Consider the following 53,239-nt stretch of genomic DNA (forward strand, 5'->3'; position numbering starts at 1 on the left):
GGACAATTTAGTGGATCAGATCCATAGGCATCACATGGCAACATCTCTACAGCAAACCAGTTTCCTCATCTTGAGGGTCCTGCACTTCTCAGCTTCTCTGTGTGCTTCCCCTGTGTTCCAGACACCCCAACATGTAGGAAACACAGCCTGCCCAGAACTACCAACACCACCACAAACTGAATCAACTCTGGTGAGGATTTAAGACAGAGAAACCAAAGGCTGAAACACACCATCCTGGCTACCCATGGGAATGGCAGTCTGTCTCCATTCATCAACTCCAGAATCCTTCTGGAAACAAAAGGAGAGCATTAAGATATTGCAGCCCCATCTGCTGTGCCACAGAGCACCAGGGAAGCCCACTCACTGCATTCCACTGGTGGCTGAGCCTTTTTGTTAGTCAAGCAAAGCTCCAGAGTCATCAATATGTACATTTGCAGGACACAATATACTGATTTTTCACCTATTTTACTGACACATTGACGGGAGCCTATTTATAAGATAAAGGACAGATTTCAAGTGGAGCAGAATTTAAACAAAGGAGGTGATTCAAACATTTAATGAACAAACTGCCACTACATCCCCCAGATGAGGACTTGAGTTCTGAAGATAATATTTAGTTTTTTCAGACAGGCCAAGCAGGGGGCTTTACATAAATGTAGTTTCTATAGCTCTGTGTGTTTCACAACATGCTTTTTTTTTCCCAGCAACACCTCCAAGCAATATACTATGAAATACTACACACACACAAAAAAAAACCTGTTTGCATGTAACCATAGGTTAAACTGATGCATTGTGACACTGCCATATAGGGGCCATTATCCTCTGTAATCATCTGTCATTCTCAATTATATGCCTGCAAGTTAAAAATCTAATATGTTGTGACAAAACTGTGCAGTTGGATAACTGCAGAGTCAGCAGTTTGTCAACTTGAAGCCCCACTGGACAGGATGCTGGGTTTCAGAAAGCCACACTGGATTTTCACCATGAGGAGAGAGTTCTTTACAAGTCAAAAAATGAGTAAAGCCAAGGTTTTCAAACACTTTTCAGATGGAAAGATGCCTGAACCACCCCATTAAGCCATCAAGAAGCCTTTCAGCTCCTTTCAGCAGATTTCCCTTTTTGGCAACTTATTACATCACTAGTAAACACCACTAATGGTCTTACAATTAAATATATGTGCTGGAACACCTGAATGGAAGCAGTTAAGAAAACATTTAATTGTCCTCTGAATAAATCTAGGTAGTATTTTGCCTTTTGTTTAATTATTGAAGCAACTGTTCTATCCTGGAGAACCTGGGAATCTGTTTTTTGTACCAAAAAAGGTGATCTGTAATACACTGAATCTTTTACTCAGCCCCTACAGTACCAGACACTGACATTATTACCATTCTCAGCTTATAATAATGATAAATAAAAAAAATTGTTAATAGTGAAATGAAACACATACCATTTTCCATTACTTTTTTAAACTCACAGCCTGTGTGCTGTAGCATCAGGCAGCAAAGCCCATCCCATCACCTAGAAACTCAGCACCAGGCCATCTCTGGTAAATTCTATCCCCCACTAAATCTAGTCCTGGCCCTATATTTCCACTAACACAGAAGTATGAAATATGGTATAACTGCATTATGCTTATTTGACCAAGTTAAAGAAGAGTTAAGAAGCAGTAAAAAGTCTGTGTCAAAACAGAGGAAGCTGTATGTTTTTAAATGCTCTCACATATTTGTTTTGAATAAAAGTATATTAATGGTTTTAAAATACAAAAGCCTCTAAAGCAGTTTTCCCCCCATAGTGTTGCATCTTTTAAGATCAAGATCATCACCAGATACAAGAGTTATCTAAATCCCAGAACTCAACAGGAAAAGATTTGAGACACCACATATCACTTTCTTCTGCAGACATGACTTTCTTTTTTATAGAAAATAAAAACCAGAATTTATTATGTAGATACCTGTACAGAGTGTAAACTTTAATACTTCACCAGATATGGGCATAATTCTGGAGAAAGAGTTATCAAGCACCTTCATTTCAACACAGTTTTGATATTTACAGTAAGACATACCTGATTAAGTGTATGAATAAAATGAATTAGAAGTTATAAAAAGTTATACAAAAAAATCTTTAAAATGTTTATATGCTTTGTTATTTTATGATAAATATAAAAATGAAGCAGGAAGATCTCAGAGTTAAGACTCAGAACTGGCTCTGTTTTAAACTGCTACTGTTGTGTCTGAAGAGGGAGTGAGGAAATGGGGGTGTTAGCTTACTGCTCTGATCATGACATTGTGAAATGTGCTCTGGCAGAAGCCTCACAAGCCCTGCTTTGTTCTGCTGCTGCAGGTTGGCTTGTGGGCAAGCTTCCTTTCCAACACACAGTGTGGAAGCCAATCTTTACTCCAAGATTTATACTGAAAGTTTGACATCAGGATATGTGTTTTGATTTTTCCCTCTCTGTTCCAATCTTACTGGTGTTGATGAAAACATCAACTTTGCTTGTTGCTGTCAACCCACATTTTTGGCATTACTGAACGCAGGCACACCAATGGGGCATCAATTTTTCTCTTGTAAGCACCAAGACACGACACTGGTCACATTTCTGGAAATCAGATTTTTAACTGCTGTGGTTTCTCGTGGTCTATGAAAAGGCATGGCATGGTTTGCTAGAGAAGAATGCTGCTAGGATAAAATTCAAAGGCCACTTTCAGGCTTATAGTATCAAACACAGAAATATTATTTGAAAAGCTCTCAGGAAACAGATGTGACTGTGTGCCTCTTTAAAACCAAACACCTCCATATGAATCAACATCCATTCTTTGAAGAGCTATCAGCAAGTAAGATCTATATCTAAAGTTTGTTTAGTGGATATTAGGAAACTATTCAGAAATCCACCTCAGACAGAAGAAAAATAAATCTCTTAAAATCCAGCAAAAACTTCAAATACATCCACTAAGCAGTGCTGATTATTTATAACAGATCATGTGCTGTGGGAAAGGATCACATGAGCTAGGTTGAGAACTACCCTCACAGCACATGCAATAAGTGTTTCTGTAACAGAAGAGACAAATTTGAGATTCAAGTTTTGGAAGCTGAAAGACTGGTAGTGGGAAGAAATGCAGTTAGGCATTAAATCTGTGATATTACTGGGTGTTCCCACTCACATCTATTCATCTTTGGGACCCTCTGCTTCTCAGCTAGAGACATGGCCCAGTCACATGTATGATGGGCTGAGTATGTCACTATTCAGATAACTGCTGCATAGACCCAGGTACAACCCAGTCTCAGGATTTGAGCTGTGCCATCTTCTTTACTCTGTTCAGTATTTGTTACTTAAATTGTGCCAAGAGACACATCCTCCTAGCCCAGCACAGGGAGGGGGGCAACCAAGGCCTCCACATCTACCCTTAAAAGCAAGGAGATAATCTTACAGGGAACAAGATGCAGTTGGACCCACCTGGGCAGCTCTGTCCTGCCTAACTGCTACAAAACAGTCACTGCCTCTGTGTGTGTCTGCTTATGCATTCTGTGGCTTGATGTCAGCAGCATATCTTTAGGGCCTGATTGTGTTGATAGGAGTAAATGGTTTACAGCACATTTCCAAAAGGTGTCTGCTGCTCTAAAGCTTATTTTAATGCTCAGTTTCTCTCTATACAATCCACTCCAACTGTGTTGTCAGGGCAGCGGCAAGAGCGGCCTCCAGGAGTAGCCAAGCAGAGGTGAGTGCAGCCACCATTATTCACTGTGCAGTAGTTATGTCCTGGAAAAGAACAGAGGTGTAAAATGTTAAAGAAAACCAAACCCAAAGCCACAATAAAATCCAAAACACAACAGGACAAAAGAAAAGCAGATTTCATGGCTGCATCGAGCAAACATGTCCTAAGAGGATTGAGAGTGGAGGAAAACTACACCTGGGGAGTTGAGAGTCATCATATCCCTTGTGTCAGCTTCTGATGCTGATCTCAAAGAAAGATCAAGATTCTGGGACAGAGCAGGAGAGACACTGTGAAAAAACTGGGCTGTTCACAAAATGCCCTTCATATACTGCCCAGGTAGACACAGACATTAGAATGACAGTGAGTGAGAAAACACCAAAAGTGCAACACGTGGGGACAAAGTCCAAAATGCTGCAATCACCCCAGATGCCACCCACTAAAAACCATGAAGGAATGCCCCAAGAAAACATAAAAATTGGGTGGGGAGGAGTATGTTAATGTTTAAAGGTAAAATGAAAGAGAAGACAGTGCCAGAAGCAGTGGATCAGAGGAAAAGCATCTGTCCCAGGAAAACACTTGCAACAGACATATGATGAGAAAAAAAAAGATACCAAGGTTATAAATATTATAAACATAATCCTTTACTGGGAGCATACAGTTTGTTTTATGCTGTCTCTCAAAAGTATCTGAATTAAATAGTAATAGCAATGTAACTGATTTTTATTGACATTTAAATGACATTATTCTATTATTTTAAAGCTCTAAACCAAGCTCTAAATTAAATTCACTATATATTCTGGATATATATGAATTATATATATATATTCTGTATATATATTCTGCATATATATAATTTATCACTATATATTCTGAATAATATGAAGAAAAATCTTATGATTTTTTCAGGCCTAAGGTAAAACCACCACAACTCCTATAATTCCAGCCAAATTGTAATGATAAACAGTGAACTTTTCTCCTATGATTTGCTAAGAACAACATAAATAAACAATAATACTGCTTTCCAAGGAACAAATTGTTATTTCAAGGGCATCAACTTTCCCTCCTCTAAGCACCAATTAACATTCAACAGAGCAGAAAGACCAGCCCAGCCCCTCTAACACCTGTTCTTTTCCAAACATTCCCTTTTTAAAAACACTGGATCTCATTAAGGACATCTGGAAGACCATGATATTTCTGTAGTTTAAACTTAAAAATGAGGAAATAAGACCCTGGTCTTATATTGCATTCAACTTAGACAATGAAAGCAAATCAGAATTTGCCAGGTATGACCCTCATCTTCATCATACACTTTTCCTTTTGTAAAGGATAGAACAGCCCCCTTTCTTCTGTCCTTGTTCTCATTTCATATGGCAATGACAACTGCTTTAAAAAATAAAAAATTCAGGTGGCTTTTAATTTCTTTGTAAACAGAAATCTAACCACTAACCAGTTCTTCACTAACCACCTAGATCAGTTGGCAGGCTGCCACTGGAAGCTGCTACTAAGTTCATTCATAGGGTGAGGTGTTACACAGCTGTACAAACTTGAGAATCATCTGGGTTACCTCCTGGGCACTGAGCAAAGGCTGTAGTGATTCCATAGAGACGGGAACGTTTGTGAGGCTGGAAACTGTCCTTTTCCGTGGAAATCGTGCGATCCACTTCTACAACAGCATCCCTGCCATGTGCAGAAAACACACAAGTGAGGTGAAGGTGGAAGTAGAAGGGAAAACAGAACAGGCAAACAAACAAAACAAAAATCCAACAAAACAAAATCCGAAGTTACTTCTTTTTTACAGCTAGGAAGTGATGCCAGAAGCAAAATCCTTCATGATGGTATCTTGCCTGGACAACCAAAGTATGTAATAACTTTCCTTCTAGGCCACTAAGAAATTTATTGCACCTATTATGCATAATGATTATGGACAATATTTTGTTTCAGGTAGAGCCTGATATCTGGAAGGAATACAGCTAGTTAGAAGCATTCTTTTCTTCTAAAAATAAAAGGGCAATCAACTGACACACCCATAACACACTGCTTCCCATTTATACAAGCTTATTCTAGAACTGCATTTTCCAGCTGTTAGGTTCTGACTTGGAAATCCTTACACACATTAATAGCTCTTGCTGCTGCAATTGAGGGAGATATTTGTGTACGAGTTTGCAGATAGAGCCCACACAATTACGTCAAGGAAAAACAAGTATTTTAAATGCATGGGCTAGATTTTTTTCTGGAAAATATAGTAAACTGCAAAGTCTTGATTACATGATAATGTTTTAGCTCATTTTCAGCAAAGAAAGTGCCATCAAGACACTCGTTTCTGGTTGAACATCCAGATAATACACGGCAAAGAAACCATGAATGACTTATTTCTGTCCTCTACAGCACAGCAAGTATAACCATAAGGGAAACTTCTTAGCTCCCACTCCTTTCCTCAAAATGGTAAAAGCATTTTCTTAGAGAACAGATCACTGTGCTGAAAAATGAAAACTCAGTTAACTGGCAACATCAAGAGGTCAGCTCTACAGATCTGCTCCACCCTGCATCAGTTATTGCCAGGAAAGCAAAAAACCCAGGAATGTATGAGAAGTCAGACATGAGAACTGCAGTATATACTTCAGTTTCTACCAGGGAGAAGAACAGATTAAAGTACTGCCTAATTTCTTTAGCAGATAACATACCTTCTCCAGTCTGTGTAGTATAAGTTCTTCCCATAGCTTGTGACACTAAAAGGATACTGAATTCCTTCAACAATCTTTCGTCGACCGAGCTGATTGGGGTTCATGCACTCCAGCCTCTTGGTACCTGGGTGTAGTGAAACAATTCAGCCTTTCAATCAGAGCAAGAGAGCTCTCATGTTGCTCTGATGATCCAAAGCCCTCTCCATGTACCAAAGATTGGATAGAAAAGTATTCTGGTGCTAATGCTAATCAGTGCACCACCTAAGTTACAGGAACACATATCTAGTGCAGCCGTGGCCATGGTTCACTGAGCTGAGATTCCTGTTACAGGTATCAGTATCCTCAGGCTGGTGTGGAAGATGACAGAAGGATTCATAGAACCACAGAGAATCACAGAATGTCACCTGCATTCTGGAGGGATACTTCAACCACCAACAAGTTCTACCTCCTCTGGAAGGCATTTTTGCAAAGTTAGTTTGGTGAGCATGGTGCCAAAACGGTTGATGCATTGGGCCATGAAGGCAAGACTGCAGGAGGAACATCTAGCTTGGAGAGGCAAATAGAATGCAAAAAGGTCTAACTGTAAAGCTACTACACATGTTTGGAACACTGCTAGTAAGTATAAGCACCTCTAGGTTTCTCTGAAGTAGTGGGTTTCAAAATTAGAGAAAAAGGAAAAGAGACAAATGCAACAAAAAGAGAGGAAGAGAGGAAAAAAAAAATTAGCACAGGGAGATGTATTTGAAGGTTGTAGAAAGTGTCCTACAGTGAAAAAGAGAGCTTGATCTTTTTAGCTTAACAAGAACTTGGAAGGTGGTTTGATGTGTAAAAGCACCTCCACAGGAGACCACTGGCATAGACTACAGAGAAAAAGCAGATTGAAAAAAAAAAGTTCAAATGAGAATAGAAAGCACTTTTTTATTATTATTTGTAAGACAATGGCACAAATCTAACAATGGCGCAGTGACAGAACCTTCATTGCTTGATTTTTAAATCTACTGTGAATTGGTTTTTCAACACTTGCTTCAGTCAAATGAAAGCCAGAATTTGTCTAAGGTTACAGGTCTTAGAATATTTGTGTCAGAGTGACATTCAGTTTAGCCAGACTAAAAGAATCAGTGTTTTTTCTCCTCTTAAGCTCCCAACATCTTCCACAAAGGCCTAAGCACTACTGAAAGATAGTCAGAAACAAGACACACAGATATAAACCTTTTGCATTCCTTGGAAGTTCTGTGATCAGAATTGAAATCTTTCAGCTCATGCAGTTTTGTGTGAATGCTACAGTGGCAGTAACAAAAAGTAAAAAAATTAAAGCCAGAAAGAAGTCTAAGATGCAGCTTAAAGAGTTATAAACATTAACTGGTTGGGAATAATTACAGATCTGCACATACTTATTCTACAACTATTATGAAGAAAGATACAATATGAAGAAAGCATCTCTTTACCTGCATCTACCCAGCACAGCATTGAGGAATAAGGATCAAAAGTCAGCCCATTTGGTAACCCAAGATCATCTTTAACAAGAATCCTTCTGTTTGTGCCATCCATGTATGAGGTTTCAATTTTAGGAGCTTCTCTGTTCCAATCAGTCCAGTACAAGTTCCTGAAGAAGAAGAAAAAAGACAGCTAAAACAGTGTTAAATCTGAAAAGATTGTTGTAATTAAGGAAAATACTAAGGCTATATATAGCCTAAGTCTTAGCAGTTAGACCCCATGATCTCAAAGGTCCTTCTCAACCTAAATGATTCTATGATTCTATTCTATGATTCTAAATAATTTAAATAAATAAGGACCACATTGGACTTTGATACAGAAATAATACAGGTATAGTAAAGATTGTCAGATATTCTACTTCCATTAAAAACCAAAAGACCAGCCACAGGAGAAAAGGCCACACATGAGAAGAAATGTTTTCTCTTCATTGTTTAGGTAAGCTGCAAGATACCATGCAAAAAGATCTGGCATTGTACAGGCAAAAGGGCTGTCATGATGGAAATTAAAAGATAAGATTGCTTAATCTGGTATTTTAGACCAGTAACCTTGCAAAAAAGGTAAGGGCAACACTTGTCATCCTGTAAACAATGTACTGAAAGCAAGCTACAAGTAAGTATCTGACAAACTGCTTAACACCATATTACCTACCAGACATTTTGGGAGTTTTATTTCCCACATACCGTTCAGACACAGGACACAAGTAGATTGCTCCACCTCTGTTAGTTGTTTTAGGAAAGGATCGTCCCATTATTGTCTACAGACAGCCTCAGAACATGGACTCAAGCTATACACTCATGTTAAATGGATAAGTTTCAGAAGAATCAAGCTTTGCACATCTCTCTTAACATCTCCATACCCTCTCACAGGATCCACAACAATTGCTCTGGGATTCACCAGCCCAGTGTCAAAAAGGATGCGGCGCTGGCGCCCATCCAGCCTGGCCACTTCTATCCTATCCAGCTGGGAGTCAGTCCAGAAGATGTTCCGACCCAGATGATCCACAGCTATCCCTTCAGGGCTTCCCAAGTCTGCAGTAGAACAAAGAAGAAACACACCTAGGCATTGTATTTATTCCCAATATGCACTGTCAGCCTCTTAAGCATAACTCTAAACTGAGATCAGTTTTCTTCAGTTTCTTGGATGGGGTCCAACAAAAGCTACTTCACATCAGCTGGAAGAAGAATACACATTTTGATTGATGAAGTTTAAATACATAGAATTTTCACAAATCCATAGAATGACAATTTCTATACAGAACCAACTCATCATGCATGTAAGCTTTCCTTGGGAAGCTGGCACAGAAAAAGAGCAAATAGCAGAGAAGTAAACAGTTTAAATTACAAAAGTCTTACACTACCCCTCCACAGAATGACAAGATCTAGAATGGATTTTAAAATCCTCAATATTTCCCCTTTTTTTGGTACTGGCATACATGGTACCCCTCAGACAACTGAATTTAAGCTAAGTTTAGCTAATCCAATATCTAAAGATAATCAAGCTCCAAAGCACAATCAAATGTTAGCCAACTGATGGAATTTAAATCCAGTTCTTTGTTTTTGCAGAGCAATTCTTTTTGGAACACGTTTTAGTACTGTATGTGCACAGTTTTTCTTGGACAGTTAGTTGTTCCAAAAGCAACAGGAAATAGCAGATAATGACCTTACTGCTTTAACATTAGTAATTTCTAACTCAATTGAAGGATGCAGAATAAATATATAGCACTGCAAGGTTTAATTCAGCCACTATGAAAAACTGCTCTGCACTTTTCAAGGTTCAGGCAGCCACTGAAAAAGAGCAGGCAGGCTGTGTGGGATGTAATGAAGCCAAAGACAGGTACAAATCAAATGTAGTGAAAGTTCTGTACCACAAGACAAGGAAAGAATTGTACACCATCTCTCCCCAGAAGAGGTGAAGTAACCCTTGATACCAGCCAGCTGTTGAAAAAAATACTTTCAAATGCAGATCATCATGTAAATATCCAAGAATGATGGAATATGCCCATTAGTCTTCTATTAATTACCAAGTTTTTTAAGTGACAACCACTAAACAGTGTGAGCCACATACACCTTTCTGGAGAAAAGGCATTTGGTTCAGAACACTATAGAGCTGTCTCAAATTTGCTGTGACTGTGTAATAGGCTAAACATCTTCTGCTCTCTCACACAGGTGGATTCCACTTACCACATTTAACCTGGACATATCACATTTTGAGTGTATATTGGTGAAGAGGCAGAAAAGAAAAGTAAGATGTATCTCTGCTTCTGACTCATAGCTCATACACAGGGGTCCCAAGAAGATAAATGTAAATCAGTCATCTGGCTGCTCCTCCCAAGGTCACTGAGGAATACTTCAACTAAGTTACACAGGCTTCACACAACTACTTGTATTTTTTCAAGTGCCTTTGTGGAGTTAAACCAGTCTCCAAGAAACCATTTCACATTTACCTCTGCCTCTCAAACATCCCTTTCTTGCTCATAGCTCAGGCTACTGAAAGCAACATCATTTTGCCACTGGTGGTGGACAAGCTCACAGCCTCTTTTAGGAAATAGAGGAGGGTAGCAGGCAAAAGATCTGCTACCACTGATTCCCAGGAGCCCCTGTTTGCCAACTAGTTCCCTTGCTTCAGCTTCTTTGCTTCAGCATATGCCAGGAGATTTATTTCAGTCTAAAGTAAGTTTTTTTTCTGGCTCATTGTCAACCAAACACTGTCTCCCACAGAGAGGTAAGGGAATAGGCAGGCTTCATGGATCACCAGTTTTTCCTGAGGCAGAAATGTGTTCCTGCTATGTTGTCATCATGTCTGATACAGTCACAGGCTCTGTCCCTGGCAACAGGCTTGTACAGACATGTATGGCTGATGTGACTTAATTTAAGCAACTACAACAAAGAGGAAAAGCTCTCCTCCCTGGGCTGTCTCCACAGCTGCAGAGCTCAGAAAGCCTCCACACTGTGCAGCTGCAGGGACAGATGAGAACTGGATAGGGCTCCACAATAAAACATGTTTCTGCAAAGCAATGTAATTTGGAGCACAAGAGCTATAACAAACTCAAAAGTAGTGCATTCCACAGAAGATACATGTGAGCTGAGGAAAGCAGCTGCAGCTCACAGGAGGAAAAAGGCAAAGGTCAAAACAAAACTAAGAATTCTCATGAGTCTCCTGAGACAGAGGCATCTGCCTGTTTCCTGAAATTTTAAAGTTTCAGTTTTGGCCAGCATAGAAGAAAACCATACAAATACTGAATATTCAACCTGACTTTGTCCTGACTTCCTAGTGAAGAACTAGTTAACACACTGAAAAGTAAATTGCAACATCACTCAACATCTCTTCAGGAATGGCATTCACTTCCTATGCAAACAAAAGGACAACATAAATAAAGAGATGCCTTTACACATACATATATCTTTTGCAGCAGATAAAAACCATGAGGTTTCCCTGTACCACTGAAGCATCCTGACTTACCTAAAATAACCAAATTTTGTTGTAAGTCTTCAGGATTCTTTCCAAAATATTTTATACATTGCAAGATTTTAAATGCACACACACTCTCACTAGACAGACTAATTAATATACATACAAAATTTTTAGCAGCATTAATTTCCCTTTTAATTTAAAGTGCAGAATCTGAGAAAATGCTTTAATAGAGGAAATCTGAAATCCTTCCCTCACAGAATTTGTAGTTTTACAGGCACATGCTTGCATTATAGGTTCAAATCCCTTTCAGATTTAATATGTTAGGATGTAAAAGAAGTCTTATAAATATCTCAGCCATCATGATGTTCTGAAATCTGAAGCTCCATAACTGCTGTAATGATTAAGGATGGCCTTAAGGTTTCCTTTTCTGCTTCCCAGGACAATGGTAGGATCCAAGCCAACCCCATCTTTCTTCTGCCCATAAGAGCCTGAATGGAACCCCTGCAAACTGGCTATTCTGAAAAGCAAATCTAAAGGAAATGAAATCAAATTCACTGACAAGTTTTAAAACTAGTTGATCATTTTGCTAAAATAATTTCCTAAGTTTTTGTGACAATTGCTGCAAAGGATCCAAAGCAAGGTAAACTATAGGATCCTGAGGACATGAGTCTTCAAGAAGTGCTATTTTTGGTATTGGTTTTTAATGCCCCTACATTGACTTTGTTCTCCAAACCTCTCCCTCCTCTTAACCTTTCCACTTTAAAAAGATTTCCATTTTTAAGATGTATGGCCTTCCTTTCCACACCTTCCTTTCTCACATTTACACCTTGTAGCCACTTGCAGCATTGTAAACATGAATAATGTCTCTTACAGTAGCCTGAGTTTAGCCTGCCTATGGGTTCCATTCCTCATGGACAGGAATATGGGACCTTTTCAGGAAGGATGGTCCCATCCCTCCTCCTGACCTTTATGGTTGACATGACAACTATAGAAGAGGTGGGTTACAAAAAGGCTGCCAGGCTGGGCACAACATAGCACAGCCCAATCTTCAACACAGGAAAGCAAAGTCTTGAGTACACTTGAAGGCTCCGGGATGTCATGGCCTGGGGATTTGCCCAGACTACAGTGCTGCCTCACTACAGTGGCAGCTCTAAGGATGCCACCACAGGTAGACAACACTAAAGACCTCAAGATTTAGAAGTGACAAAGCATCTAAGAAGGGGGTTTTATTTGATTTGTCAAACCCAGCAAGAATATAAGCACAGCATAGACCTTAATTGGGCATAGAAAGCCTGTGAGCTGTAAGAAACCCCAGATTGTAAGGCTCTGAACTCTGCACCCATTAGTGTCCTGAAATATACTTGAAAATCATCACAGCACCTTGATTCATCCTTCAAATCAGCCTTCAATTAAAATGTCCATAGTGATGTTCATTGTTTAGACAATATTGGCTGGACAGTATCCTGCATATTCAAGTAGGGATAGAAACATCTCACTGACACAATGCTCCTGCTTCTGGCCTTCAACTTCAGTTTACTTAAAGACACCCAACTTCTTCCCTGTTGTAGCAGTAGAGAGGCAGTGAAGGGCTACTGCATAGGGAACAAATCTTATTTCATTTTATGTTATGCAGACTTTGTGGGTATTGTTTATCCAGATAACACCAACTTGTAATGCTAAAGCTCAGGCAACACCTAGGAAGAATACATTACTAAAGTCAGGTCTCTAAAGTCATTGCTAGGGACAAGCAAGAGGAAAAAAAATTGTTACCTGTTTTGATGATGGTTGTTGGCTCCCCACCATTCAGGCTAGCTCTGCTGATTGAAGGGCCACTGATGTCTGTCCAATAAACCATCTTGTCTGTGCAGTCATAAGCAACTCCAATAACAACTTTGTCCTGTTGGTCAACAAGCAAATTACACTAGCTTAGGCTAAACAACAAATATTTCCCAGCACCATTAGCCTGTGTATCTCAAGCATGAAAAAACAAAGTTCCTCAGGAAAGGTGGGAGATAGGGAGGAAAAAGATGGGCAGAGAAAAAGATTAGGTGTTAATCATTGTTAAATATCTTAGAAAAATGCTTTCAGTTATAACTCCCCTTTAACCAGCAGACACCATTTACAATAATCTTATTTGGAAGCACTGTAGGTACTATTACTGAATATTTTGTCTCACTACAACTTCACCTGCATATCCACTTAAAGAAAGCCCATGCTTTTATTTTATTGTGTTATTCTTCATGTGTTGGATTTTGGTTTTGGTTTGGTTTGGTTTTCCCTCTAATTCTTTCCCTTCAAGGAGGAATAATAACCTCTATCAAATCTGTGATCCCTATATTCATCAAGCCATGCATGATGGCTGCACTTCAACAGTGCTACCTACATAGCATAAAATAAAATTCTAGGAAAGTAAGCTTTTCAAGTAAAAAATAGTTTAAGCACTCCATAAATCATTCTGCTGGAAGGAATATGCTCAGGGACAAGGAAGATGAATATACAACTTTCTAGGCAGCAGACAGGATTAGGAGTGCAGAGCTGAAACTTTCCTGCAGGCAAATGAAGAGACTTTCAGAGTAAAACAATAATTTCACAAGGATTCCCAGATCTATAACTTCTGCTGCTTTTCTATCTTCCAACTCTAGAAAGAGGGTTTAAACCCATGCATTAAAAAGGATGCACTTATTCATCAATATACATTAATGCTGTAGCTTACAAACCACTCACTTCACAAATACACAACACTGATAACAGAGACTGCAAGTTTTTATGAAGAGTTGCATCATATGTCTTGGACTCTTTTCCCTGCATTTACTTCTAATTAATTAATTAAAGTTAGATCATGTAAATAATGAGACAAGCTGGCAAGAATTATACTGTTGCAGCAACACTTTAGACAAGAGAGAAAAGCTGGATTTTACCCTTACATCACAGCATAGTTTGTGGTATTATTTACTGAACTGAGTCTGTGTAATTTAATAGGTATTTGGTCTACTAAATATTCACAGTAACACAAAAAAGAGGCCAGCATGCTGCCTGGTATCTCTATTATAAATTCAGTAACACTGGAATGAAGACAGAAATCCCAGGCTTTGGGCAAACAAATGAATGTGATGAAACTGAAAGTGAGAAAACTTGGAGTGTCTCACAGGTGATAGAAAAGATAGGTTCTCAGCATCAGGGATTCATTTTCAAGGAAAAGAGATTCTCAAGACGGTAGAAAGTAGTGTGGGAAAAAGATTTACCACCCACTGGGCCAGCACATGAAGAAGGAAGCAAAAAAAGAAGAAAAAATAATAATTTATGTATATCCATAGCCAAGACATGAAGAGAATTTACTGAAAAACAGGAAGAGATTGAGATTTAGGAAAAAACTTTGAGGGTGTAAGAGAGAAAAAAAGCACCCTCTCCATTTGCTGTTCTTGTAGGTCGCCTCAACTTTTATTCCAGAGGCAGAAAGTCAGTGTAAGTGTGACTGTAGGAAACTTTGTATGATGAAATATAGGAGACATGTGAATTCATTAATATTAGACTTTATCTTATGAGCTAAAAAAAAAAAATGTCTCTAAATAGCTCCATTTTAGGCTTTTTCACTAGTCCCATCAGGAATTTTCAGTGACAAAGTTACTGAAATTGTAATCAAGACTAAAAATTGAATTTGGAGCCTAAATTATCAAATTACATACAAAGCGACTCATCTTTGTCACAAGCCTTCTAAAACACCCAGACTTAGTATAGTAGGTTACTTACTGGAATATGCAGGAGTGCTTTTGCACCATTTTTCTTCATATTGTTTCCCTCCAGTGGGACATGTTCAATTTTACCACTTTGGGCAAAGAGCAAGTGTGTTCCTGGTGGCAGAGGTACTGTATCTGGTCGAACAGAGGGCCCAATAACAACAGGAGGAGCAGCTGTGCTCAGGCCTTGTAAATAGAGAGAGAAACAGATGTGGAAAAGATTAGGTGTACAGCATAACAAGGCTCCTTGTTATTTGCAGAGACTCAATTATAGTCAGACTTCTTAGAAAGAAATAGACCTACAAGCAGACATTAATAACTATAATCAGATGCAGAAAACTTCTGAATTTTTCCCTTCAGCTGACACAGAAGGAGCAATTGACATAATAGTTCTTTTCATGTTCAGCCTCATAATTGCTCTTTCCTTCAAATGTTTAGAAAAACCTATCTTATTTTGCAGCTGAAGTGAAGAAGTTGTAGGAAGGAACATCCTCCATTTCCTGAGGCAAGTCAGTTACCACACATTGATTTGCCACAGCTCCCAGAGGGTAGAAACCATAGGGGCTCCTCACAGTTTCATTGCAGTGAAGAAGTTAGAAAACCATCTCCTTATTCAGAGGCTCACACCACAGCTGTCCAGATGCTCTGGCTGAAGGAAAGGTGTGTACTGGATTTACTGAAGGGCTACAACATGAGAGATACCATCACTGGGACAGCAAAGATCTGCATTGCTCCAAGTCAGTGCTGGATCTCAGAGGCACAACTATGCCTCACACCTATGCACTAGGATGGAGAGACACCCAGGAGAAAAAAAAGTGCATCAGTCACTTACATGGTGGTCGAACTCCTGGGCCACTTCTGGTGCCATCAATCTCATTTCCATCCCTATCCACACACCAACAATACCCACTGCCAGAGTGGCACTGAGTGGGTAGGTAATTCCCATGCTCATCACACTGAGGAATGAAATGACCAACTCTCATCTCCCTGGGGAAGAAACTGCCTCCACTTCCAAGAGCTACTTCTCTTTCATGCTGGCATTTGGTCCTTTCCACTTCTGTAAAAAAAGAAAACAAACCAAACCAAAAAAAGACATTTTAAAAAAGCAAGCCAGAGCAGTGAATATTTCTGTTTTAACCAGTAACTATGTTCTGCTAACAGTTAATATATTCTGACTGCTTTTAATGCAAATACTCTTACCACTGGAAGAACACAGCACTATTACAATCCTTCAGTGCACCTTTAGGACTAGTCTGTTCCATGTAAGGGTGACATATTTGCCTTAAACTTATGTAATTTTATCTTTCCCTGATGAGTTTAAACTATAAAAGAAAAAACCAACTCTACTGCAGCTTCCTATATTGAAGCAACATAAACAGAAGCTGGAAAACAGTCTTTCTCCTTGAAGCACACTAGCAAGAACTTTCTGCCCAACTTGCAGACCCAGAGTCCACTTATTTGGCAGTTACCCATGGACTTCAAAATGTGACTAATTAGCTTTACCATATAGGGCATAAAGATTTTTTTGTAATGCTAAAAGTCCCTTCAGAGCCACAAGAGTAAATCACAATACGAGGCAGACATTGAATTCTCTACAGAACCTAGGAAGGCAAACAACTTATTGCTTTGATGTACGTGAGGTTTTAAAGTTCAGTTATAAATTTCGAGCACTCATTTCATACTTTTTGGACCTAAGAAAGGAATTGCAGTCACAGATTGTCCAGTTCCTGACAAAACACATAAGTAAGGCTATACAGAAAACAGGATACTACTATGTATGCAAAGAAATTTATGATGTACCATGGCTATGCCACATGCATAGATATTATTGTAAAGGTTACAAAAGAAAGATTAACTTTCCAGATTAGCAGATTCAGGAATTCACTTCCTTTGGTTTCAATTCTACAAAATGGTCTAAAGTATGCATTACTGATGGTAATGAAGTTAAAAGAAAACAATAAAAATAATCTTCTTTTTGTTTAGAAAAGGAACCTGGCTTTATTTTACCTCACACTTGAGTGTCCCAAAGGTTTCTGTGCACTGGGAGGGAAAGATAGCTATCTTCTTCCTGTCAATTATTTCTACAAACAGTTAAAAACATTTAAAACAAAACTCTCTGCTGCAGAGTATTTAACAGCACACTTTATTCCCTCCTTGCTTTTACTTGCATAGTGCACAGCAATGTGTCTCAGACTAAACTCAGCCCATCTGAGCAAAAAGCTAAATCCCATGAACCCACAGAGTGTTGTGGTGTAAATCACACAAATACACAAAAAGAAGAACAGTTTTTATTATTATTTAAACTAGTTATGCAAGCAAAAGCTTTGGACAAGTTTCATGCACCTGGACATAATTAGCGAAATACAAATGTCTGGAGAACAGCTCACTCTAAACAACTGAAATATTTGGCATCTGCTTTAATGTGGGTGGTGGAGAGCCTTGAACCAACCTAAAAAAACAGACCCTGAAGGAAAGCCTCCATTATCTCTCTCAAATTTTGTTCACTTGTATTCAGTGTGCAATGCAGTATGCAGGTAACATTGATTCCCATAACTGGATAGTTTTGCCATACTTGTTTATGTATATATATATATATATATTTAAGATTTAATTATATGCACATCTTGCAAGAAAGCAGAGGGTATAGAGAGCACTAGCAAACTGACCCACCCTGCTTTTGTTCATTGCAGAACAATAGGTTCATTGCATTTGTGTAACCTTTGAGAGGCACTGTTATCCTTCCTCGGTGGGATACAAAAGCAAATGTAGAAGCTGGGCCTTTTTCCTTCCCATCTGAAACCCCAGAATTAGAGAATACTCAACAGTTTATGTTTTTAAACATCAGACTAGATCAACTTTATGAAAATGAGTTAGCAAATATGAATCATACATAGGAGTGTGAGCAGACTCCCAAACATGACCCAGATGTTATACATAAAATATATTAAGATATTGATAATTTAAAATACAAATGTCCATTCTAGTTTCAAGACAATGTTCACATTTATATCAAAGTTATATTATATGGGAATACTGATGGAAATTTTGAGGAGTACTTATATTGTAATGATCAAGACCAATTTCACAACCGTCCTACTTATGCACTTAGTCACCCGAAAGTCAAGAAACTTGCCAAACAAATTAATTTTCAAAATTAGTTCTCAGTTTCTAGAAGGCAGAGAATATGATTTGTTATTTCTAAAAAACAAAATCCCACAAACACTGATTTTTCAGCTGCATAAAAAGGTATCAAATGCCCTATTGCCACTCACTTTAAGGAATAACTATGTATTTTACTACTTCTGTACTCTTGGAAGTCTGTTAAATTTATGATAAACTTTTTAAAAAGTATTAAGTGTGATAAGTAATGTACATTAAAGAAACAATCTGAAAAGAAATAAAACTGGTATTACCATGTTCACCTGTGCTGACCCAATCATTTTAACCTGTCGTTCAGCATTAAACTCATTTCACCTCATTAACATGAGTTTAGCCAATATTAAAATTTATAAAATTAAAACAAGCCCCTCAACTACTTATGACAGTCCAAACCAGGCACTTGGAATCCACACTGTACTTTTTCTCTCCTTATCTCTGAATCATGAGCAGGATTACTATGCTTCCAGTTTAGAGATACCTAAAGAAAAGCTGAATCTTTTGTATGTAGCCTATGCAGCAACGAAGGCAAAATAATCTGGGAAAAAGCTGAGTTCAGATAAATAGTCTGCTTATACAGCTTACACAGTCACACACTTCACTCAGTGTGCTTAAGAGAAGATGCTCTGATTTTGCAAGCTTTAATTTGCATTACTTAACTATCTGACATGACACCAGCCAAGCTTGAAAGATGAGATGGACACAGTAAATAAAGCACATTGCCTGCCTGGATGAGCTCATACCACAGCTCAGGCAAAACACACAGGAAGAGCTGTCACATATTTAGGTAGTACAAAGGCTACTTTGTAAGTCAATTTCTAGACACAAACCGTATGTCTAGTAACTTCCCTTCAGTACAGCAACCTAAATGAGGTTTCTCAGTGTTCTTCCTTTAATATAAATACAGTAATATTTAACCAAGTCAAGACTCCTCAAAGATACAGACCTTTTACCTTTAGGAGGTACCCACATTTGAAAGGCAAACCAAATGATTGTGCCAGTGATGATGAAAATGGCATACATCAGGGTTAATTTATACTGCCAGAGATGAAACAAAAAATAAGAGCAAGACCTGGGTAACCTTCAGCAATACAGGAAGGTGGGGGCAGCAGCTGCCTTTTATTAACAGCAGGACCAAGATTAAATATTATGTATCTATGTTTAAACTTTATTGATTACAATTTGTTATAAAATTGAGCAAAAATCGTTTTCTCACAGCTTTTTGATGCAGTTGATGCTTGGCTGATGAAAGTATGACACTGACCTAGTAGTTCTGTGTTTCCCTGTGGCACTCTACTTGTGCCCACAGGACAGCATCATTTTCAAAATGAAGCACCATCCTGTGGGCTACCTTTATTGGATAGGTGATTAAAAGTGAAAAATCACACAAATCAGTGGACAAATGTAACAAGTCAGTGCAATTTTTAGTAAGTTCCCCTATTACCTTAATCTTTGTTTCTTGTTTCCTTATTCAGACATTTAATTGCTTCATTAGGACTCCAAAGGAAAATACACAGCCATAGGTTACACCACTTATGGAAGAGAAATGGGCCACAAAATGTGAGAAGGACAGCACCTCATCACTAGGTAAGCTGAGCTTGTCAAAATCAACAATTAAATTTACATAGTCAATTGGCAAGTTCCACTTCTTGGAACACACTATGTAGACCAGCCCTGAAAAATAGACTCATCTTGGAAAGAAACAACTGAAAAAAAGCTATTAACAGATCACAGCTACTGGCAGATTATTGTCAGCAGATAAGCAGACAGTACCCAGCTCAGTGCTGTAGGGATTGAGGGGGTATAAATAAGAATTTAGCATCTACACAAGGAACACCAGACAGGTATAAAGAAGCACCACAGGACTGGGAAGATGACTGGAGATATACTGGGTCCAGCTCTGGTAGTCACAGTTCCAAAGGACAGTGAAAAATTGAACCAGCTGTAGCACAGAACAGAGATCAAAGGCCTAATGAAGAGGTTATGTTCCACAGACCACAGTACACACAGATCAGACTAGATCCATAGAAGGCTGCATCCTAAACTTAACCTAAGTGTATATCCTCCTCAGAAAAATAAATATTTATTTAACATTTTAAACATATTTCTTGCAGTTGTTTTGTAAACTACCAGTAGCAATCTGGCATTTAAGTCACTGAAATATATCATGGAATTGAAAAAAAAATGAAATGGAAGTAGCATGGATATGGGAAGTGGGCCAGGAGAAAAACATATATTGTACACGTTTACTACATGATGGAAGAAACAAACAGAATGGGGGAAAATAACCCTAAAGCCAAACACTCAGTCTTTTTGTGTCATAAAGGAAATCTCTTGCAACAGCACTGCAGGAAATGATTTATGGATTTTGCTAAAAAAAAATTAAAATGGAAGATGAGAAAACAGGATGAGAAAGAAATGTATGGGATTTCTTTCTTTTCATTTTGGAGGGGGGATTAGAATCTGATACACTAAACCAAATTCAATTAGTTCTACAACAGATTAAAAAAATCTGTAAAGATCTGATGTAACTACTCAAGCAGGTTTTCATTGACAGCCTAAAGACAGAAGTGATTTAAAACTGTGTGTAGAATAAATAAGTAATGAGAGTGCTTTTTTATTTCCTATGTGGATCATTTTATTTCCCACATCTTACAAGGACTTATAATGACATTATTAATTGCTGTTTTCAGATGTTGAAAAAAAAAAAAGAAAAAACCCCAACACACACACACACACACACACACACACACACACACACAAAATGCTCCCTTTCCCCCCCTTCACTTTCCTTTGTAATCCCTCTCTTAAAGCTTTGCCCTGTTAAGTGCATTTCTCATGTGAAAGGTATTGTGGACAGAGGAACAGCAAATGGCTCTCAACAGTCAGACCCCTAGTTCTAATAATCTAGATTTGTTTCTGTTTAGTAAACAGTGTCTGGGGTCTGCAGGAGTAGAAACACTCAGACATCTGGTTTTTTGAAATGGAAAAATGAAGCGTGAGGAAATAATGAAGTACAGACTTTCTTAATAGCTCTGAGCAGTAGGACATTCCAGCATCATTAACTCTTTCATGAACCTGCTGGATCACTTCTACAGATACTCTCTTGTGTGTGACTCAAATCCATTTTATTTGTTAGCCTACTTATTTCAAGAGTTCTGTTCAGCAGTGTTAAGATTTGCCAGTCAGTTTCATATAATAATAAAGATACCAAACGAGCACACAGTTGTACACATGGATCAGAAAAGGGTACAGCAAAAAGAAGGGAGTATTTGGATGAATGAAACTTCCCATGCTATTAAGAACCAGGAAAGACTTCAGTGACTTGACTAATTAGATCAAAACCTTAGTGGGTAAAAAAGGGGAAGAAAGGGTCTCTAATTACAGCTGAATACAACACAGCCTCATCTGGAATCTCCATTCTGAAGCAACTTTACAAATTGGGTGCTAAAGTAAACTAAGTTGCTCTTTGCTAAGCTTCAGAAATCCTATTTTGATTCTGTCTCCTGGCAATTATTAACTGTTGGATGTATCCATTTTACAACTACTAAAGCTTTAGCAACAGATGACAGCCCAAAGGCAGCTATTGTTCTGTTAACTCCCTAAGAAGGGAGAAGTTTTTGTTGCTAAGTTTTGTAAACACTGCCATTGCTGCAGTGCATTATAGATACTTTGTACTTCAGTCAGGATTCAGCAAAGTGAGACTTCTCTGCAGAGATGTTTTCTGCTCAGAGAATTACAAGAGCAGGGCCAACTGATAAGTGTTTCTAAAACATGTCTTCCAGTGGCAGTAAAGAACAGCACAAAAAAATTAAAAATCAGTGAGGCATATATGAAGACTAACAAAGCAAGGAAGATCCCCACCAATTAAAACAGAACAGAATACAACAGAATGCTCAAAAACATTGTGTTACTACCATTAAAGCTGTGACATGGAAAGTTCTCCAATTATGTTCAGTATGGAGTGTCCAGACGTGCAGAAGATAAGCAGCAAAAAATGACAAAGCTACCACAAAATAGTATACAAGCAGCTCAGTAGACATGCTAAGCATTGCATGTGAAAAGGTGTTTTCAACATAAAAAAAGAAAACCACAACACTTAAATGTTCTATCACATATCCTTACACTAAATTAACTGTGTCCTGGTAATAAAGTTGAATTCAAGTATTAGTCTACCAAACCATCTGTTTCAGCTACAAAGGAGAAGTGCCAGACACAAAAGCAATATTTCTGCCTCTACAATTCTTCTTGAAGAACTTCAGGCTTTAAGGTTCGATTTTGCTTAAGGTTATTCACATCAAGTTATACGTTTATATAACTAATAATTAATATATATAAATTATATTTCTGGTCCAACTTTCAAGAACTATAAAATTTTACCTCCTAACACACACCGGAAACCATCCCCTCGATAACCTGCCTTACACTGGCAGCTGAAGGACCCAGGAGTGTTGTAGCAGAAAGCCTCTGGATGACAGTGGCCTTGTTGACATTCGTCTATATCTGTAAAAGAAAAGATCAATCTCTTTTAACTGCTCCTTCTGAGGGACAAATCAGAGTGAGGAATTATAGTGTGAACCTGCCATATTAATTCCAAGATTCTAAATTAGGATACTTGATTTGAATTTCTGACTTTGGAAGAACATCTATACAGCAATAAAAAAGAGAAGAAAACAAACAAAAAAAAACCAGCCACACATGTATTTTAGGTTGAACAAATCCCTGCAATCTGCTATTCTGATGTGTACCCACCATTGTTAACCTCATAGTATTTTAGAGATATATGCCCACATTTCTCAATACAGCAAGAGAAGTTGGAAACTTTGCAAATCCTACAAGCAGTTAGGTAGAATTGCTCCCTCTCTGCACTGCAATTTACATGAAACAGAATATAAGTATTTTTACATAATCTGAACATTATGCATCACCACTTTAGTAATATAAAGCAATACAATGCAAACAGGCCTAGCAGATAAAGATCTGGTATGCAATTACTGCAATTTCTGCATTTACCTCATCTTGGAAGTTCTGTAGCTCAAATATGAAACAGTGAATTCAAAAGTGAGGGGAGGAAAGGACAAAATCTTAATGCAATGCCTGCCTGAGAGACTTCAGCTATTAATTTTAAATCATAAGTAATAATAGGACATTGCAGTGACAGGCCAAGTTGTGCAAGAAGAAGTATAAAAAACCCAAAACAAATGGTGCTACCCACCCTGACAGGCACGCCCATCTCCAGAGAAGCCAGGGAGACAGGTACAGATGTAGGCAGAGCCTCCTGTGTACACACACTGAGCCCGCTGAGCAATGTCACAGTTGTGTGTGCCTCTCTGGCAGTGGTTGATCATGTATTCAACAGCTGCAGGGGAGATGTACAAGAGAGGAGATGAACAGTTTTTATTTACCTCTGCAATATTTGCCTCTGCTCCTAATGAGTTTATAGGGAGGGAATGAGAGCTGTGAAAGCATACAGGAGAGAAAAACTGAGTTTTTGCTTTGGGGGTTGTGATTTTTTTTGCTAAGATCTCCCCCTTCCCTGATGTTAAGTCTTCTTACTAATGTTTTACTCAACACCTCATAGATATTTGTTAATATAGAGCAGGGCAGAAAAGCTATAACAGTAAAAGACCCAAATATCCATGACAGTTTTGTTTATAAAGAAGAGCCCTGGATGAAGAAATGTAAGGCATCTCACAAAAGTACCTCACACAATAGCTGAGTGACCAGTTCAGTCTGCACTGGGAATTATTATCCTGCTACACTAACCTAGCACTGACCCAGGGCTGTCGTCACTTGGCAACAGATAGGAGCTGTGACTCACTTAATAGAAGATAAACACATTTGTCTACTATTGGAGAGATCTTTGACCAACTGTGGAAGCTGGGAACAGTCCTGCAGCTTTTCATAACCTTGTCATTGTGGACAGCAGTTATACTGAAGGCATCATGCTGTCTAACACACAAATTATTTCAGGCAGTTGCTGAGCCCTGCCTATGCTTACCTGTAATGTCAGAGAAAAGAAAACCATGGTATTTAAAACAGCAAAATACTACAAAAATGTTGGGCCCAGAAACAGCTGGGTTTGCATCGTGTACATCTAGGAACAGACTTCCAGCTGCTCTAACAGAGTTCACTGAGGTTTGCTTTGCACAGTTCTTATGAGGAGCTGACAGGGTACCAAGTTGAGGCTCTACAATGCTCCTTTCATCACAGTACACAGATGGAAACTACCATAGTATCAGCAGGGAAATAGTAAAATTCCCCCATCAGAGCCAGACCTGAAAACATCTATTTTCTCCATTTCTATGGAGAAGGTGATATTATTGTTAGAATTTATATTGTTTTGTTTGATGAAGTAAATTTTAGACTACCAAACAATCTATTCAGAACTGCATTATACATGCATAAGATTTGGAGTTGAAGCTTAAAGAGAGTCCTGACATCCTCCAGCACATAGGAGGACAGGGTTTATTTACTACTCTCTTCTACAGCTATCCAGTGAGTCACACAGCTGGTATGAAACAGTTGCAGTTCCAGAAAAGCTGAATCAGAGCTGGTACCCCAGAGCAAGATGCAAGAGCACAAAGAGGGTGGCTGTTAGCTGCTTCCTTTTCTGGAGTTCAAGTTGCCTGTGGAAAGGGGAACAAGATTACCATGACATTTACTTTTCATTTGTTGGGAAACTACAGTTCATCTTCCCTCTCTTCAGTCTTACAGACACAAAGTTTGGTTTTGATTGAACAAAGGGATCAAACTGAAGTCCTTCAAGCTGGGCAAGGAATTACTTAGCCCTTGGTATTAATGTGACTCATCAGCTTCATGGGAAAGTGGTAGAGTGATGCCAAGAGGTCATGGCTGGAGGGAAGAATGTTCCCTTTCAGGTCCACAAATGGGCAGTGGTGGATGTAATGGAAAGAGTATCAACCCACTCTTCTACATCTCACCCTATCCTTTCCAGTGTCCTGGTACAAGTTGCTTTTTCCAACTGTTCTGCAACAAAAGGGAGGCTTATGGTGAACTGCAAGAAGATGTGAATGGTAATTCTTACTTGAGCAGAGAAATGGGGCTTGTGATGGAAAGGAGCACATGGCACACACAGTAAAATACTTAAGGAAAACGTGCAACTTTTTGCTGCAAGATGAAGGCTCCTCAGTCTTGGCTGAAGAACAGTCTCAGCTATAATGAGGAAAGACCCAAATGCATTAGCTGACCACAGAGTAGCTAAGCTTCTACCACAAAGCAGTCATGACAGAAGCAAATGTAATCCTCAGCTGTTATCAGTTATTTCCAAAAGAAACAGGAACTGGTCCAACCATACTGCAAGAATATGTATAGGTTTTGCCAGTACAGAATTACTGTGAGGTTGCAAAGACAAAAATTCTAACTAAAGAATAAAAAATCTAAGCTATATCCTACCCTGACAATTACAGCTCTAGCAGTAGTTGTTACCTCTCTTCTATCTGCTTTTTGTAGATGTTTTTATTTAGCTTTTGATGTTTGCAATACAAATTACTCCCAAAAGAACCAGCTTAATGTTCTAAGGCAAAGCTCATGTTCTTCTTTCTATATGGAAAATTAACTTTCAATGCAAATTCCACACAATCATCTTGCAATTCTGTCAGTAAGCAAATGGAATTTCTATAACTTCTGTGAAAACCAGAGCAAAAAGGTAAATATATTCCTCGTAAGGACAGCCTTAGTCCAGCAAGTATAGATTAACTCAGGCTTCCTCCAGAAAAAAGGTTTTAAAATTAAATTTTAAAAAAACAGCTAATTCAATGACTACTGAATTTCAAGTTTTAATGGTCTTTAGCAAACCAGCTAGATTTCCTCCAAGTCTCAAAGATTTTAACAGTGACATGATCTGTAGTGAAATTTCCTTCTAAGGAAAGAAAGAAAACCCAACACCACAAACAACCCCCAAAGAACAGGACTATAAAAATGCAGAAAAAAGGCCTATTACATCTTGAAAGTGAGATGCTGCAAAATAACAAGACGTTAATAGCTGTCCATTATGATGTTTCTTCTTCGACAAATTCAAACTTTAAAATCTAGAGCTAAATTATGGTATGGAAAGGACAGAAGCATTTGTTAATAATTTCCACTTTCTATCTGGAAACATTCTGCAAGGGGAATTTTTATGAGATGAAGAGGAAGTAGTTTAGGCACCTTCCCCAGTTATCTAATGGACTGTAATCACTAAGTGCAGCATGAACTCCTAACCTCAGAAGTCAGCACAGACCCTAGAAGCTCTGTTTTCTGTCTCTGTGAGATGAAACAGCCTGAGAGCTGTGGGCAGTGCTTTTAAGAAATGTGAAACTTACCAACACAAGTCCTCCCATCTGCTGCAAACTGGTAGCCTTCCAGACACTCACAGCGGTAGGTTCCTGGCTGGTTATTGCAGACTGCATTGCTGCCACACAGACCTGGCTGCTCTGAACATTCATCAATGTCTACAATAACAGAAGGATTCCAGTTATTACAAAGATGCATTTTATACTGATACCAGAAAACCAGAATTTGTGCAACTGTTGAACAGCAGGCTTGTGTATTTCAACTACATCTTGGCTAGACCATGACTCTTAAGAGAAAAGTGTAACCTGAAAATAAGCTTTCAGGTAACCTTGTCCTCAGCTTATCTGCACACCTCAAAAACCCCAGAAGAGGTTCTATAAAGGAGTAATAAAGAAAGACAAAATCAGCGAGGAAGAAGGAGCCACTGACAAAGAAAATGGAGCCCACAAGGTGATCAGAAGCAGTGATAATTACTAGTGAAGCATAAACTTTAGGAAAGACTTCCCCTTCCATTATCCATTTACTGCCAGCAGAACAGGGTGCTGGGCAATCTTACCCAGACCATGCTTTTGCCAAGACAGTTTGGACCAGATGATCCTTGAGGTACGTTCCAACCTGATGTTCTGGTATTCTGTGATCTCTAATCCACTGCTGCTCAACTGAAAGCACCAGAGGACTGGAAGGGACAGTGTGATGCTGCTGTTTACTTTTGGAAATTGATTTAAAGGGTTAGGGGCAAAGGTTGTGGGTTTTTTTGTTTTATTAGAGAAGCAACTCAATTAATAGGGATTATGCACATTTCATTAATACACACTTTCACCTCTTAAGCACAAGCATTAGTACTGTGATTTGATTATAAAACATACCTTAAATACCTTAAGAATACAGAGCTGAGATATGAAACTATGTTTGAACAGAATAGATTTTCAAATCAGATCTTGAAAAGGATTATTCCAATGGGCTTCACATATCTGTGCTCTGTACACATCTGCAAGCACCATTCCTCACCTCCCTCAGGAACTTTTAACCTACTTGACTTTCTCACAATAAGTTCCCACAAATTTAATGAAAAGGTGGACTAGGTAATAAAGATGCTTTGTAAACACATCTACCTATAAAAATATACCAAATTTTGACTCCTCAAGACAGTCAGACCTGCTTGCTTTAATTATTAAAGATGCATCAGCTACTCCAGCATCTCTTTAACCTATCTTTCCCAAAACCAGCCTCTCAGGGGAGTGCATTGGTCAGTCCTGAAGGTCAATACATTCCAAGCCAACCAAATGCCTACATTAGGTGTCATTGTGTAATGAAATTTTTCTGATACCATAACAGACGCTTCCATCTCCCCGGAAGCCAATGGAGCATTCGCAGGTGAAACGATTTCCAGTCCCCGGGCGACACACGGCGTTGGTGTCACAGTGATGGGTACCCGTGTAGCAAGGATTTCTGTTAATATCAGCAGAGCCATCTGAGGAGAGAGACCACATTTAGCCCTGATGAGTTTATCCAAGTGATAGAACTCAGAGGAGGGCCAGGAGGAGATTGCTTGTAGTGCACAGGAAACAAAGAAAAAAAACAAAACAACTTTCTGTAACAAAAAAGGGGACCTGAAGTTGATGGGCAGGTCTTGAATCTTCAACCCAGGCAATAGCATCTGTATTCCTTGTTACTTGTGCAAAGGACTGCTGAGTTAAATAGAGAAGCCAAAAAAAAAAAACAAAACTTCTCTAAAGACCAAGACTGACAAAGATACTGCATCTTCCAGCTACTGACATTAGACCCAGTTCTTAACACTTTGGTTTGCCTATCTTAGTTAGTAGAACTTAACCTTTGTAACAAACAAAAAGGAGTACTGTCCTTTCTTGTACTCATCTGGTGTGCACTTTCAAATTTCTCCTTTGCTTCTGGTTTTTTTTTCTGATTTAACTGCAAAGAGGAAAACTTGGACAGCTCATCCAAAAAACAAACTTCCCAGACTGCCTATCTTACAAAGATAAAATGCCATGCTTCAAGATAAGTGACAGGAACTAGCAGTTTCAGTAACAAATCTTAGTCCCCTCTTTTGCCATTTGCTCTGATGATACAAAAAATTAATTAACAGAGAGGGACTAGAAATTAGCTAAGGATGAAAGACACACTGTATCTGAGCAGGAACAGATTCAAGGAGGCATGCTGAGAGTATTTCAAGGAATTAAGACACATAAATTCCATGGAATTTCAAGAGGAGACAATCCTGTAAGTACGCAAGTAAGGATACAAATTTTCAACAGCCCGTTTCAACAAAACTAAAGAAACATATTAACATATAACTTTTTAATTTAACCCAGCTAAGATAGACTGAAAAATACCCCAAAACTAAACTAAACCTGCTCTTAATTACTCGCAAAAGAGAAATATGTTTCTAATTCATACACACCACTGATGGGGCCGATGGAATTGCTCATAGCGTATCGCAGGATCTGCTCCTCCCGGTTGTAGAGGACAAACACACTGTCCACTGAGAGCTGCTGAGTAGCAGAAGCAACCTGGTGAGAGTCCTCATGGATGCATTCCTCAAAGGAGATGGTCTGGCGCCACTGGTAGGCACCTGTGTACGTGGCTGCAACCCCATCCCTTTCTGGCTCTGTCACTGTGTACTCCCTGGTGGACGAGGAAGTGATCACTGCAACACAGCAAGAGACAGACCAAGTCAGAACAGAGAGAAAAAAATATTCTCAGTGCTATCTGTGGGCTTGGGATACAGGCTGAGTAGTGTAAATAGGTAGCCCAGGTAGCCAAGAAGGCCAATGGCATCCTGGCCTGTATCAGGAACAGTGTGGCCAGCAGGTCCAGGGAAGGGATTCTGCCCCTGTGCTCAGCTCTGGTGAGGCCACCACTTGAGTCCTGTGTCCAGTTCTGGGCCCCTCAGCTCAGGAAGGAGATTGAGGTGCTGGAGCAGGTCCAGAGAAGAGCAAGGAGGCTGTGAAGGGATCCAGCACAAGTGCTGTGAGGAAGGGCTGAGGGAGCTGGGGGTGTTCAGGCTGGAGAAGAGGAGGCTCAGGGGAGACCTCATCACTCTCTACAACTCCCTGAAAGGAGGTTGGAGCCAGGGGGGGGTTGGTCTCTTTTCCCAGGCAACTCTCAGCAAGACAAGAGGGCACAAAAGGTCTCAAGTTGTGCCAGGGGAGGTTTAGGTTGGATATTAGAAAGAATTTCTTTACAGAGAGGGTGATCAGACATTGGAATGGGCTGCCCAGGGAAGTAGTGGATTCTCCGTGTCTGGAGATATTTCAAAAGAGACTGGATGTGGCACTGAGTGCCATGGGCTGGGAACTGCAGCGGGAGTGGATCAAGGGTTGGACCTGATGATCTCTGAGGTCCCTTCCAACCCAGCCAATTCTATGATTCTATGAAATAGAAATTTCAAAAGGCAAGAAGGTCTGAGAGTGCTATAGCCATGCAAAGGAATAGGCACTTGGACCTACGTTTAGTTTGTTCTTAGACAGCACAGCCTTGAGGAACGAGTAAAAAAATTTATCTTGACATATTTAAAAAATATTACTTTACTTTTACCAGGCAAAGAAAGGAAAACTCAAATTCTCAGAAGTTTCTTTAGATTAATTTACATAATAACCAACTTTTATTGGTCTTGGATTGTGGTCACCACCTCATTGTGGTCTTGGATTTTGACAGAGTCCTGAAGAAGGTGCATGGCAGAGAGCTCTTGTAAGCTTCACAACAGTTTTCTGTACTGTGAGAAAGCTCCTCAGAACTCCACTACTCTTCATATGGATACCATACCACAAAATACACCTGTATCAACCCACTTGCAAGTTAGCAAAAACTGGATCTCTGCTAAGAAATGGTCCATCACATTTGTCATAAGACAGCAGAATAATAACTTGTACTTGTAAATCAAATCCAGCCTGAATGATTCCTCCTTTCAGCCCCTGACTTTTCCTCCATGGAGACAGCATTTCTGCAAAGCAGATGTGTGTTTTACAGAGCACACACTGCTCAAGCAACTCTTCCAAAAACTCTGAAATTGTTCAGTGCTAAGCAGAAGCTTCCTACCTCCAGCACATCCTCCTCACAGTCCTTAACCACAGACAAAGCAGCAAGAGGTGTTCACCACTGGCTACCAAACCCAGACATTAGTGGATAAAAGGCACTAATGATGCAACACCACCATTTTCAGCTATTTCTGTCAAAGTGTACTCTCTCCAGTATTCATATGCACCAGGGTACACCACAGCCTGCTCCATCTTTATTGGTCTTTGACAGCTGGGCTGGCTGGTCAGCAGCAATGCTCCAATCTCATTTAGTTTTTGCTATCTTGAAACTCACATAATTTTATGCAGGAAGAGGAAAGCAAGAGAGGAGAGTCCTCTGTAAATAGTGAAATGAAGAATGGCTCTTACCAAACCTCTGAGATAAGGGAAAGAAGTATTGAAGAGACAATGGAAGAAACTGATAAGGGAATTAAGAGGCTTCTAATTTTCCAGTCAGTTGTTCAAATTCAGCTCAAGTAATACTCACAAAGGTTTGTTACTAACTCAAGACACACACAACACACACTGGTAAATAACTGGTTGGCCCAGCCCAATCAGACAAGACCAAAGCCCATTTGATGACATTACCACAGAAAGGCATGCACTAGCACAGCTCCTACTGAAGAGCTGCAGATCCTACAAAAAGCTTTGCAACTGGTATGAAGACAAATTAAAAGGGAAATAAAGCTTGGTTTACAAAAAAACAGCTGAGAGAAAGTTAATGTAATATTTTTTCAACTAAAAGATTAAAAATATTTGCATTATCCCGCCCAAAATTCACCTTCTTTTGGAACCTGTTCCTAAAAGGCAAAAAGCAACTTTCTGATATCTTTTCAAAATTAATTGAAAGGTCCTAAATCCACTTGCTATGAAGGGAATAAAATAATATTTTTGCATTTGTCTTACTCTCTGTTCTAAGAAATGTGCACTTGCTTATAATTTCATTTTTAGAGACTCTTACCAGAACTAGAAGTGTGATAGAGTTCAGTGTATGGCTCTATATGAACTGATGCACCAGATGGGATCTCAGGTATTCTGCCCTCCATTTCTGTGCTGATGGTAAGGTGACCGTGCTCATCAATTCCACTGAATTTCTGCTTTATTACCAGCTTCTCATTGTTGCCAAGAAAAGTTACTTCAGTTTGCCGTGTAAACTCCCCACCTAAAGAAACAACATTAGTTAAACCAATTAGTAGTGTTTTCTGAATATTTCTAGTCAAAATATTGCTTCTAGCAGATAAAATATAAATTACAATTTTCTGCAACCTTTGATCTAGCATAATTGCTAAGGTTTAAGGTCTCTACAGAAATAATTTTCAGAGGTATACTGATAACATCCTTGGATAATTCAAGGAATCTTTCAGTTTAGCACTGAACATGTTAAATTGCAAGTAAGTTTAAAGAAGCAGGTTATTTTTTTTTCTTTTGAATGAAAATAAAAGTTCCAGCAAAGCTAATAATAGTAGGTCTTATCCTACTGGATAAAATGGTAAAATTGTTGTAAATTTTAGAGACAACCTCCAGTAGGAATACAGGGAATTAAAATAAATAAATAAATCCAGTGCATCTGTTTTCAAATCAAAACGAAGTGAAATGCATGTTGTAAATTCCAGGACAAACTTCAAACATACCAAAACCAAGAAAAACCCAAAACAAAAAGTTATGTTCAACTTAATTCATAGTAAGGGCTGTAAAGGATAAAATTTTAAAGAGAAACACATGTTGTCCCAGAACAGATTGGATCTACATCTTGAATTCATGTGCACAAACAGATTTGGCTCAAACTCTTATAAAAGGCTGCAATTGCAAACTGGGGTTTCCCCTTAAATAAATTAGCAGAAGCATGAGGTGCAAATGATTCTGTTAAGATTTCCAGGCTTTCATGAGGTCAGAATTTAATGTTGCTTTTGCTCTGTTGACACAGTCAGGCAACTGACATATTTGACGTTTTGTAGATGTAGGGGTGGTTTTTTTCAGTAGTTCTGTACACTTTAGTATCAAAAATCACATCCTTTTCAAGAACCTGTTGCTTTCATAGGAACTAGCCAAGACATTCATCTTTCTATCAGACTTACATGCTTGTGAACCAATGGTAAATTAAAAAGCCTGATATCTATACATTGTAAACAACAAAAATTGTGAGAAGTCTGATTACTAAGCAATTCATTTGCAGCTCAGAATAAACATGTTTTCATCCTGTGTTGTTTCTAAATACACATTTCTTTTCCCTCAAGACAGAGGAAAGCATAGCTCAGTTTAACATGAGCTGAATTTAGAAGTTACCAGTAATGCTGAATCCGTTTTTGTATCCTTGCTGTTCCACAGCAAACATCCATCCTATGATGCCTCCAATAGAGGCAAGAGGCAGTAAGGAATACCCCAGAGTCTCTGGGATTGTGCTGATAGCAGTGTAGGCACGCCCTTGGTTCATCACAACATAGGAGTGGAGATCAGTGTTCTCAAATGTGACTGGAATGGGGTTGTTTCCTATAAAGATTCTTCCCTTGACCTTCCCGTTGACTCTCTGAGGAGAACCTGGCAAATCAATACATTGCATCAGAACAAAATGACAACTCTCAAGTTATCTCCAAGGAATGTGTTTAGAGAGTTCACTATGTTGGAAGTGTTAGTGTTGAAATAAACGTCAAACACATGCTCACAGAATTCAACAGACAGGAAACTGACTACAAACAGCACATTTATTTGCTTAAACACATGGGTAGGTGGATGCATGTTTTGCCATTACACAGGGAACTAAGTGGCCAAAATTGCCTGAAGAAATGCCCTTTTCCCATTATCCTCAATAACAGTTTTGTCTGCAAGGCTAATTCCATAAACAGACTATGCTCTTACAATACCTCTGACAGTAAGTGGGATACAGAAACTTCTTTTGAAGATCACACTTCATATCAATACCTACTGAACATAAATTTCATAACTACACATAAATATCAGAAGGTCCTAGATTAACTGACTTATTGTTCTAACCTCTTCTATTTCTTGGCTTTTAAGACAACCAATGTTTTACAGAAGCAGCTACTTTGGATTGTTTTTCTTTTTAATATAGTTTCCCACAGGCAAATTAAAATTCCACTGTTATCAGATCCTTTTCTTCCCCTAGAAAATTCAATTTATAAACTGAAAGCTATGTAAGAGGCTTTGCTTTCCTGCCTTCCAAAACAGAAACTCTGCAGTCAGCTACTTTAGTTGTTGAAATGCATCTATACTCTTGAGTCAAGTCACCATGAGGATTACAAGTGTATACATAAGAAATTCTTTTATGGATTTTACACAGGGACAAAGTTTAAATGGGTTCCTAACAAAAAAGGGCAGATTAGCCCTTTAGTAAAGAAGCTTAAAGTCAGACAAAGATGAACCATGCTCTTTAGTTTGATGATCAAAGTTAATTTGTTCATCTTCTTTGAGTTGTCCATTTCTAGATTGAGGACCACATCAGATTATAACACATTGGAATGTCACAAATAATTCTGGCAAAAAAACACTTGAACTTTTTCTATCCATTAAATTATGTCAGTTATAGAAGAGGGGTTCTTTTCCTAGAAAGTCATGTCAAAATGCATAAGGCATATAATTTATCACCTAAAATAATTTTTTTCATTCAAAACCCACACCATTTTAGAAAGTACAGCTCACTTCTTAACAGCTTGCAATACACCCCAGTAATAAACCTTTCAGCAGGTATTTAACCACCTCTTTTTCAGTATTGAAAACAGGTCCCATCATTCAAGAATACAATGTTTAATTGCTGCTTAAGTACTTAATTGTACAAAAAGTTACCTTCTGCTACACATTGTCTGCCATTTCCTTTGTAACCAGCAATACAACTGCAACAAAACCCGTTGGGATAATCCTTGCAAATCGCATGAACAGAGCACTGGTGGCGGTTGTTGGCACAGGTCTGCTGGACATCTGTGTGGTAGCGAAACACTGGAGAAAAATAAGACCAGAGACTTACACTTCATGCAGTTACTATAATCTTCACATATCCCTGGGGTAGTTTAAAAGTATCTCTAGACTTGCTTGGTTAGTTTTTTCGTTTTCTCTTTAAGGAAAATAAACAATTATTACTAACTTTGCATCATGCAAGTAGCAGTCTGCTCTTTTGCAGAAAATAATTGGGGCTTCAGATGTTAGAAAACTGTTTAATTCTATTGACTTCAGCAGATCTACAGTGGTACAGATGAGTTAAACTGTCTTGACAGAACTACACAAACAATTTTAACCTGTTCTTGTTTCCAAACCAAAGCAAAAAGGAGTCTTCCCAACCTTAGAACATAACACATCAGTATTGTACCCAGGGCTGTGCAGCAGCTGATGTAATGTTGTAGCTGTAATGCTAATTGTCCTTCCCTCTCACTTAATGGAGATGTAAATTCTCACATCTGCTTCAAGACCAATTAATATCTAGGCAGTCAGTCACAGTGTTTTGAATTTTCTATGAACACTGCCTCAAAAATTTGAACTGTTAATCTCATCCTTCTAAAACTTGAGTCCATGAAACCCTAGCCAACCATTTTTACAACAGTTACTATTCCCAATCTTCACAAAGTCACCTGTACTCAGTAAGACATCTGTGAAAGGAAAAAAAAAAGCCAGGTTTCAGTAGAGCTGATCATAAAATCCTTAACAGGAACAACCACCTAATGCAACTATTAAAGTTAAGATGACACCTTTAACAACAGCTCCAGCAAAAAGAGATGAGGAAATCAGTTCCTGCTAAGAATCAGCTTTAGGAATACACTTATTAGGAATACACTTCCAAAGTTTTTCTTTGGAAGGATCCAGGTTCCACAGACACAGTGTAAAGATGCTCTCCTGGAGCTTGCTGGGGGAACTGGTTTACTAGACTGACCAGATCTGGATCTGAGGTGATATCCAAGGTCCCTAACCTCTATCAATTACACAAACTTACTCAAGTTTTCAGACATGAAGGTGGTGAGAAGAAACAGATTATTTCTTTAGTGGTTCAATTTTTTGCACAATTCTGGTTTTTTTTGCAGCCCATCCAATTTAGAAGGACCCAAACTGTACTAAAGACTTTACCTATACCAGTTTCATCAAATTCCTCCACATCTATGACTTGGGGTTGCTCTGGGGGGAACTGCTGGACATGGAACTGGCGAGGTGAAATTTTTGCTGTTGGGAAATCTTGATGATTATAAAAAGACTCAGTTGAAGGTGTTCCTGTTACATCTTGGTATGAAGTCAGAAAATCTTCTGAAGCCAGCTGAGGAACACTGTAGGTTACATGGTGCTGATCCTCTTCTGTGTTGTCCATACTACTGGTGACATACTGCTGTCTTATTTCAGTGGAGCCATAGTCTGACATAAATGATTTTGAGGTCATCTCCTGATCTTGTTCATCAGCCTCCAGGCTCTCCAAAACATTGCTGATCTTGGCAGGCACAATACTCTCAGATGAGCTCCCAATCTCAAACACCCAGACACCCTGCTTCCCAGCATTGCTGCTCCTATCAAAGAGAAGCACATGGCAAGTGAAAGTGATTAAGCACAAGTTGTGTGGTATTTCTAGCCTACACAAAATGGTATCCTTTACTAAGAAGTATCAGGACAAAACTGTCAAATTATCTTATCTACACACTTATCTATGGGTACAGATTATTCATATAAACACACCAGTCTGTATGGCACTTTTTTCTCCACACTGAGCTTTTTCTTGAGAATTTCTAACCAACTCCTCACCAAAGTGATGGGAACAGGAGATATTTGGGCCACAAAGATCTTCTAACCACTCAATAGAACTTTCTAATTAATTTCCTTTCCTTGTGGTATGCTTTTTCTTTCAAGAAAATACTGTCCAGGAGAGACTTTAAACAGTTAAAGTCTTAAGTAGCCTTATTTTTAAAAGGGCTAAGTATACAGCAGCTCCTACCAGTGACAATGGAACTGCAGAATTTTTACAAATTAGGCCAAAATCCTCATATTGCCCAGGAGGGTGGATATTTATCAGTGGTAGACTTTGCAACTTCTCATGCAATATCTAAAAGGATTTTTTTCTTTCCTTTCTCATCCTCACCAAGTCATGCTACAAGTAAGAAAAACATGGAACTCCCTGATGCTTTATTGAGGGATTTAAACAAGAAAAAAAAAAAACATACTTGTGCAGGTTTCTAATGCTGTCTTCATCATTAGCAATCACATTGTAGGATCCTGGCTTTTCCCAAAAGTAGTAGTTTGTAGAGGCTTGACTAAAGCCAACCATAGCAGGAATCTTTCCATCATCATTCTTGGAGTGTGTACCATAGAACTGCAAACTATCTTCTGGATAAAGGAAAATAGCATAGGAACTGGAGTCAGAAGAGGCCAAAACAGCTTGGAATGTGTTTCTCTGTGGAAAAAAACCAACATCAATTTACTGGTGGAAAAACAGTCAAGAGAGAAAACAGAACAACTTTTTTAAACACAGTCAAAATCAGAATTTCTATCACACATAATAGTAATTAAGTATTAAGCAAGCTTATGTTTTACTAACACAATTTTAGCTTTAGCATACATAAACAGTAAAAAGAAAACATTACCAAGGGTGGATTAAATATGCTAGGAAATATCCAGGGAGGCTGCTCAGCCATAACAATTTTAAGTTCTTTGAGGTGCACATGTCCCTAGAAAGTGTGATGTACTAGACTAAACAGAAATATTCTGTACACAAAATATTAAAAGAGTTGAAGTTTTATGTTGCTGCAAATGGCTTTTCCTGTAGGAACACTCCTACATACTGTAGAAGCCATCAAGACAGTACCTCAGAGGTCAGCTATTTGTTGCTACCAGAGTGCAAAATCATTACTGTGAACAAAACAGTTCTGCCAAGTTAGGCACAAGAAATTAATCTTTAGTAAAATAAGATTTGCTAATTTGTGGTAATGTTCTCAACTGTATACTCTGAGCTGATGTCTCAACCAGGATAACTATGGTGCACAAAGTTATATATCTTTGCAGGACAGTAACTGAGTTTTTAAAAAAAGGAAAATGGTTTGCAAGCAATAAAAAAAATAAACTCTAATTGTTTCTTCATTCAATATTAGCTACAAAGCATAATACTACATATCCTTTTTGTGAATGCAATGTCATCTGCCCAAAAGTAATTCAGTCTGAAGTTCCCATTAGTCTGTACACCTCTCAGATTTTAGATGGTTTGATGTCAAAATGACTTATGAGTGTGCTGAAAAATGCAAGCCAACTACCATACTGCACAGATGGAGGGCAGGATATGCTGCTATTTCAGTTATTAACACGTCACACTTAACACTCAAAGAGTTGTCAGGGATTACAAATAAATCAGCTAGGTAGGTTCAAGCATTTTCTTCTGGATGGATAAAATACTGCAAAATCAAAATCAAGTAAAAATGTCATGGTCTTATTTCACTATGGCCTTTTCAATGACAAAATACATTCTTAACTTCACAGGATTCATGTAGACCCAAAGGAATTCAAGCCTTAAAACAACAGGTTATGGCTGAACATTTGTTCCACATGTCTGAAAGCTCTGATTAACATTCACCTTTTCTTCCAAAGAATGATCTTCTCCTGGTGCCTGGTAAGGAGCCACGAGCTTCCAGGTAACAATGACAACACTAATGGGATCAAAAGTAGTCTCAGGAAAACCACTTTTGATGTAGTCTGATGCAAGCTGCAAGACATCTGAGGATGAATCTTCTCTGTAATACACATTTCCACGGCCATCTGTTGTGTCCAGGTCAGCCATAAAAGGAGCAATAGCCCCAAAACTGACTGGAAATTGACCAAGATATTTTTCTTCACTTGAAGGTTCATTCACTGCAATAATCCCATTAGTGGCAACCTAGTAAGAAGGCAGAAATTATTAGACAGATACTTTTCATATGACTGTCTCCCACACCTATGTGCTCTAGATCACAGTATTTTCATTGCATTTCCAAAAGAAATTAAATCAAAAGTCACTCTTTTATTTGTAAAGTAATTGATTTTTTTTTTTTCAAATTTTTGCTTTGTATTCAATCTCAGGAGTCCTGGGATTTCAGCTGCTCAAAACCAGAGGTCTATCTGTAAGGTAGACCAAAGAGTGGATAGACCAATGGGGTTTTTTTGCTACATAAAGATTTTAGCTATTTAAATTTCAGACATACTGCCTATCCCTGACACAGATCCTATCCCAGAGGCTACAAAAGCTAGGAGACAATTTCTATAGCATATACAGCCTATCCTGTAAATTCCCATACAGCTGAGTGCCCTGACACAGTCCTATGGAAAACTGGCTCTAGTACTTGGAAAAGAGGAAAAAAAGGCAAGTGTTAACTTACATTACTAAAACTCTTGGTCTGAAAATGCACACATACCAGCTCATCATGATTTAGCTGGGCAGTAAGATGATGACCTACAGCCAAGCAGTTCTGACTAAAAATAAAATACATGCATAGACATGGGTAGATTCTAGGGCATGTCTATGTGTGACAGCCAAACTCCCTTGGCAAACCATAGCTGAGTCTGACAGCCACAGAAGAAGGAAGCAAGACCATAAGAGTCTCACACAGCTTTTTCTCCCAGGCCCTTCCTCCAGATGTGTGTGGCACTTTACAAATCAGACACACACAAATGTAATTCCATGTATTTGTCCTGGATATCAGGACACATCTGACTACCTGCAGGCATCCAGGCACTCACCACTCTACAGCTGCAGCCACACACGTAGAGGACCTTGGGACAGAGGTTCCAAGATTGGTGCCACAAGCTGTGAAACTAAACCTGCAATCTCCCACAGGTTTATCTCACAGGGATTCTTGCCAGTCCAAGAAGAACTGAGTGCCTCTACATCTTTTCACAAGGTCAATTTGTTCACTACAGTCTGCAATCTTTATGAATGCTTGGAAGAGGATCAGAATGGCCACCAGGACTCAGACCTAAGGGCCACCCAGCCTAGTTGCCTCAGCCTAGCTGTACCTGCTAGCTTAAGGATTCAGCAGATGCAGAGAAGGAGATGCACATTCTCCTCCAGCCAGCTTCCAACCACATTCAGCTCAAGGGATTCCCTGTGGTTTGACTGTTTATTCATCCTCCATGGATCTTCAAATATTTGTTAAGGCTTTCCCTTCAACACATATAAACTTTGCACATCCAAAAAATCCCTTAAAAAGAAATTCCAAAGCTCTGTGACTCATATCCTGAGGTTTGTCCTACTTTTGTTTGTTTACAGTCTGGCTCCCATCTCCACTTGATGGCACCTAGTTTTTGTATTGGGACATGGAGTAAAATCCTAGAGAGTTTCCCACCCCATGCTATTTTTCCTCCAAAACGAAGACCCTCAGCCTACTGATGTGCTCCTTCTGTAAGACCTATTCCCTGTCTTTGATAATTCTTAATGCACCCAAATTTTATTTCCCCTTCCCTACCATATGTATTTGGAAACAAGAAGGCCACTTCTATATAAATTCTTCAAGACACAGAAAAATTGTGGACTGTGTGAGCCTGTCAGGCAGTTGGCTACATAAATCTTTGCAACATCCATTAAAATCTGGATCACCATTACAACTGCTACATAGAGCAAATACAAAAAAACTGTACCACAGGAATTTATACAACAAATTGCCCCTTGAGTCATAGCTCACACCTATGCCTTGTACCCTGCTTTGGCTACCCAGGGGGGCAGAGCACACCCCCTGCCATAGGCTAGTGGTTAATCAGATTGGTATATAATGGTTAGCAAAAACCATTAGCTAAAGTTAGGAAACAGCTCACATGGTATACTGGAAATAATTTTTAAAGTGGCTTGATTTATGCTGACTGTATTGCCTGCAGATATATAATTTCATTAGCTGGTACAGTGAAAAATACTAAGAGTTAAGATCATGTAAAGAAATGGAAGTTTGGTTTATATATGAATGAAATATCTGAGATATATAAGTATATATGATGGGAATGCAGGTGATGTGAGAAAGGAGAAGCTGAATATTGAGATTATTTTTCCTCTTGTCATGTGTGATCTATCAGAGGCCACAGATCTTAAGGTGAGCTATGAATTTTAAATATACAGAAAGGAAAAAAAAAAAAAAGGGCTAGACCACTCTAGACCCTGCAATTGCAAGCAGAAATGGAACAGAACATCTGCTACATCTGTACACTAGAAAACACCTTGTATGCCTGTAAAGAAAAGCTTAACCTCTAAAAACTCAAAAGCCATAATTTATACTATACCACTGTAAGACAGTAGGAAAGGTGCCAGGCTTTAGATGTTTCAGCAAGGAGATGCCCTCTACCTTTAGAGTAGTTCCCTTCTTTTTTCCTTCTTACACTTTTTGTACAAAGGTACCCTTACCCCCACTCTGAGCCCTCTTGTGAGAGATGACTGTTGTTTGAGGCATTTTAAACAAATCTCTTCATCAGATTTGATGTGTGCAGACTTTGTGGCTGCATGGTCCCCCATTTATGGAAGAGACTAAAATAACATTAAGATAAAGCACAATCAGGACTAGTCAATACAACAGAACCACAGAGAGACCAGAAAAAAACAACAAAAAGTTTGGCATTCCTCTTTCCACCTCTCAGAGGCATGCGTCTGACTCTTCATTTCCCATCTTTCTATAAACCTCACTTTAATTTGTTTGTAGTTTTTAAGTGTGGCAGTTCAGTTTCAAAAGTGAAGGAAATATTTGGTTGCAAGTACTCTTATCACCCGGAAAATATTTGCAAGCTGTTAAATGAAATTAAGCACACAAACTGCTGCCTTTGCAAAGAAATGTTTAGTGTAGAGAAAGAACATTCATCATTACTGAAAAAATTGTTTAAATTTTCAGATTTAGCATTACATTTATATTATGTATGGTGAATGGTACAATTTAACATTACCCTGGTCCTCTTAAGGTCACACAGATAGGTTAAAGTGTGAAGACCAAAATAAAGAGAATAACTCAGGAAAAATACTATGTTTCATTGAAGCTTCATTCCTTTCGAAAAGGAAAAGGAAAAAAAAAAAGGCGTCAGGTGGGAGTTGTCTAAAGACCATCTGTACTGTACATCTTTCCTTTTAAGGTATAATACTATTTAACTTGACAGGAACTAACACAGATGTATTTTTAGCATGTTAAGCTTCAGCATTACACACATAGTTAACATACATTCATGGGTTGCAGCAGAACATACCATGCACACTCTGTTAAAAGTCCATCCTGAAAAAAAAGAAATCAGGAGAAGGAAGTGCAAAGTAACGAAGTGCTTCTACTTAAAGAAAAAGTGTATCCAAGTGTGTATAATAAAAATTAGTTTCAAACAAATGAGGTATTTTCCCTGCTCAGTTGCTAGGCATTTTGAGGGCTTTAATATTTCTGAATGGGAAGGTTTAGAAAAACAATTTATTTGGATAATGAAGAGGCAGTTGACTTAAAGCAACAAAATTTTCTAATATAAACATGACCAACAATTAATTTAAGAAGCTAATAAAAGTAACAATTAACTAATTGATTCAGGCTTGCCTGAAAGGACTATAGTTCTTCCCTAAAAAGGAAGTAATCTTTGATTCTTGAGCTTTTCCACATCAGTGAACAACTAGAAAAACCTTAATAAAAGTGTTCTATTAAAACAAATAGATCAGTATAGGTTAGTGACAGGATTCAATGTTATAAAACTTGCACAGGAAAACACCATACTGAGGATCATAGTATGTGAAAGCCTGTTTTGACTTAAAAGTTCTCACTTCTATCTATGAGAAGAAAATAAGTTTTGCCACCAGGGACTTTATGACAATTTGATACTAAACAATTGTTCCTCAGAACTCCTTGCCTTTTTATTCATGTGTAGACCTAACTGAAACAACCCAGCTTCTCAAGTGTTGGAAAAAACAGAGAACCCACAGAAATTTTCAACTTACTGAAAGTAAAACTTGCAAAAATCAAGTACTCACAAATGAAGATAACCGTATCACATTATTCTGATGAAACATACAGACATGTATTTCACCACAACAACTCAAAATCTGATCCAGGAAGTCTGTTAAGTGTTATGATGCGTTTCTACCAATACTACATGTTAATTTTTCCAGCTTGATAATACCTTGATAATACTGGCAATACCTTGGTAAATTCTGCTTACTGAATAATGTCATAGAACACACAATGTCAAGTACTCACTGCCAGTATAGAATAGTACTGTGTATTGTGAAGCTGTGTTTAAGACTGATCAACAAGTATTTAAGAGTCCTTAACAAATATCTTTCTCCTTTCCCCACTCCAATGCAGTTTGTATTGTGATTCTGTTTTGCAATGCTTGTTACAGACTTAATTCAAGTTAGAAGCCTCTGCGTATTATGTAGGCTGATACTGAAATACCATTCACTATCAGACATGCCTATGTTAAAATTCCTCATGATTAGTACAGAGTAACTATGCTGGAAAAGCCCTCAAAGTTACCCTGGAATAGCCTCTACATGGGTATTCTTTCAGATAAAATCAGAACTGTTAATGTTCTATGGCATGGGCAAGTAACAAGATCATTAAATTAAAAAAACCAAAACCAAACCAAAACCCAACAAAAAACCCCACCCCCCTAGTTTTCTTAACAAATCTACTGCTCTTTGAAAACTCTGTCCTCTCTCTGTCACTTATCTGACAAGTTACTTGCTATCTTTTCCTCTCAATGACTGGCTATACAGCCCAGTATCTTTCAAGAATATGTCTGTGCTTCAAGAAGTGTATTTTTTACTTGGGTTGGCTAATCAGTGACCAAACTTAAGAGTATGGAAGACATGACAATTAACTAAGGGTCAAACTGAAGTCTGAAATCCATTTAATACTTTACTTCCAGCTTCATTAGCAACGCTCATTTTCCATAAAGACATTACTTGAATCCCTCAGATTTTTTTATTTCAGATGGGATTTGAGTATTTTTCAGTATTATTTATATTTCCAGTATTTAGGTAGAAGCAGTGTGAACAATGAAATAGAGCACAACTTAAGTGGCAGCAGCACCAGCACAATTCAGTGTGATTCAAGTATGTTAAATCTTCAGTGAATACCCATAAAATGGACCCAGGTAGATGGGAACTAAATCAAACTTTGAATGACTGCTGCCACATGGAGGTCTAGTTTCCCAAGTGCTCCACAAAGATCAGTCCCCAAAGCTGCATCCATGCTGACCCATGGTGCTAATGCCCACTGTTTTATCTGGACAGGGAGGAGGCTTTTCATCTGATCGGAGTGACACGCTAAAGACACTGAGCCTCTCCAAACATGCTAGGTAGCATCTTCACCTGCCAGCCTAGATGAGGCTCCAGGGGGAAATAGGCAGCAATAAAGCATCCACTACTCCTGCAGCATTCTGAAGACATGCTGCCCCCCAACTTGTTTTCTGGCTACTTTTGTGCAACTCTGCTCCAGGCAGTTTGTTTTCAATCCCACCTTCATACACAGAACGTCCTTCAATAGCCATGCACACGCCCAGGCTTCTCTGGGATGCAGGATTTGCTATGAGGCACACAAATATGCCTGAGGTCTGTCTGCAGCCCCAGGGATACAATCGCTCTGGATGTCTGCTTCCCCCGTCGAAGAAACCCCTGAACATCTGAGACTGCTCAAGACCTCAGCGAGCGGAACAGCACTCTCAGAGCTAAATGAAAAAGCCTTGGACACTCCAGGCTGCTGGCTAAATACTCAGAGTTGTGACAAAACATAGACCATAACCAGGACCCTTCTTATCTGGACGTGCATCAGGGAGCACAGAAAACGCCTGGGGAAGGTGATCGCTTTGGATAACCGATTACATTCTCTTTACCCTCCTACTGTCGCGTTGCCTGCACTGCCCGCATCGCAAAGCAGCAGCAACAGCCACACTAGGCACAACTGGAAAAACTCAGCTCTTTGGACCGACCTCTGACCTCAACCCACACCCCTGAGGGGAGTGCCCAGCACCTTTTCCGACCCTCCGGCATCCGGAGCGGATCCCCTTGCCCTCCCAGCCCCACACTCACGTAGAGAGAACGGACGGAGCTGCCGTAGAAGCGCAGCGCGGTGCTCAGTTCCAGCGCCTCCGAGTGCACATCGTCCCCGGGCTCCAGCTCCGCGTCTCCGCGTTCCTCACCGTACGGCAGCAGCGACAGCGGCCGGGCTGGTAGCCACAGGGCCACCAGCCATAGGGCTAGCAGCGCCCAGCTTCCTGCAGCCCGCATCCTGACGGCTCCCGGCGCGATCCCGCCGTCCCCATCATATAAGGGCAGCCAGAGAGGGGGCGGCCGGGCAGGACCGGACCGGCCAATGGCTGCGTGGGACTTCGAAGGGGCGGGCGGGAGGGACGGACCCACCGCCCCCCAAGGCACCCGCGGTTCGGCTCCGCCCGCCACCGGGACCACCTGGGTGCCGCGTACACGGCCGGACTGGGTCACGGTTGGGGGTTTCGGCTGCCGCCTCCGAACTGGGAGAGCAAAGCGGCGGCAGCTCCGGCAGAGAGACGATGCCTCGGTACCCCACGGGACCCCAGGATGTGGGGATCAGAGCATGTTGCGTGTGGGGAGAGGAACTGGGAAAGCCGAACCGGTGCGGGGTTGTCGGCGTCTCACTGACGAGATTTTCAAGGCTACGGCCTCTCTGCCAGGCCCGGAGTGGTTACCTGGGGAAATCCGAGCTCAAAAGTTTCTCCAGCAGCTGCAGTTCCCTCCCCGAGGTGTGCCCAAAACACAGCACCAGAACCGATGCGGAACAAAAAGCCCAGTCCCTGTGCTGACTTCTGAAACCTTTTTCTGACACCAGGCACTTAGGATGGGTGGGGGAAATGAAAAAATACAATGGAACACATTTCATACCTTAACACCATCAATGGCAGAGCTGCATTCGACTGTAAAATAGAACTAAAAAGAAGAACCCATAAATGAAAACTGAGGTACACAGAGATGTGGGATATCTAAATACATTCTTTCTGTTTCTTCTTGTTCTGTAGCCTAGTCCAGCTCCCAAGAAACACTCAGAAGCAACTGAAAAATGGACAGATTTTGTGCATTTTTCTTAAAGCTTCCAAGACATGAATCTAAACAGCCCCCCTGTAATCCTGAAGGACACAGTCTGTGACCTACTGCGATGCTTGGATCCCCACAAGTCTATGGGACCAGATGGGATCCACCCAAGGGTAATGAAGGAGCTGGCAGAAGAGCTCGCCAAGCCTCTCGCTATCATCTATCAACAGTCCTGGCTCACTGGGGACATCCCAGATGATTGGAAATTGGCGAATGTCACGCCAATCCACAAAAAGGGCCGGAAAGAGGACCCAGGAAACTACAGGCCCGTCAGCCTGACCTCAGTGCCTGGCAGGGTCATGGAACAGATCATCCTCAGTGCAATCACACAGCACCTGCAGGATGGGCAAGGGATCAGACCCAGCCAGCACAGTTTTAGGAAGGGCAGGTCATGCCTGACCAACCTGATCTCCTTTTATGATCAGGTGACCCGTCTGGTGGATGAGGGGAGGGCTGTGGATGTGGTCTACCTAGACTTCAGCAAAGCCTTTGACACCGTCTCCCACAGCATCCTCCTGAAAAAACTGTCAGCCCGCAGCTTGGACAGGAGCACCCTGTGCTGGGTTAGGAACTGGCTGGAGGGCCGGGCCCAGAGAGTGGTGCTGAACGGGGCTGCATCCAGTTGGCGGCTGGTCACTAGTGGTGTCCCCCAGGGATCAGTGTTGGGCCCAGTTCTGTTCAACATCTTCATTGATGATTTAGATGAGGGGATTGAGTCCATCATCAGCAAATTTTAGGGCATGGACTTAAGTTGTGCCAGGGGAAGTTTAGGTTAGATATTAGAAAGAATTTCTTTACGGAAAGAGTGATCCGTCATTGGAATGGGCTGCCCACTGAAGTGGTGGATTCTCCGTCCCTGGAGATATTTAAAAAAAGACTGGATGTGGCACTCAGTGCCATGGTCTAGCAACCGCAACGGTGGTTCAAGGGTTGGACTCGATGATCTCTGAGGTCCCTTCCAACCCAGCCAATTCTATGATTCTATGATTCTAAGACAGCAGTGTTTAGAGATTGAATCTTCTCCAGTAAAGTGTATGCATTTCCAGGGAATGTTTACATCAGAACATCACCTGAAGGCAGGCAGCCAAAACACTACCCACCTGCTTTTTACCTATCTTTTTACCCTTCTTTAAAAACCTGCTCATTTGGGGGAGAAATGTTTGCAAGAAAAGATAATTTTGCATTTGACAAATTGCAGGAGCACAAGATATTCCAGGCTAGAGCTATAACAAACCATGGCTACCTACAAGAGGAAAACATCTCTATATACCTAATCACCACTTTTTTTTCCCAGCAACTATTTATAATTGACTTTGTATTTTAGTGAAAACATCTTCTGAGACCAGGAGTGCAGTGCTCTGGGAAGAAAACAAGTCTTTTTTCCACACAAATCTCACTATTTTCACCTGCAACTTCCCTCAGCATTTTCAGAACCCAATAGAGTTGTTACTGGAATCAGGGATATCTGACCAACCACTGCTACAAAACTGGTCTCTTGGCTGCATCACCACCATATCCGAGCATAGACAAATCCACAAAGACACCTTGAGGCACCCAGCTGAGGTATCTTTCTCCTCATTTGACAAATGGATACTTAAACCACAAGCAGTTAAGCAAACAGTAATTTACCCACATTAATTGTACAGACTGGAATACTACCAACTGCCTTCATCACAGAATCATCCTCCCATTGCAGCTTCCCCTCTCCAGCATCATCCTCCTCCAAGGCTGCAGGGCCTCCAGGAGAGATGTGCTTGTGCAATGCAGCTCCAAAGCAAAGAGAAAGCCTAAATTCAACCCCATGACACCTCCAGGATCCCATACTCACATTCACAACATAAACATGTCATTTCTGTTAGGCTTCAAGATTCCACAGCCACATTTCCCCCTCAATATGAAACTCAGCCTCAACAAAAGAAAGAAATAATCATCACAAGAAGGAAAATCTGAGAGTGTAATATTTTCCTGACAGATTTGCATAGTTTTCTAGTATTATATCCAGAAACTGGAGGATGAGGATGTCTGGAAAGTCAGAAACTTACTGTAGTAAATTGAAAATTTATTTGAAGGCTGAAGAGTTAAATATCTGCATCTGCATGTTTAAAGCACAGAGTAATAGCCACATTGTGATAAAACTTTTGTCCATTAGTCAGTATATTGTGTTTGTTTAGTCTGTTTTTACTTTGAGAGGATTGCAGCCTTTCTGTTGTAGTTGAATCAGTTGACCTTGCATGCAGCTCCCACTGTGACTTAGCTCCAAGACTAAAATAAAATATTTTCAATTGTCCTTTCCATCATCTTCAATGATGTTCTGAAAGCATGGAATGTAATTAACGGGAGATATTAATTGCTAACAGCTACCAGAATGGAGAATGCAAAAGGCTTAAGTGAGATTTAAGCAGGGAAGAACTGGATTTGGATGCAAATTGGAGTATCACCAGCTATCACACCATGGAGAAAAATCTTCCAGAACACAGAAAAATCCAAGAACATCACATTTTCAGTGGATCACATTTCAGGTAAGACAGCATTTTACAAAGCAACAGCATTCCCAGAGCAGCCACAAAGATCCTGTACAACAAATGAACAGGTTTTATTGTGCTACCAGGAGGTAAGTGACATTTTCTAATGGGGTATAATGACACTGCTTTTCCAGAGATTGCTTGTGGGATCAGAGACCTCACAGAAAATTCACCACTGGAGAGACTTCAGAGGGGGACAATAAAAAGATCAAAGGACCAGAGGAAATGACGTACAGGGAATTGTTAAAGAACTGAACATGTGTACTTGGCTAAATGATAATGGGGAGGAGACCTGATTAACATCTTCCTTCAAAGTTATGGAGTGTCTTCATTATAAATATCTGAGGAAAGCTATCAAACAGACAGAGGACTTAAATGGGTGAGTTTGAGGAGTACAGATACCTATGAGATAAAAATAACTAAAAGAATCCATGAAACCAAGAATCAGAAAATGCTTCCTTAGCATGGGGCCTATTTGCAGAAAAATCATAGATTGAGCACAATGGAGGCAGAATAACAGAACTTTCTAAGTAGTCCAACACGTGGTTGGCCTCATTACTAAGTAACAGTTCTTAAGGAATAATTCTGTTAATGATCATAGGACAAGACATCTCAACAGATTTTGACCTAAGTTTCATACGTTACTAAAATATCTCACAGGTATATTTGAAAACTTCCACTGCCTTTATGCCAGGAGAATTGAGAAATTTGGGACTCTCCTGGTCTTCTCAAGTTCCTCTCTAAGTTCTATTAATAGAGAGAAGGGAGCTTGTCTCCCTTTGCTAGCAGGACTGCAGGAAGGAAAGCAATGCCCTAAGCCTCTCATGATGATCTCCTGCAGTTCAAAGATGACACAGCAGTCTAGAGCATGGATCATCAAAGCACAGAGTAACCATGGGGTAATGAGCTAAAGAGAATAATGACAGGAAAAGAACAGGAATGAGGTCTGCTGAGGAGGAGCGTATTTTAGAGAGACAAGGTCATGGGAATCAGAGGGTCACAAGCAAAGGCATGGCTTGCAGGCAGATCATGGAGTGAGCATCATAAATTTAAATCACTTTGTCTTGGAACTTAATGTTCATTGTTTGTTAGAGGGGAATATGATGAGATTCCCTCTGAAATTCTACATGAGCCTGCTTCCCTATGGAGGTCACAAGACTCTGGACCAACTTAAATTAAAAAATGGGTATTTTGTGGCAAAACTTCCTACAGAAAAATATCAATTTTGAAATGTTGTTAGTTGCTCTTGAGAAGAGATGTCCACAAAGGGCAATATTTATCTTGCCCTCTGCACTACTGCAAGGTGCAGAAGACTGTAGAATCTTCTTGTTCTCTCATGCAGAGATCTTACAGGGCAACAAAAGGACAAGCTCCTTGGGAACTCATCTGGAGAACATCTGGGCAAGAATGGGGATGTGGTAACACTTGGCCAATGACCAGGCCAATACAAAATAGATAAACTGCTGCAAGAGAATGGTAGATAGCAGTAACAGATTAGTCACTGCCTGGAGCAGGGCATGAAGCATGGGATAAGGACTGTCTCTCAGGACTTACAACATCTGGTGCTAGGAGAGACTGTTTACATTTCTAGGGTTACCTTCATTTATTACTATGTCTCCTTATTAGAACTGATAATTATATTGATAAGGGACAGAAAAAATTATGACAGTGAAAGTCATGCAGTGAAGTTGTGCTCATAAAGAAGCACGAACACTTCAACTTAGTTCATAACTTAGGAAAAAACAGGTGGAAAATGGAACAGAAAAATACCAGTATCATGGAAACTGGCTAGATAAAAGAAAAGTAGTCACACAGTCCTCTCATCTTTCCTGTAGCCACATGAAAAAATAACACTTTTTATATTGTTTAATATTTTATCAAAGTATTCTTATATCCTAATGCTCACTGTCTTTCAATAATGGAGTCTCTCATCCACCAAGAATACTCAGGACTTTTCTGTAGTACTAGGGAGTTGTGACAGGGCAAGAAGGTATATAATTAGTCTTCTATTTAAATATTCAGAACAGCACTAACTACTATGCCTACTCCAAGTCTTACTGTTCTGTTATTATCTACGTTTTAGCTTTGTGCAACAAAAGACTCCAGACAATAATAACTGAATTCAGACTTTTAAAAAGCACACAGGAGACAGGAAGACAAAATGTATGACCAGTTTCTCATATATGAAAAAAAAAAAAAAAATTGCAACACGAAGGAACATTGTTGTTTAAACAATGGGAATGGCATGTGGGAAAGCAATTTCAATGGGACAGGAAAACAGATATAAAAAAGGTATCCTTTACCTCCAATCTACTTTGAGACTAAAGAAATAACTGCTCTGACCCACCGGTATCTTACTGTGTCAGATATCAGAGCAGAAATAATATACAAAAGAAAACCACATCTCCTCATAGTCTAGTGATGAGATGGTATTTAATGCATCTCAAGTCAAATCATCACTTTAGACTGAATGCGCACCCAAACTAAAAGCATTACATTATTTTGTTTTCCATTTTACTTGGGATCCAGGCTTCAACTGCAATGCCTGAATTTCAGTTGTGTACAAACACACAAAAAAGATGTTTAATTGAGTCCCAGCAGCATAGCTTCAAGGTGACAGTGAAAAAAGAGAGGCCAAGCACTGGTCTGATGCAGGTTGGGGGTAGAAATTCAGAAAGAAATGATTACAGGAGAAACTGACTCAACTTTTTTACAAAAACTTTTTACTGATAAGGGCTAATATAATCTGAAACACTGGCAGTCTTTCCTGTGACAGCAAAACTATCATCTTACATATGCTCCTTGTGCCTACAGAGCACACAGCCTCATGGAGTCTGACCATGCCTAGATCCTCTGTCTGTTAGAATCATACAGCTAGCAACAGCTGTCACTTAGAAAAAGAATACATAATTTCTAAGATGAATCTACATAATCATGAAGATTTAGAGAAGACATTTAACTCATTTTCCCCCATCATGATGGGATTGTGTCTTTTACAAGGAAAAGGACTAAATTCTGAAGTGATTTTCTGAAGTAGAATCCATTGCCTAAGATAGTGAAATCCACCCAAGAGAATGTATCATTACCTTGAGCAGCTGTGAGTAAAACAGAGAAACTGATTTTCACTCAGGGTAGATGCTGCTATGCTGCAGCAAAGGCCAACAATTTTATTTACTGGCTTTTATAACATCAGTGGATAAAGGAATAAATATTTAATAAAGATAACACCTATTCTTAACAGCTGTTTGGTCTCAAAATTATGTTGTGGTTCACCTGTACATGTAGAAATATTTGTGAAAGTCCTATTTACAGGGCAAAGTTCCCTATATAAGTCCATGCTTGGCCAGATCAAACATTAGGTATCAATATTTCCTCTAGAAAGGTTGCTTGTAAATATTTTCTGTGTTGGAACAAGATCTACCAAGAAAAAAATCCTTTATCCAAAAAAAAAAAAAAGAAAAAAAAAGAAAAAAAAGATGTGTTTCCTGGACTCCCAGACAGCTGCCCAAAGTTAGCTACACTGAGTGCTCTCTGCCTTCAAGAATCCACTAGCACACACCAAACTTGCCCTGTAGATCACTGAAATATATTTGTGATCTCAAGCTAATTTGCTGAGAGGAATGGATGTGTTTGCTCAAAGGCTAAAATGTTTCTTCTCAAAAGCTTGTCTGAGGATGGCTGAATCAGAACTTTAGACTCTGAGAACATTGTCACAATTTGGGACCAACAATCCTGCTGATCATTCAAATGATAACGCCAGTAAAAAACTTGTGGGTAACAATTCAGTATTTTCCTAATTTTTTTAATTTCTTTTTTTCCTTCATAAGATTTCTAGTACCTTGAGTTGGAATTGTAACTATGAGGTGCTATAAATATCATAATTTATTCTTAAATTAGATATGTATAAGTTCAAGAACTTATTGTACATTTTTTACCTGAAGGCCTAATTTGAGTGCTTGGAGATAATTTATGTTCAAATTTAGCTGGACATAACACCTATAATTGGCTGTGACACATCACGCATCTACAATGCTGAAATAAGGTTTTTCTGTCCTCCTTTTTAAAAAAACTTTGTAAAGACTGTGAACTTTTTCCTGGCCTTAACCAGTCCAGATCTGAAAAAAGCAGAAGCAGTTCCATTAATTATAACTATTTATTCTTCCTGACCTAAGGATTTACACTGCTGTTCACTTCACTTGGAATCTGCAGACTAATGTAAACAGTGGCCCACTCACTTTTTCCCCCAGCACAATTTAGTGTTTGAGCCTAAAATGTAACACTGCATTTCTGTCACTGAGCAACAATAAAACATGAGGACCAGCTCTTCAAAGAAGTAACCATGTTTCCCCTGGGAAAAAAAGAGGCATTATTTGCAAAAAGTAGGATTGATGCCATAACTTATTCATTGGAGAAGTGATAGGGTACAAGCAAGAAAAGCAGGAACTCTCTTTTTTTTTTATTCTACAAGAGGCTGCTGGGAACAAACAGTCTGTGTAGTCTACACTCCCAATTAAAAGAGGGGCAGGGTATGATCCCTGAGGCCAAATAGCAAGGACAGATTTGTGTTCAAACTGCTAACCCCTGATCTCACTGGCTGTCTCCACACTATAGGGCATTTAACCCATGGTGTCTGCCCAGTTACTGTAAGCCCTAGGACACAAGAGTATGTGCAGATAGATGACCAAGATTAGAAAGGGACAAGAACAAAGCCTGGTCCTTGCTTGTGATTGCCTTTTGAGCATGGTCCTTAAAATAAACTGTCTCCAGACTGCTCTTGTGGTTTGTCTTGGAAACAGCCATTTTGAGCAAGCAGGAAATAATCAAACACTTAAGCAGTTCAGACATTCAAAGGTTCAGTGTGTGAAAGAGATCTCTGGCCCTCATTTAGCAATAAAGATATCTGCAGTCAGAGGCCTATTTATAAGTTTTTCAAGGGACAAAAATAGGAAGACCATTACAACTGAAAAAGTTACACTTGCAAGTGACAGGCTGCCTAGCCCTTTATTTGTTCTTGCTTTGCAGCCACTATTGGACTTCCACCTGAATGACCTTTCTTGTCAAGTTTTCTGTCCCTTGAGCTCTCTGAACCCACCACTAACATTCTCCTTCTTCACCTTTTCCCCACAGGGGCCTTTAACTCTGCACTGGTAATGTTCTTCCTCGTTTCCTTCCTTGCCTTGTTCCAGAAGAGGCTTTTG

At 39.4% G+C, this 53,239-nt stretch overlaps 1 protein-coding gene across 1 annotated transcript; it reads right to left on the reverse strand.

Annotated features, from left to right (window-relative positions):
* Positions 1 to 1,771: 1,771 nt before the first annotated feature.
* NID1 (nidogen 1) lies at positions 1,772 to 44,682 on the reverse strand. The gene is made up of 20 exons (XM_030448112.1): positions 44,485 to 44,682; positions 38,056 to 38,355; positions 36,656 to 36,885; positions 35,580 to 36,007; positions 34,314 to 34,463; positions 32,799 to 33,050; positions 31,477 to 31,677; positions 28,901 to 29,146; positions 27,809 to 27,952; positions 26,511 to 26,639; positions 23,402 to 23,545; positions 22,567 to 22,689; positions 15,863 to 16,087; positions 15,044 to 15,216; positions 13,067 to 13,193; positions 8,742 to 8,913; positions 7,837 to 7,994; positions 6,392 to 6,515; positions 5,275 to 5,387; positions 1,772 to 3,754 (listed from the first exon to the last, which is right to left on the reverse strand). The coding sequence occupies exons 1-20, from the start codon at positions 44,680 to 44,682 to the stop codon at positions 3,633 to 3,635; spliced, it is 3,759 nt and encodes a 1,252-aa protein (XP_030303972.1). The 3' UTR covers positions 1,772 to 3,632.
* Between the last annotated feature and the right edge of the window lie 8,557 nt (positions 44,683 to 53,239).

Source organism: Calypte anna, chromosome 3 (genome assembly GCF_003957555.1).
Source record: "Calypte anna isolate BGI_N300 chromosome 3, bCalAnn1_v1.p, whole genome shotgun sequence".
Lineage (NCBI taxonomy): Eukaryota > Metazoa > Chordata > Aves > Apodiformes > Trochilidae > Calypte > Calypte anna.

Excerpts from the sequence above, each read along its gene's own strand:
- NID1 (XM_030448112.1), bottom strand. The coding sequence starts at position 44,682 with ATGCGGGCTGCAGGAAGCTGGGCGCTGCTAGCCCTATGGCTGGTGGCC. Across the intron at positions 26,640-27,808 it reads AGATGGAAGCGTCTGTTATG|ACATTGATGAATGTTCAGAG; the intron begins GTATCAGAAAAA and ends CTGTTATTGTAG. Across the intron at positions 22,690-23,401 it reads AGATGGGCGTGCCTGTCAGG|ATATAGACGAATGTCAACAA; the intron begins GTGGGTAGCACC and ends TTTCTTTTACAG.